The sequence below is a fragment of the Solenopsis invicta genome, chromosome 15 (assembly GCF_016802725.1).
Source record: "Solenopsis invicta isolate M01_SB chromosome 15, UNIL_Sinv_3.0, whole genome shotgun sequence".
Classification (NCBI taxonomy): domain Eukaryota; kingdom Metazoa; phylum Arthropoda; class Insecta; order Hymenoptera; family Formicidae; genus Solenopsis; species Solenopsis invicta.
The window spans coordinates 944,310-1,016,398 of NC_052678.1; the positions used below are offsets into that span (position 1 = coordinate 944,310).

The window sequence follows — 72,089 nt, forward strand, 5'->3', positions numbered from 1 at the left end:
CACAGTCTTCTTTTCGACCGCGACATGTCCGTGCCAACGTTCGTGGATCTGCAAGGTTTCCCCCTTGGACGATTAAGGGGTTTCATCGTAAAAGAATTTGCGGTGTTAAGAGGGGGAAACGTTCTCGCGCATTATATCTTTGACAGTCCCCAGCCATGGGATTGGTTGATGAAATCCGAAAGATCCTGTGCTTCCTGGCTCACTGCCTGTCATCATGGACTAAGATGGGGCACCGACGGAGTGGTTCCGTACCGGAAAGCGAGACAAGTGATTACGACTGCAGTACTGGGTGCTGAAAATCCTGACGACAAGGAGATTGTGTACGTCAAAGGGCACGAGAAACGAGAATGGCTGGGAGAATTACTTCTGGACAGTCGACGAGAATACGCATACATCGAGAGCCTGGATGTGGATTACGAAGACGTGGATAATTTAAATAATCTAGATGATGTTAATACTTTTCAATGTGGACAACACCGTACGAATAGACATTGTGCTTTACAAAATGTATTCAAACTATTCAATTGGTGGACACAATTACATGAATAAACATATGTAATATACGTTTTTTTATTCCTTTCCCCTCCATTACATCGACGTTTTTCTCTATTACATCGACGTTTCTTCAACGTTTTTTTTCATGTTTCATTTAGCGTTTCACGTACACCATGCACGTTATGTATAACATTTTTGTTCTTGTACAACGTTGTCGCGAAAACGTGATACCGACGATGATGATGTAATTATTGGAAAGAGTGGGGAAACTATCCCCTCTCCTATACAAAAGATTCAGAAGAATAAACGTGTCGAGACATGTTCAAGGCTACCGATGAAATTGTTGGAGTGGGGGAAACTATCCCCTCTCCATCTATACGTTTCCAATACAACATTAATAACTGCAAACATCACTATTTGGCGATCAGTATTGCATCAGTCGCTCGTTTGAACAGTTTTTGACATCGCTCTTGAAATACATACAATGGCAAACTATTACGTTCCAACCGAGGCGCGTGAAAAGTAAGTATTCTTTTGTTATACGATATAAAGACTTTGAATTTTATTCATTTATTTCACTCGTATCCGTTTCTTTTTTTCAGAGCGTCTTCGAATATACGATATACGCCACGTATACTGGGCAGAAGGTTTGCGCTAACATCAACTTCCTACAAATGGATTGATGTAGCGATCAACGTGGGATCTGTTTCCTGCTCCGTGGAGATATCGCTCGGCGATACACGTGGCAACCGGATTGTCCTACCATACAGAACGTGGAGAGCTCTGTTAGATAAACGTGCGGATTTCGAGCGATTCGTCCAGTCAACCGAAGCACCATCGTTACCGATTCATGACCTTACCGTACAACTCGTGAAATTGCATGATGAAAGTATTGTTAAGTTATCTTTACTCGATGCATGTATTTACCTCAAGCCTACAACCATGCTCTTCATGTTTGAACTAGAGCACTGTGTGGAGCATGTATATTATACGCTGCATCAGAGCATTGCAACTGCGACTGAGAAATTTAAATATTTTGTAACGTTCTTGCGTCAAAACTTTGCCATGAACAAACCAGACGCGACAGAATTATTGCGCAAATCTTACGATAAGAGTTCGCAAATTGAGTGCGAATTAATAGCCTACGCTATTGATACTATTATATACGACGCATTAACTACTTAATAGAATGATTGTACACATTGTATTACATACTCAAATAAAAAAATGTGAAATGTATAAAACAGAGTTTGTCTCGTCATAAACCTTTCCCATGTTATAACGTATATTAGTGTTACAAGTTGCGTTTAGTCTCTTATAGAATAACCTTGACACTGATTGCATCACGCGAACGATAACATTCCACAGGGGAAGAATCGGGCATCGGCAAATATAACTTGCATAAAGAATATTCTGTATCTCTCGAACGGAAGGCTAGAAAATTACGAGACTTGAACAGTTATACGTAGTGGAATACTGTCTTCCAAGTGGATGCAGGAAGAATAACGAAAATTAGGTAGAAAAAAATAAAACAATTAATATAATATAATTGCAAGCATAGAGTAGCGGCGTTTGCTTCACCTACAATGTAATCATATATCGTTTGTCTTCGATGTAATCGTATACCTTTGTGATTAGCCGCCGTCAAAATACGCGATGCGACGGAGGATGCTCTCGCTGAGCGAGCCCTTCGTCAGTCGCAATTATACCGTCGCGCAGTCGTGTCGCGAAAAAAAAAAAATGGATCGTCGCGCGGAGGAAGAGCGGGAATTCGTCCCGCTTATCGTTGTGGTGGACACCACAAGCGGACAACGTGTAGTTTTTTACAGAAACTACATTGTTGTGGTGGACACCACAACGGGGCATCGTTCGGTACGCATAGTACCGAACGAATATTGAACAAATACACTAACAGTGTGGCGGTGGTGGTGGTGGTGGTGGTGGTGGTGGTGGTGGTGGTGGTGGTGGCGGTGGCGGTGGCGGTGGCGGCGGCGACGGTGCAGCGGCGGCGACGGTGGCAGCGGCGGCGACGGCGGCTGCAGCGGTAAGTTTCTTTTTAAAGAAATTTTTATTTTTTCTCTGTCCGCCGAATTCGCGCGCTAGCGGCAGCGGGCGCGGGCGGCGGGCGCGGGCGACGGCGGCGGCGGCGGCGGGCCCCGCGAAAATTGCCCGCGGGTGGCGGCGGGACCCGCGGAAATTGCGCGCGGGCTGCGGCGGGCCCCGCGGAAATCGCCGCGGAAAACCGCCGCAAAATACGCCGCGGAAATCGCCGCGGATATCGCCGCGGAGAACCGCCGTGGTATTTTTTAAAAAATACACGCCGGTTCGAAGCCATGGGATTCCTCTCTCCCCAACATCATCCTCGGTGGTATATACCGCTCTGCCGCGCGACTTACCCCCACCTTTCAATCCCACCTCTAGATCAGTGGGTGACACCACCCACTGCATCTCGAGGATCACCACCCACTCCCTGTATCATTCCCTCCCACCTGGGTAGGACCTCGGGCTGACTCCCACGCGCGGGTCAGTTCAGCGGGCTGACCCCCACCTCCCAAGTTAGGTCTCGCGGGTCACCACCCACCTCCCATGTCAGACCTCGCGGATCATCACCCACTCCGCGGTACGTACCGCAGGTACCCCCGCGCCTACATTCCCCCTCGCCCCTCACCCCCCCTCATTGCCCCATGGCTTTGAATCGGCATAGTCTTACTACTCACATATAACGTCAGAACAGAATATATTTTTTACTGAATCAACAACTTCTTGAACAAAACTTCTAGGAATTAATAAGTTATTATTATAATATATTTGCAATAAATTTAATTATGCTGCTATTGTGGTTAGTGTGCTATCCAATGCATCATGAAATGTAGTTAACACCTTGAGAAGAGATGAAAATTTGGTAAATTGTTAGCATTCAATTGCGTAGATGCTTCGGAACTTGTCAGAAATTCAATTATATTTTTTTGTTTGCTGTTTTCGTTCTAATTATTTGGATTAACTAAGCTCTCACGCACAATTGCAATGTGTTTTGTAAATTAATTTAATGAACTGAATGATCTTTTACAGTTGTCTTCTTTAATTGGTTCAAACGTCTATGTTTATGCTTCAAATAGTGTATCAATGTTTTTAATAGTAAAAATATTTGATCACAAACAAAGCAAATCATCATTAATATCAAATAATTTTGCATTAAAAACACTTAAAAATGTTAAAATGTTAAATCTAAATTAAAACTTTTAAGTCAAAACACTTAAAAATATCTAAATACCTAACTCTGAATTAAAAATTTTTAGTAAAACACTTAAGAATATCAAAATGTTAACTCTTAAGTAAAACTCAATTCTCACTATTCAATTTCACAATATCTGACATCAAAGAAGTAACAGAAACATACGTTTTGGTTTTCGAAAAGTCGTACACAACTTGCTCAATAAATATCCATGCAATTTCATCCTCTGGAGGATAACTGGCATTCACAACATGAAAAATTTTGAAGCACAGGTCTGTACGATGTACTCTAGCATTTTTTGCTATGACTGTTGTAAAACAACTACCTTTGAACAATTAAATAGTAATGTATAATTAGAATATAATTTTGCCTAACTTAGTTATTTTTATTAGTATAATTTATCTTACCATTGATGACGCCAAATTTAGCATCTGCAAAAATGTAATGATTTTTTAATTGAAATGCACATTTCATGCGCGTAACTTACCAAAACTTGTCTGTAATTACTTTTTGCCATTTCCCGGGTTTTAAAACTTTACACAAGCGATAGTACGTCTTTTTCCTATAAACTCGACGTTTGTACACTCTTTTTTTCAGCAAACTGGTAAAATTTTCTCTAGAGAAATAACAATGACATTATCCTGTTTGCTATAATCCGATGATGCATTTGCTGATATTTCATTCCAGTTTGAGTCTGCTAACATACTTTCACTTGCGGAAACAGATTTGTCATTATGTGAAATTTTATTAAATATCATCTCTTATACTACATCTATTGCATGTAGTAAACATATATAAACTATTAAGTGTTACTTTGTTATTTAAATTTTGCGATATAGTTTTCCAAATTTTGTGCGTTTTCGAAATAATTTTGCTCTCATTGTTTAATAATATTTTTATATTTAATAATCGTCTCTTATTATCTTAGGATCAACTTTTCCTGGTTTACCGCGCACTGGATACGTGGTGAAAACTACACGTGATACTCTCTGACAAACTGTTGTAACTTCTCTGACAAATTGTTAGAGACTAATTTGAAAAATCCAAAATTTGAGTTTTATATACTTTTTGGCTTTCCTTTAGATGATGGTAAAAACGGCAGCATACTCTAAGATTGCGATATCGGTCAAAAAACCGCACAGGGCGTTGTGTTACACAACATTCGCGGTATATTTGATCATATTGTACGGCTTTCCCTTTATTGCCAAATACAACAAAGCCGAAAAGTTTATGTCTTTAATCGGCAACTACCAGTGTATCTGATAACATGATTTATAAGGATGTAGAAAAGTACATATCATTAGTAATAGAATAAACGGAGATCAGAGAAAATCGGCATGTGTCAAAAGACTGCCGTATTGATCTGACAAGTAAACCTACGGAAGTGTCACTCTCCGATTTTTCTGAAATTTGGATATGTTATAATACATAAAAAACTAAAAAACTAAGAAAAAAGTATTTTTTTTAGCAGCGAAAAAACATATTTAGGGGGTGAAACGACTCCCCCAAAATAGAGGGTAAAATGGAAAATTGCGATATCTTTGAGATCAGTGAAGCGATCTTAATGATTTTTGGTATAAAAGTATCTTTTGATGGAAGACGAAAATCGATCTAGGTATGTTGGAGGGGGAGTAAAAATTAGGGGGCCAATTATATTTAAAGTAACCAATTTTTTGCTACAAAAAATCAGTTTTGATCTAATTGAAGTGAAATCTATAAAAACTTTAAAAGAAAAACTAATCAAGGAACAAGTATTTTTTTTTTTATATAAATATTTGGGCGTAAATAACCTCTATATTGTCGCGCTCGTTTGACATTGCGCATGAAACACCTTGTGAAACTATATTTTTAAACTGTTCAATCTTTTTAATATATTGGTTTCTGAAGTTCCTGAATCTGAATCTGAAATTAGATTTTCAAAATTTAATATGGCGGACAAAAACTTTAAAAATTATTTGAATAGGCAGTAACTCGACATGCAATTTTTAAAATACAATAAAATCAACTTATAACATTTACTGTTAGTTATGTGAAGTAAATTAAACATGTTAAAAATATTAATTGTTTAATTTAATAACCGCCGGCGTTAGCGTTATCCGAGATGTACCGCGCGACGGTCGCATGGTCGGATTTACATTTCTTCGGGGTGCTTGATTAGAGTGAGTCCCCTTTCCTCTCACTATTTTCTGATACATCTCGGGTAACGCTAACGCCGGCGGTTATAAACAATTAATATTTTTAACATGTTTAATTTACTTCACATAACTAACAATAAATGTCATAAGTTGATTTTATTGTATTTTGAAAATTGCATGTCAAGTTACTGCCTATTCAAGTAATTTTTAGAGTTTTTGTCTGCCATATTGAATCCGCCATATTAAATTTTGAAAATCTGATTTCAGATTTGGATTCAACGACTTCAAAAACCAATATATTAAAAAAATTGAACAGTTCAAAAATATAGTTTTACAAGGTGTTTCATGCGCAATGTCAAACAAGCGCGACAATATAAAGGTTATTTACCCCCAAATATTTCTATAAAAAAAAAACAAAAAAACAAAAAATACATGTTCTTTAATTAGCTTTCCTTTTGAAGTTTTCATAAATTTCACTTCAATTAAATCAAAACTGATTTTTTGCAGCAAAAATTGGTTATTTTAGAGGTAGTTAGCCCCCTAATTTTCACTCCCCCTCCAACATACTCAGGCCAATTTTCGTCTTCTATCAAAAGATACTTTCATACCAAAAATCATTAAGATCGCTTTACTGATCTCAAAGATATCGTAATTTTTACATTTTACCCCCTATTTTGGGGGAGTCGTTTCACCCCTTAAATATGTTTTTTTGCTGTTAAAAAAATATGTGTCTCTTAGTTTTTTATGTATTATAACATATCTAAATTTCAGAAAAATCGAAAAGTGACACTTTCGTAGGTTTTCTTGTGAGTATGATTAAAATTGCCCTACGCGGTTTTTGACAGGCACCGCGATATAATATCTTATAGTACGTTGCCGTGCTTTTAACATCATATAAAGGAAAGCCGAAAAATATATAAAACTCAAATTTAGAATTTTTCAAGATTTTTAATTTTTTGTAGATTCAGAAACAATAATATTTTTTTTAGGTTTTTATAACTGTAGTAGTACATTGAAATGTACTATAGAAGATAGTGATCCATTTAATATTTGTGTGAAATTAAATTGCATACATAAGAAGAAAGAAATTGTGGAAAAAATATCTTAGAAATCCAACAAGAACAATTATCGGGTAAAAATTACAAAAAAAATCAGTTCATGTATATCGCGCAGAAAATGCACACATATTAATGAAAGAGGGAGACTCAGAGAACTTGCTCATTTATACAGTTCTACTGTTCTACGTACAGCAAAATCAGAAGCAACAATAAGAGATTACATAGATCCAGATTTTTTTAAGGCATTGGTTATTTAAAAATTTTTATCTTTACACAATGTAATACACAACATTGAATTAGATTCTTTTTTTTATTCATTACTGGAGTAATTATGAACTTAATGTTTACAAAAGATACGCTATGGAAAACAATGCATGTATATTTCCTAAGGAACGGATGGGTCAATGTCCAAACTCCAAACACATGTTTTTATATATTTTGTTATCAATTACAAAGTGGTCAATTTTCAATTTGCCAAATGATTAGTGAAAGTCATAATGCTAATTCAATACATTTTTGTCTGCAGAATGAGTACGTTCTGGTGCACCGATACCAAAAGAAGTGGTATGCGATTCTTCAAAAACACTATTAACCGCAATTACTCGCACTTTTATCAATTACTCTAATATAGAAGATTATGGAGATTCATGTAAAAATTCTAGTTTGCCTAAGTGTTATATTAGAATTGACGTCATCCATTTTATTAAATCGTGTTTTATTTTTTTTAAATTATTAAATAAAAGAATAAAAACGTTTTACCTACACGCAATTGGTCAATTGATACGTTGTAGAAATATTGAAAATGCAAAAGGTATAATTAAATTTATTTTTACTATAGTACCATCTGAAATCGATAGAAATTTGGAAAATGGCAATCCTGCGCAATATGATAAAACATGAATTAAAGTAATAAACTTAATGACAACCAATGAATTCCAATTAAAAAGTCTTGATAATAGCATCAATAGTAGCACTAAAGACGACATTAAAAACAAAGCAAAAGAAATAAATGATCTTATTAATCCATTTGAAAACTTATGGATCATGTAGGGTAAAGAAATTTTAAATGACGTTATTTTATCAATTTTTTTAAAATAAAAGCCAAACAATTTATCCATATTATTTTCCACAATTAATTGAACGGCTTATAATTGATATCTGATTGTTACCACTTTGGACAAATATTTATACATATAAATAAATTTGGTTATGGTCGCATAACCTACTTCTAGTGCATCTGTAGAAAGCGAATTCAATAAATTAAAATCTTTAGTATTAAAAAATTGTCTATTATTATGTGTTGATTCTTTGTTCAAAAACATGTAAATTATTTACATGGAATAACCAAAATTATCAATGCACAAAAAAATGACGATATTATATTTGTTCATACCAAAGACGTATCGATAACTTCTACGCCTCTTAAAGAGTTTCATATTAATACTAGATTCATATAATTCATACTCTTTATATCAAAATAATGACCAACCAACAGGTGCATATATTTATTTTTATGTAAAAAAATGTACATGCATCGCTTAAATGCTCTGATGTTAAAGAAAGTTACGGATTTCGCAATTTCGCATATGTAAGATGTATAAATATATAGAAAATATAGAAAACATTAAATAAAATCGTGAAATCAAGAATTGTCGCAAATTAGTAACAACAAAATTGAATAAAGCTAATGCATTGTATCTTGGTAAAAGTCAATATAAAATAGTTGATTCTTTGACTTGTAAAAAAGCAATAAAAGTACTTATTATAAAATATAACAACGATTTATCTTTAAGATCTTTAAAAATATATTTGATGATAATTACATTTATTGCTAATACATGTGCATTTCACAGTATATTTCCAATATTATTGGATGTAAGATACAATTCAGATATTTGAATATACATGAATAAAATAGCAGAAACAAAGTCTTTTAAATTAATTAATACTATAAATAGAGATATCGGGGCTTAATTCATACAAATTACGCGCGCAGATAAGTTTGCAAATTTTACTAATTTCCAATGTTGTTGTTTGCAAATACGTAAACTGTGAGACAAATGTCAGTTATTTAGCCGGCATATTTTTCAAAGATATACCAAGTTTCCAAGAAACATTTCGTTGCAACTCTGTTGTGAGGTATGGCATAAAAAATTGTACCTGTAATCCAAATCAAAGAATCAAAAAACATACAAGCTAATTTTTACAAATTTATAGGAGAGAGCGTTTCTCTAGAAAGTGAACATCCTTGTTGTTCAAAAGACTCTCCTGGGTTTGAAAAAACAACATTATCTGAGCAACAGGCTCTTATTATAATTAATTATAAAAGCATGTATTTACATGTATGCATTTGTGAAAAATCGTAACTTGTAGAGAAACTATTTTGTTTATGTGCGGCGCGCGTTCTTTGCGCGCACAGTAATTATTTTCAATGAGTTACAGCTAACAACTCGTAATTTGTAATAATTAACAACAAATTTGGACTTATTTATTTCAGTAGTAGAATGTCTAACAATCATTTTAATATACGATTCAGAATTTGTTGCTAACTGTAACTCGTAAAAAATAATTACTTTGTGCGTGGAGAGCACGCACCACGCATAAACAAAATAGTTTTTGTATAAGTTATGATTAACAACAAAATCAGAAATTTATTTATTTTAGTAGTAGGATGTCTAACAATCATTTTAGTATACAATTCAAAATTTGTTGCTAGCTGTAACTTGTTGAAAATAATTACTTTGTGTGTGGAGAGCGCGCGCCGCGTATAAAAAAATAGTTTCTCTACAAGTTACGATTAGCAACAAATTCAAAAACCTATTTATTTTAGTAGTAGGATGTCTAAAAATCATTTTAGTATACGATTCAGAATTTGTTGCTAACTGTAACTCGTTGAAAGTAATTACTTTGTGCGTGGAGAGCGCGCGCTGCGCATAAAAAATAGTTTCTTTACAAATTACAATTAGCAACAAAATCGGATTTTGATACATGATTTTATATCATAATCATACGAGCAACAAATTTTTGGACAATTGAGCAACGGACTTTACATCGTGACCCGCGCATTCTTTGAATAAACAAATTATTTCTAGCGATTTACGGTTAGCAACAAAATCAGATTTTGTTATATCAATGGTACGATATCTGAGGATGATATTAATACCATATTCATACGAGCAACAAATTCTTTCATGATCGAATAAAGAGCCTTGAAGCACAATACATCGTTTCATTAAAAATTAGTTAGTCTCAATGTTACTATTAAGTACAAATTAACAAATTTTGCTATTTTATTTTTATATGACAATTCTATTTATTTTTTTTAGTATGGGTTTATTTTAGTGGTAAATTAGCAACCTCCTTAATTAATTAAAATAAAATAAAATTAGCCTCCTGTTAATATTTCATAGTTTATGTGTAAAATACTTAAACTATTAGTAATTTATTTAAATTATTAATTTATTTTATATGAGACAACCCTAGTAGCACAGTACATTGGCTTTACATTGGTTAACATTGGCGAAACATTGGTTACGTTGAAAGAACATTGGCCAATATTTCCCAATAAAGAGCCAATATTGATAATAGAATTAATTGCACATGTGATAGTGCTCGCCAATTAATATACAATATTGCACTTACATTGGAAATGCATTGACCAAGATTTCCCAATCTAAAGCGAATATTGATTATGAAAAAAACGTTGATGTGCTGCCAATGTTACGAATCAATAATTGTATTGTAAATATTATCGATAGACGAAATAGGTCCATAAATGAAGAAACCTCGATCTATTAGGAGTACAAATTGAAAACCGCCGTTTTCTAGTAGATGGCACCAGCGGTAAATGCTGGCGCCAAACGTTAGATCAAAAATTTTAAATGTAAGGTTGGGCATCTGGCAACAATTCCTTATCATTGCAGTTGTGAATTTTTATCGGCGTTATATATTTTTTTGTGATCGAAAATGTCGAAATTTGTGCCCAATAAGCGTCATTTGCGGGAAGTTTTGCTTTTTGCCTTCAATTCGAAAAAATCTGCGGCTGAGGCGCGTCGAATGATTGTAAAAACTTATGTTGAGACTTCCATTAGTGAAAGAACGTGTCGAGAATGGTTCCAACGCTTCAAAAGTGGTGATTTCGGCGTAGAAGACAAGGAGCGTCCCGGATAGGTGAAAAAGTTTGAAGACGCACAATTGGAAACATTACTGAATGAAGATTCATTTCAAACGCAACAGGAGCTTGCAGATTCATTGGGCGTGACTCAACAAGCTATTTCACATCGTTTGAAAACCATGGAAATGATCCAAAAGCATGGACACTAGGTGCCATACGAATTAAAGCCGAGAGACGTCGAACGGCGTTTTTTCGCGTGCGAACAGCTGCTCCAACGGCAAAAACGGAAGGGTTTTCTGCATTGTATTGTAACCGGCGATGAAAAGTGGATCCATTATGATAATCCAAAGCGAAAAAAATCGTGGGGCTACCGCGGCCATGCATCAACATCGACGGCCAAGCCAAACATCCATGGCTCGAAGCTCATGCTGTATATTTGGTGGGACCAGCTCGGTGTGATTTATTATGAGCTGTTGCAACCGGGTGAAAGGAGCTCGCTACTGAACACAACTAATGCATTTGAGCCGAGCATTGCAGGAAAAACGACCACAATACGAGCAAAAACACGAAAAAGTGATGTTGCTGCACGACAACGCTCGGCCACATGTTGCTCAGGTCGTTAAAACCTATCTGGAAACATTGAAATGGGACGTCTTACCTCATCCGCCGTATTCTCCTGACATCGCCCTTTCAGATTACCACTTGTTCCGATCAATGGCGCATGGCCTGGCTGAGCAGCACTTCCATTATTACGAAGAGGCCAAAAACTGGGTCGATTCGTGGATCGCCGTAAAAGACGAGCAGTTTTTTCGACGCGGGATTCGTATGCTGCCCGAAAGGTGGGAGAAAGTAGTGGCCAGCGATGGACAATACTCTCAAGAATAAGTATGTAATCATTTTTCAACAATCAATCCTCAAATTTTGACAAAAAACGGCGGTTTTCAATTTGTACTCCTAATACATCCCAATGAGCAAATAATATTTTTCAATTGTTTAGAACAAATTTTTTTTTAATAAAAATTTTTTATATTTAATTTAATTATTGTATTATATTGACATATTAGGAGTACAAATTGAAAACCGCCGTTTTTTGTCAAAATTTGAGGATTGATTGTTGAAAAATGGTTACATACTTATTCTTGAAAGTATTGTCCATCGCTGGCCACTACTTTCTCCCACCTTTCGGGCAGCATACGAATCCCGCGTCGAAAAAACTGCTCGTCTTTTGCGGCGATCCACGAATCGACCCAGTTTTTGGCCTCTTCGTAATAATGGAAGTGCTGCTCAGCCAGGCCATGCGCCATTGATCGGAACAAGTGGTAATCTGAAGGGGCGATGTCAGGAGAATACGGCGGATGAGGTAAGACGTCCCATTTCAATGTTTCCAGATAGGTTTTAACGACCTGATCAACATGTGGCCGAGCGTTGTCGTGCAGCAACATCACTTTTTCGTGTCTTTGCTCGTATTGTGGCCGTTTTTCCTGCAATGCTCGGCTCAAACGCATTAGTTGTGTTCGGTAGCGAGCTCCTGTGATGGTTTCACCCGGTTGCAACAGCTCATAATAAATCACGCCGAGCTGGTCCCACCAAATACACAGCATGAGCTTCGAGCCATGGATGTTTGGCTTGGCCGTCGATATTGATGCATGGCCGCGGTAGCCCCACGATTTTTTTCGCTTTGGATTATTATAATGGATCCACTTTTCATCGCCGGTTACAATACGATGCAGAAAACCCTTCCGTTTTTGCCGTTGGAGCAGCTGTTCGCACGCGAAAAAACGCCGTTTGACGTTTCTCGACTTTAATTCGTATGGCACCCAGTGTCCATGCTTTTGGATCATTCCCATGGTTTTCAAACGATGTGAAATAGCTTGTTGAGTCACGTCCAATGAATCTGCAAGCTCCTGTTGCGTTTCAGATGAATCTTCATTCAGTAATGTTTCCAATTGTGCGTCTTCAAACTTTTTCACCTGTCCGGGACGCTCCTTGTCTTCTACGCCGAAATCACCACTTATGAAGCGTTGGAACCATTCTCGACACGTTCTTTCACTAATGGAAGCCTCACCATAAGTTTTTACAATCATTCGACGCGCCTCAGCCGCAGATTTTTTCGAATTGAAGGCAAAAAGCAAAACTTCCCGCAAATGACGCTTATTGGGCACAAATTTCGACATTTTCGATCACAAAAAAATATATAACGCCGATAAAAATTCACAACTGCAATGATAAGGAATTGTTGCCAGATACCCAACCTTACATTAAAAATTTTTGATCTAACGTTTGGCGCCAGCATTTACCGCTGGCGCCATCTTCTGGAAAACGGCAGTTTTCAATTTGTACTCTTAATATATTTTCTAATTGCATTCTTACTCAAACAAATAACAAAAAAGTTATTCTAGATACTATTCCGCATTTGTGAAATTAGTAAAAAAACTATAATTTTATATCTGTTTATATAAATAATGTGTTTTAATTATACATATTCCATTTTTTCGATAACGTATATTGACCTGATCTATTATATACACGTATCAGCACAAAGTGTTCACAGGTCATCACGAGGGATCAGTTCGCAGCAATCACACAGGACAAGCAACGTTCACCGGAGTCGCGACTTGGATGGGTGACCGCTTGGGTTTGAAAAAAAATTCGACTAATATTGAAACTCCAATATTGGATAAATAAGACAAAGTGTCAACCTTTTAATATTGGACCAATGTTAGAAACCCAACCCCCCAATATATTGCACAACCAATATATATAATATATAGTATTTATATATTTTTTTTTAATATTGGACCTCCAATATTGGTTAAATAAGAGTCGATATCATACTTTACAATATTGGACCAATATTGAAAATCAATTTACACTCAATATAGAATATTAGGTTTACATTATTTCCCAATATTGGATCAATATTTTGTGCTACTAGGGAAGTTACCACATAGTCGATAATAATTGTATATAAGAATAGTTTCTTATATGTAATAATAAATTTTTTATAACTAATAAATTTTTTTAATAACAAATAATACAATATTACTTTCTGTAGCACAAATTAGCACAACATCAGCCCTAATACCTGTTTTTATTTTTATTTTTTAATTTTTTTTTTCTTATAGTCCTGCCTTTTGATGTTAAGCTAACAGCGCCATGGTTTTTTTTTTAAACGGCACGAGATACAAAATTGTTTCTTGAGGCACAAATTAGCACTAAGTGAGCACTAAATCTTTCAATAGGTCCTGTTCGTTTTGCTCCTGCTAGTTTGATAGAGGTACAAGCATATAATATCTTGAGACAGTTTCGGACCTTTTGAATGGCTGCACAGAAATACAACCTCGTAGCGCGTCGCGTATTTGGTACTCATGGCGCTTGTTTTTTTTACAAACAATCAACAACAAATCTTTTTTTAAAGTGCATCGAAGACAAAGGTTTCTTCTATCGGCTCACAAAAAATTGAAAGCGATACTTTTACCAGTTGTGAACAAGGCCGACCACGCTCTTATTTAACAGACTGTATAAGAAAAACTCGTGTAATATATATAAACGTAAATTTATTCACAATTAATATTTTGTGAATTAAGAGAGATCATTTAAAATTCAACTTTCTCATTTTATAGATTTTGCTTCGGATGAACAAAAAAATAAAAAATATTTTGGGACATATAGATGTGCAATCGCAATTCTGAATGTTAAATAAGTATGCTAAATTTTTTGTCAACATTTTAGAACCCAAAAACCTTTTGAAAAATACAATCGTTTAGCAGTTACTCAGATATAATAGCCCACGTACCATTAAATAAATATAATTTCTATTAATTAAACATAATAGTAAACAATGGTATGAAGAAAATACACTTTTAAATACTAACAAAAAATTCTTTATTTTATTATTAAAGTAAAATCACAGCTACATTTCTCTCGAAGATGAATTATTATGGCACGTATCATTTAAATAATACATTCGATAAGGAATGTATACAGGACTATAATACAATATATTAATCATAAATAGATTATAGTTGTAGCCAACAATAAGAAATGTAGTCTTGCGGGAGTAAATGTAAAATGTAAATAAACATGCGGGTACACATTAAATAGAAAACAAAGATTCTGTAACTCAGTTAATAATTTCTAAAGGACCGATCTTGTCTTGTGCATGCGTTGTCGTTAGTTATCTCCAGATAACAACGTTGACCTCTGTTTGCTTTTAGGCAGCTACTGCTAATGCACCAGCTCTTCCTGCGGCAGTCCTGAATGCACCAGCCATTCCCGCGCCAGCTTTTCCAAAGGCAGCCTGTGCAGCGGCAGCTTTTGCAGCAGCAGCATGTCCGGCACCAGCGAGTCCCGCACCAGCGAATCCAGCACCAGCCTGTCCATAGGCAGCCTGTGCAGCGGCAGCTTGTCTGGCGGCAGCTTGTGCAGCAGCAGTATGTCCGGCACCAGCGAGTCCCGCACCAGCGAATCCAGCATCAGCCTGTCCATAGGCAGCCTGTGCAGCGGCAGCTTGTGCAGCAGCAGCATGTCCGGCAACAGCTAGTCCCGCACCAGCGAGTCCTGCACCAGCAAATCCAGCGCCAGCCTGTCCATAGGCAGCCTGTGCAGCGGCAGCTTGTCTAGCGGCAGCTTGTGCAGCAGCACCATGTCCGGCACCAGCGAATCCAACGCCAGCCTGTCCATAGGCAGCCTGTGCAGCAGCAGCTTGTCTAGCAGCAGCTTGTGCAGCAGCAGCATGTCCGGCACTAGCAAGTCCTACACCAGCAAATCCTGCGGCAGCCTGTCCATAGGCAGCCTGTCCAGCAAATCCCGCGCCAGCAACTCCTGCAACGTGTCTAGCTTTTCTCGCACCAGCATATGCAGCAGCAGCTTGTCCAGCGGCAGTTTGTCCAGCGGCAGTTTGTCCAGCGGCAGTTTGTCCAGCGGCAACATGTCCAGCGGCAGCCTGTCCAGCGGCAGCCTGTCCAGCGGCAGCCTGTCCAGCGGCAGCTTGTCCAGCGGCAGCTTTTCCAGCATTTCCAGCGTGTCTAACATGTCTGGCATGTCCAGCTACTCCCGCAAATGCTCCTGCTGCTGACTGTCCACTGGCTACCTGTCCAGCAGCAATTTGTGCAGCAGCAATCTGTGCAGCAGCTTGTTCAGCGGCAGTCATTCCTACCAAAGCTTGTCCAGCGGCAATTTTTGCAGCGGCAACCTGTGCAGCAGCTTGTTTAACGGCAGTTAGTCCAGCGGCCGCCTGTCCAGCGGCAACCTGTCCAGCGGCTTTCTGTGCAGCAGCTTGTTCAGCGGCAGATAGTCCTGCGAAAGCTTGTGCAGCGGCCATCTGTCCAGCAGCAACTTGTCCAGCGACAACTTGTGCAGCAGCAGCTTGTCCAGCAAAAGCCTGTCCAGCGGTAATTTGTTGAGTGGCAATTTGTGCAGCGGCCATCTCTGCAGCACATTGTTCAGCGACAGTTAATCCAGCCATGGCTTGTCCAGCAGCAACCTGTCCAGCGGCAATCTGTGCAGCAGCTTGTTCAACAGCAGAGAGTCCAGCGGCAGTCTGTGCAGCGGCAGTCTGTGCAGCGGCAATTTGTGCAGCAGCTTGTCCAGCGGACATCTGTCCAGCAGCAATCTGTCCAGCAGCAGCCTGTCCCGCGGCAACCTGTTCAGCGGCAATCTGTGCAGCAACTTGTTCAGCAGCAGCTACTCCTGCGAAAGACTGTCCAGCAGCAACTTGTCCAGCGGCATTCTGTGCAGCAGCTTGTTCAGCAGCAGATAGTCCTGCAAAAGCCTGTTCAGCAGCAATCTGTCCAGCGATAACCTGTCTAGCAGCAGCGTGTCCTGCGGCAGCTTGTCCAAAGGCTACCTGTCCAGCGAATCCTACATTAGCGACTCCCGCGCCAGCAAGTCCAGCAACGTGTCTAGCTTTTCTTGCAGCAGCAGCCTGCCCAGCGGCAATATGTCCAGCGGTAGCTTGTCCGGCAGCAGCTTTTCCAGCAGCAGCATGTCCAGCGGCAACTTGTCCAGCGGCAGCTTGTCCAGCGGCAGCTTGGCTAGCGGCAACTTGTCCAGCAACAGCTTGTCCAGCGGCAGCTTTTCCAGCTTGTCCAGCGTGTCTAACTTGTCTGGCATGTCCAGCACCAGCTACTCCCGCAAATGCTTGTCCTGCAACCTGTGCAGCGGCAATCTGTCCAGCAGCAATTTGTGCAGCAGCTTGTTCGGTGGCCGATAATCCAGCCATGGCCTGTCCAGCGGCAATCTTTGCAGCGGCAATCTGTGCAGCAGCTTGTTTAACGGCAGTTAATCCCGCGGCAGTCTGACCTGCAACAACTTGTCCAGCAGCAGCCTGGACAGCAGCTTGTTCAGCGGCAGTTAATCCTGCAAAGGCCTGTCCAGCAGCAACTTGTCCAGCGGCAATCTGTGCAGCTACAGTTTGTGCAGCAGCAGCTTGTCCAGCAGCAGTTTGTCCAGCAACGGATGCTCCCGCAAAGGCTTGTCCAGCGGCAACCTGTCCAGCGGCAATCTGTCCAGCGGCAATTTGTGCAGCAACTTGTTCAGCAGCAGTTAGTCCGACAAAAGCGTGTGCAGCGGCAACCTGTGCAGCGGCAACTTGTGCAGCAGCTTGTTCAACGGCGGATAGTCCTGCACCAGCCTGTCCAGCGGCAGTCTGTGCAGCGGCAATCTGTGCGGCAGCATTCTGTGCAGCGGCAATCTGTGCAGCAGCTTGTCCAGCGGCTACCTGTCCTGCGGCAATCTGTCCAGCGACAACTTGTCCAGCGGCGATCTGTTCAGCGGCAATTTGTGCAGCCACTTGTCCAGCAGCAGTTTGTCCAGCAGCTGCTTGACCAGCAGCAGTTTGTCCTGCGAAAGCTTGACCAGTGGCAATTTGTCCAGCAACAACCTGTGCAGCATGTTGCTCTGCTGCAGTTAATCCCGCAAAGGCTTGTGCAGCGGCAATTTGTCCAGCAGCGGTTGCTCCTGCAAAGGCCTGTCCTGCGCCAGCGAGTCCTGTGCCAGCGAGTCCCGCGCCAGCAAATCCTGCGCCAGCGACTCCTGCGCCAGCAAGTCCCGCTCCAGCGAATCCAGCAGCAGCTTGTTTAGCTGCAGCCTGTCCCGCGAAAGCCTGTCCTGCGCCAGCTAGTCCGGCACCAGCTAATCCCGCACCGGCTAGTCCCGCCGAATAGAAGTGGGCATTTAGACCCAAGAAGAGGTTCAAGAGTATTAATGGTAAGATATACATGATGATTTCTCTTCTTGCTTACGAATCGGTGGAAGAATATCTGGCTGATCCGCTTATGTATGCCTCGTGTACTTGCACGATTTTGTAACGAAGACTGTCGTCGCGACCACTATTTATACCAATTTTTTGAACAGCTGTGGGGAAAAAGAGTTATTTATTGAAAACATTTTGATGAATGAAATTTATTCATGTCAATAGTTGCAGAAGAGAGATATAATGCAATTCATTCACATTTGTCGGTAAGCTAATCAGTAAGTTAAATGAATTGAAATAATATTGAATGTTAATGTGATAAGTGAATAAACAGAGTAATTATGAAAATTATACAAAATCATTCATTTAGGAATATCACGTAATTATCATGTTTTTGTCTTATCATCATATGTATAAAGATGGAAAAAGCCATGTTTGGTCAGAAAATTCCATTATCGATTAAACGTCAATGGTTTTAAATTACGTGTATCTTAAACAATATTTTTTATAATATATTTTTTAACTATTTTTTATAATATTTTTTATTTTGATATAATATTATTAATTTTTTTACTTTTACGTATTAAGAAAATTAGTGTGCCTATATAATGCGCTTGAATGTTAGAAGAACGTATAGTAAAATGACGTGCGTTAATGCTTTGATTGCCATGTCATTCATACTAGTAATGTTTTGCAAATACCCGATTATCTATTTGTGGATGACAATTTTATTCATCCCCTATTCAGAATATTTTGTTGAAATCTTTTATTAAATATTTAATATTAATGTATTAATATCTAATATTAAATATTTAAACTATTAAGAAAACAATATCAATTTTATTCAAAGAAATAATAAATAATATAATTAGGTATTCAAAGTTTATTGAAAGCAGATAGAAGATTTTTGTTAAAGAGCATAGGTACATATTTAGATAGATGAAGATGAGGTGTAACATTATTTTTAGTGAAAGAAGATAAAAATATATTGTGTATTATTCCATTGTAAAAAAATTATACTTTTTTTTATTTGACATTTAAATTTTATTAAAAAAAAAAAAAAGTTGTTTTTTTAAATCATATTTTTAAAAAACGTCGTTTTGATGGTGACTACTGCTCTCATGGGAGATACAAGAAACAAAATAAGCTTTATAAAACTGCAAATATAGATCTAATGCTTAGCGTAATCGTTTTTCAAAATATTGCATTTGCACGAAATGATAACTGGTCAAAGTCAACACAGCAGATTTTTTCTTATAAACTTTACTCGTTTTTATTAAGAAAAGTTAAACTACTTCAAAAATGATATATAAATTTATTATTTCATAGGATTATGATGAGTAATATCTCAAAAAATTTCAATCATTTCAATAACATTTTGGTAATATTTTCGAAAATTTTAAAATTGTAGACGTTTGTAATAATAGTGTTTTCGACTGTAGTGGGTTTTAACCCAGGTTTAACCCATTTGCTGGACGATCGTCCGTTCTAATTGGACGATTCCGGCAAATGGCGATAAACCTGAGTTAAAACCCACTGCAGTCGAAAATGCTATAAGTTTTCAGTAATTAATTTTTCTGAGATTTCAAGAATTGCGGACATTTTGTTATTTTAGAACTGTCTCAGAAAGGTACAGAAATATTTAAATCCAGTTGAATCTATGAAAAGAACTCACGTCTTATTTCTGTATGTGGATAGAAAATGATTCAATTTTATCTTCAATTCTTTTCTATATGTATAGTTAAAAAATTGCCTTTTACAAATCGCTGGAAAAAACTAGAAAAATTTTGGTTTTTTTCTGAAAACTTGCTTCTTTTGTTCAAAAAATTATTGTTTTTGTTATATAAATTACATACTACCAAATTTTACAGTTTAATAAGACAATATGACTCGTATAATTGCTGGAATTAATATTAAGCTAATTTTTATGTTTATATTTGGAATATTACATCACTTGAGATTTAATTATATTGTTAGGAATGTAAACCTGACTACCAGTTTGAAGACTAATTTAAGTTAATATTTATGTTAATTATTTCGTGAAGAATTTTGAATATTCAATTTTGAATAATTGAATTATCAAGAGGCATAACGTTATATCCTAGTCAAAAATAGTTTCTCAAAACAATATCGTTTCGACATCGTTAAGATCGATTCAAAACTTACGTCGAAATTACAACATTTTCGAGTAACCAAAAGTTGAGTATGTAAAGAGTATAATGAAAGTTTTATACATTTTTTTATATTTTTGGAATATATATGTAATAAATAATCTTATATTCTAAAAAATTTCATTCGAATCGATATCGATTCAACGATGCGATGATATGAAAAAAAAATTAACTAATTGCATTTCTACTTTTGCATTGTTTATTTTTATTATTTATTACATGAAAACAAGTAGAATGATTTCTGCGTGTAATGATTTGTAGAATCAGACATAGACATTATTCGACATTGATTTACACAATAATTATTGCTTATCTGAAATTTTTTTTCAGGATTTTTATACACATTGAAACACTTCAGAAATATTGAGAAATTTATATTTTTTCTTAGAATTTTTCATATATATATATATATATATATATATATGTGTGTGTGTATGTGTGTATGTGTGTGTATTTCAAAATATTCTAAGGTTTACATTACAAAGAATCTGAGAACTGTTCAAAAAAATATGATGTTATACCGAAAATCAAAAAAATTCCAAAAAAAGTTTTCATATTCATTTTTTATTTGTTAAAAAAATATTTTTCAATAATTATTTTAAGAAGAAAAAATTGTTTTCATTTTTAAATATAAAAATAAAGCAATTTAAAAAAAAATAAATTTAATTGAAAATGTTTTAATTGAACAGAAGTAAAAAAATACCTTCAATAATAATTCAAATACGAACCAATATCGAAACGATTTTGATTTTTAAATTATTTTACCTAGTCAGAAATAATTCTTTAAAAAGAGAAAAAATAAATTATTTTTTCGTTCTTGACGGGATGTTTTCGGAAAACATCAAAATAGCTCTTCGAAACGATGTCGTTTTGATGTTAAATGAAAGTCGAAAATTACTCGAAATTGGAGTCAAAACTCATCAAAATTAATAAAAATTTCGAAAATTTTCAACATTGAAACGACATCGTTTCGAGGATCTATTTCTGACTAAAATTTCATTTAAAAAATACATTAATTCTATTTTTATTTATTTTTGTAGTTTGTTTTTTGTTTCCGTCGTACTTACATTAATTATCATAAATAGAACGAAAAAACTTTACGGCCAGAAACGTAAAGACAGAAACTAACATTAATCTAATGTACATAAACTATTTTCTAGTTATTTCTCATTAAAATTGATTTTTAATTTTAGTTCACCATATCTTGATCCGGTGAACTAAAGTGTAATTTTGTTTCATAGTTTACTTTTTCTTGTATAGTTATAAAAATTATTTTAATTCATCCTCTTGACTTGTTATTATTTCGGCAAACGAAAATGGATCAAAACATTTAAGATAAATAGAAATGGATTCAAAAAATCGAGAGTTTGGATTCGGCAATGATCACACGAATCCATTTCTATACAAAGTTTTCCATTTCTATTAAAGTTTAAATATTTCTTAAATTCATTTTAATCCATGAAATAAAATTGGAATTATAGAATTTTTATGTTTTTTAATCAAAAAAGTTATGCGGGATATATAATCTATCTTAATCCATGAAACGGGATTGAAATAATAATTTTTATTTTTTCAATCTAAAAGAAGTTTTCCCAGGTTGTCTAATCCATTTAAATCCATGACATAGGATTGAAATGACTTAATTGCTGTCTTTTAATCCAAAATGTATTTAAATGAATTAAAATGTATTACAAATTTTCAATTCATTTTTGTTTACTGGATTTTTATGAACGTAGTATTTAGATTATATATTTTTTAATTTTTACAATACAAGCTTTAAAATATTAATTAGAATAAAAGTAAGACAAAAATTGAGCTGACTTATGGATCACAGTATGGCGAACTTATTTGGATTCGATAATAAGTGTGGTGAGTTAGAGTTAAGAAATCATATAGTAAAACAGATAATTTTGATACTGATGACTATCATAGTGCAACACTTTTTGAATTTTTTCAATATATTTTTCTACCCCTTGAGAAAAAAACCAAAAAAATCCGCGGATAATAGAAAAAAATTTTTTTCCGAGCCTTTAAAACTATAACTTTTCTATCTAGTATGTATGGATCAAGAATTTGGATTCGAATTAATTAAAATGGATTACAAACTTTCAATACATTTTAATTCATTTCCGTTTGCTAGGAATATTTATGATACATAAGTCCATTTACGATTATCCTTTCCGTATATATTCCTTTAAACAAAATATTATTTATAAAAAAGATTAATTTCCCTGAGATTTTTATTTTCATATGTTTTAATTTTTACATATATAAATCTGATATACATATATGGCATAATATTTTTATTAAAGAAAAAAAGAAATATATAATATTCATGTATAAAAAATGCACGTTTTTTATATCTATAATTACATATATATTTTTATTCTAATTAAATATAATAAAGATGAAAAAATATATTAAATCCTTATATTTAACTTTAATAACACATGGTTCGACAAACATCCTTTCGTAGAACGCTGAAAAGGAAGTGAGGATAACGGAATATTGAAATAATAATTAATTCGTTGTATGGTTCTAATTTGTAACAAATGCTTGATAAACTTTATTCCATCGTGCATCACATTGCTCTTCGGGACAAGTGTCTCGATTCAACATACAGATATATATTTAGAGTCGTTGGGTATCTGTACAAAGCGACCCATCCATCTTAAATCTACAAGTATATATTTCTTTTTTCGGAAGAGGTATGTTGAATTGTGAAAAATTCGAATATGTGTAAGTGTGGATGCATATGCGTGTGTTCGTCGGATATTAGAAAAGGCATTATTAGCTTTGTCCTCCGTGAAACCCAAATGCAAGACAAAACTCTGTCAAATCGACACAGTAGGTCTTTTCGCATTAACCTCCATCAATTGTAGGCTTCATGTTATTAAGGCACTTTCCATGCCGGAATACGAGGTGTGTTCAAAAAGTATCGCGAATTTTGTGTTTTTTCAAAAATTATTTATTTATTCATGAATATCTATTTTGTCCCCTTCAAAGTAATCCCCATGAGATATTATACACTTGTGCCAACGGTTTTTCCAATCTTCGAAGCACTTCAAAAAATCATTTTTTTTTATCTTGTTCAGCTCCTCCTTCGATGCCGTCTTTATCTCGTCAAGCGTAGCGTAACGTCGTCCTTTCATGGGCCTCTTCAGTTTAGGGAACAAGAAAAAGTCACAGGGGGCCAGATCTGGGGAATACGGTGGCTGCGGCATCATTAGTGTGTTGTTTTTGGCCAAAAAATCGCGCACAAGCAACGATGTGTGAGCAGGGGCGTTTGGTACGAATTTCGCGGCGACCCGTCTCATGCCCAAATCATTGATAAAAATCGAATGGCACGAGCCAATCGATATGTTTAGGTCCTCAGCAACTTCTCTAACGGTGATTCGACGATTGGCCAATACCATTTTCTCCACTTCATTAATTTTTTCGTCTGTTGTTGAAGTGCTCGGGCGTCCGGCACGCTCTTCGTCGTTCACATCTTCTCGGCCTTCTGAGAACATTTTGTACCACCGATAAACGTTGCTTCGGTCCAAGGTAGTTTCTCCGTATGCCACAGTCAACATTCGGAATGCATCCGCGCACTTAATTTCGTTTTTCACACAAAATTTGATACAGGTTCTTTGATCCATTTTTTTGAATAGGTAAAAATCGAAGACGATCCAAAACACGTGCAAGCAAAGCAGCTGTCAACAATTAAGTGAACATTCAAAATGGCCGAGCTTGTCGGCATAAGTGAGAGACATGAGTACCAACATAACGCCACAAAAAGATCGAAATTCGAATATACGTAACCCGCGAAAATTCAAAATTCGCGATACTTTTTGAACACACCTCGTATTACTTAGCGTGCACGAACAGCAAAATGAGACACGAAACAAAATTCACGGGGAAAAGTGTGTAGTGGAATCGAATAAGTAAAATAGTCGTACGTGCGTACGGTTATCATTAACTAAAATTAATTAAAATACGCTAAAATTAACTGGACGGCGGTCTAACACATCAATCGACCCGTTGCTACTTTACAGTCGTTGTCGAAATTGGCAGTAAATCATGTGTACACTCATAAAAGAATTATTTTATTTTAAAATATTAAATCAAGATATTTCTTATTGCTTTTGTTGCTTAAAAATGTTTTAAATCTTTATAATTTAAAATATTTTTTTCAAAACAAACGTTAAGTATTTAAAAAACAGAGACAAAAATAAATTTGAATACCTTAAAATTAAATATTTCTTTTATAATGCGATATAACTTTCTTTGTTGTAAAAGAAAGCATTTTTTCAAGCTCCGTTTCTTTCTTAATATAATTTGTTCCTTCTATTGTTATAGCGAAGGATGAATAACTGAGAAAATTCGTTGATTTTCTGTACATACATTACGATTTAATGTTGGATCATTGCATCAGTTTCGCTAAACAATTGTAAATAAATGACTGATTAAAAAAATATATTAAAATAAGATTTCAAAATGCATAAATGATAAATTGCAAATTAATTGCTTTTTTTTATCTAATTTTAATGTACATTCGATTAAAATATTACTTGACAATTTAATTATATTATTTTTATTTGTTCTTATTGACTGGGTCAATTTCTTATTTGTTCTCTAATTAGTGCAATGACCTTATATTCTTAGGAAAAATTTGACCGAAAACTTAACTAAAACAACTCTAAAAATTTTCTGAAATTGTACTACGTTTCGAGCAATTTTCCATAAAATTTGAGTAAATTACAGTAAGATTTTAGTATAATTATAATACCATTTCAGCATAATGTTAATATATTATATAATGTAAAAATTCAAATTTATTTGTAAATTTTAATAAAGCTATTAAAATAATCTTTTTTTTTCAATCAAAAATCCAATTTTGGGACCCAATTTCAAGAAATTTTTTGATCATATAAAATCTTTATATGAAGTTATATATATAAAAAGTTATATATATAAAATCTTGTTTCAAAAAGTATTTTTGTCAAGACAAAAATCATACAGATACTGATGCGCTTTTCATTCTACATCCTGTGATCTTTTTACTTACAAAAAATACAGAACTCCTGTGTTCACTTGCTGACAATGTTGCGTATTGTTCACAGTTGAACACAGATAAACTTCCGCGACTTTCAATTTTCATGTATTTCAACAATATTTTGCAACGCTTTTAGCGAAACGTTAGAAAAATTTTAATACATTTTTAGAAAAATATCATTACACTTTTAAAACTTTTTGAAATTAATTTTTTGAGACACTTTAATTTAATTTCATCGAATTTTAGCGACTATTCAACAATTTAATTAAAAATTATTTTTAGTAAAGATATCAGAAAAATTTTCAAAAAAATTTACATTTTTAGAACAGTTTTTGGAAAAATTTTAATTTATTTTCATAGAAGTTTCATAGAATTTTCAGCAAACATTCAAGAGTTTCAGTAAAAATCATTTTTAGTAAGGATGTTAACGACGATTCAGTAAATTTTTAGAGAAATTTCGGATAAATTTGTGGAGAAACGTCAATTTAATTTTTCACTATTTTTACTGTAAAAATTAATTTCAGTGAAATTGCAGCAAAATTTCATCCAATTTTTCAGCTAAAATATTACTTTCAGCAAAATTTCAGCGAATTTTTAGTAAATTTTTTCTACTAAAACAGTAATTTGCAAAATTAAAATCAATGAAATTTTTATGCAGAACGGGTCGTTTGTAAATTTATGAACTAATGCAAACGCTGTATATTTAATTATTAAACGATGATAATGAGATTCTCGATTGCGTCCTTTACGCGACAACGCATCGATATCGCTTCGCACGGCGTGAGATATTCATAACATTCTTTGTACTCTTAATTACAATACGTGTGTTTTGTGTTTTCGTAGCCGCGCGACGAACGGAGTTTGCTTAGGTAGTAAACTATCGTCATCTTTTTATGTCATTAGTTAGTCATTTCAGATTATTGATGTCATGTCATGTTATCTATTTAAGATGTAATGACGTTATTTTCTTGACAAATTAATGACGTCTTTTATTTATTCATCCCACGATATATTTACAATGTCGTACTAATTATGACATTTGACCAGTTTATTAATCGACGACGTACTAGTAACATCATTGATCATTTAGTTTGGTACAAAACATGAAAATAATAGCGTATTTTCTACATATACATGACGTTACGTGGCTGTGATAAATTTACGTCATTTTTATGATGTCTTTGACATCAAGATTCGTCAGATTTGTCATAGATTTATCTAATTAATGACATTAAATCGACGCAACTTTGCTACCTGAGTAATTCCGAATATTTTTTTCGGAAGTATGATTTCGCCGTTTTCATACGTAACGTAGGCAGTAATAAAAAATCGTTTTCTCATCCGTATGATAAAACTCTTTGCAGCTATCTTGACTTCTTGATTCTTGAATCTACCGATGCCGTACGCTGCGTTCAGGAATCGATTAGTAGATCCAATTGACTGGCACCCATTGATGCTCCGTAGCTAAAGAATCCAAAGCCGCGATCACCTGCCTGAACGTATTGTCAAAGTCCTCGTTCACGATCACCTGATCGATGTATTTCTCATAGGCTCTCTGTAGAGCTGCGGATTCTTCTAACGTGGATTTTAAATCGTCCTCCTGTTAAACAGATCGTCAATAAATTTTTCGCTTTTAATAACTTATTGTGCAAAATATTTATTTTTATTTTTGAAGATGTTATGCTATATACAGAAAAGACAGTACCAAGTATTAATGTAAATTAAAAGTAATGCATCTAGGAAAAAAACTTTTTATATATAATTATATTATTTATCAAACAAAATAAAACAAAGGTTAAGGCTCTTATAAATAAATTAATAAATTAATAAATTAGGGAACAATGAGCTCAAGAGCCACAAAATCTTATGGCTCTTGAGCTCATTGTTCCCTAATTTTATTACATTATTTATATTTATATCTTTATATGTATATAAATATAAATACATGTATTATATATAATTATTAAATATATAATATTACATATATAATATATTATATATGTATATTTAATAAATATATATTATTTATATTTATATATGGACAGATTTGATATATAATTATATATGAAAAACTTTTTCTCAGATGTATTATTTTTAATTTGATATTAATGTTTGATACTGTTTTTGTTATGTATATATAATGTATATTATATCACATAATATATTATAATTATTAAACATATATAATATATAATTATACACTTATATAACATATATTTATGTATGGACATATATAATATATGATTAAATATAAAAAATTTTTTAGGAGGCAGTGTTTATATTATCTATATAGAGTTATTTAAATGAAAAAATAACTTGATCTTAGCTTTATCTTGATTATTAGAATGTATTATCTCTATTTTTAGCTTAGATAAAAAAAGTGTTATCTGTTTTAAATTATTTAAATTTATGTAAACAACGAATATGAAGTATTATCTTATACATATTCAAGTTACTATTTATTCTAACAGGAAAATTTTTTTGAAGTGATAACAGATTGCACACATCAAAAAATAGTAACAGAAGGTAAATATTGCCTCAAAATCTATATAAATAATTTGAAAACTTATAAAGAATTTTGTTAGTCAATATAATGCAAATTATATATACGTTTTCTATATTTTTCAACTTTGATTTTTATTTGTGTATTGATCACATCAAAAAAGGAATATTTTGTGTCAGATCAAATTATTTGAAGAACTCTTATTTTTATTTTTAAGAAATAAAGATTTTATAAATAAAAATATGAATATATTGTTTTTATATTCTAAATTATTTTATTTAGCGTGTTTTAACAGCGATATTATTATAAAATTACTTGGATAAAATTATCTAGATATAAACTTTATTTTTCATCTAAATAAATTTAAAATTAGATTATGATTATTTTATCTAAGATACAATTACATGTAATTTATTTTATCTTTATTTAAACAAATTATATAAGCGTAACCCTGTTGATACAAGAAGGAATATAATTTCAATGGATACTGATAATTTCTCTCTTTCTTTTTCTTGTTATTTATACAATAATTGCCGTTATTTATAAAAAAAACTATTTAGATAACCATCTAAAGAAATAACTTTATCTTATCTTAGTCTAAATTATATTATAATGTGTATTATAATATAATTATATTACCTTTTAAATAAAAAAGTGTTATCTTTTTCAAATTATCTAAGTTATATATGAACAGTAACGAGAATGAAGGATATTGTCTTTAGTCTTAACCTTCAAATTATTATTTATCTTAACAGGAGTGTTTTTTAAAGTACTAAATAAAAGAATTGAGTTTCGAAATTCACTGCTAGTACTGAAAAATTATAATATACGTAACATAAACTATAGATTTTTAGTACTAACAGAGAATATTAGAGCGCAGCCCAGATTGCACAAATCAGAAGTAGTGGAATTTAAAAGTTGCTCCTAAATTATAAATTCGAAAACTTACAAGAAATTTTATTAGCCATTATAATATGAGTTATATATACCTTTTTTCTATAACTTTGATTTTTATTTACATATTGATTTAAATCTAAAGAAGAATATTTTTTATCACATTAAATTATATGAGGAACATTTGTTTTTAAGAAATAAAGATTTAGAAATAAAAGTATGAATATATTTCCAAATCCTGTTTTGCTAACTATAGCGATATTAAATAAAAATTATGTAGATAAAATCATATACGATTTTATCTTTTATGTAGATAAATTGAAATTAAATTACTTTTACTTTATTTAAGAAATATTTACAAGTAATTTATCTTATCTTTATCTGCGTAATTTTACGTTATATAAACGCAACACTGTATTTACTATTAAATTTTCTTTAAAGGCTTTGATAAAGACTTAAATTTTAGTAACATACAATATATTTTTATTTTAATATCATAATAGTCATCTAAAGAGCATAATATGATTGTATAATAATAGTATTAAAACAAATTCTAATTCTTGGTTCAAATATTGTTATTTTCTATTCGATATTTTTTCTTTCGTGAAAATTATTATTGAATAATGAGAATATATTTTTTTTATGACACTATGTAAAATTTTTTCATGTAAGCAAATTATCTCTCTTTAACGCTATATACATATATAAATCTCATTTTAAAATTTGACATTAAAAAGAAAGAATACTAAAAAAGAGAATAAAAATGAAAACAAGAAGTTCTTCAACATAAAAATTCAGGCAGCATGAAACATTACAGCAATATTGCTGTAACATTGCAACGTTGTTGTAATATTGCTGCAATATATGCTATCTGGGTTAAACAATTAGGTTAACAAATGAGCAAAATAAGGTAATAGAGTATAATATTATCATTTGTTCATTATAAATACCCTAAAAATCGCTAAATATTCAAAGATCGAAAAATGTTTTTGTTTTCTGTATACATTGGTTGGTTTTATGATAAAAGTAAAGTGCATTTTAGACGAAATTACGAACTTTATTTGATTCCGTTAATTGCATATAAAAGTGCTTAAAGAGATTTATTTGCTTACGTTAATGCAAGGACACGAACTTGCTAAGAGAAAGTTAACGTTTTTGTGGCTTCCATGAACTAAGCATTGAAGGTTTTTATTCTAAGAACCAAAACTTAGAAATATATATATCGTATAAGATACTAAAATAATTAAATCTATAGCTATTATAAATAATTCTTGTAACATTCCAAATTACTGTAAATATTGCAGTGCTGCACAATAACGTAATAAAACAATACTAATCATGCGATACAAACCTCGTATAAAGATGCGAGGGACTCTAGCGTCCTGGCTCTCCTCGAGCTGTACCTGATGGAACTCTGGCGGTCGAACTAGCAAAGCCAACATCAAATTTATACAACAAATTAACACTAAAGTGTTAGAATAAAAATAAAATAAAATAACGATGAAACAAACACGTTGTCACATAAAAATTACTAGCATCACATGAAGTTAATAGGAAAAGCTCCAAATGGTATAGAAATTAATAATAGATAATGTAAAGAAAATGATTTTTATAAAAAATATGTACGAGTATATATTGCAATAGATGTAAACTTTGAATAAGAATACCGTTAGATTTCGGCTGCTAGCACCAGTCGATCTTCCGAGATCGTACAAGGACTTCAGCTGTTCCATTCCGGGCGCGGCGATGAATATGACGTAGGGCATAAACTCCGTGCTATTGTGAAGGATTTTGAGCGCGGCCGGGCTACAGTCCAACACGCACATCTTGCCGGCCCTTATCAGCTCCCGCACCGAATCCAGTTTTGTGCCGTACAGGTGTCCGCCGTGTTCGCCATGCTCCAGAAACCTGTGCTCCCTGATGTCTGACTCCATTGACTCGCGATCGGTGAACCAATAACTTTTGCCATCTTCCTCGAGCACTCTAGGCGGTCTCGATGTATCTGAAGAGAGAGATCACGTTCGCTCAGTATGATAATCAAGTCTATACGCTGCATGCAAAACACGCGGATTGATTGAGTGTTTCTTACAGGGTACAATAGTGCCAAACTTCTCGGGGTCACTGTTGATCAGCCTGTTCTTCAGGGTTCGTCGACCCACGCCACGTGGGCCAACTAGAGCCAAGGTTTTGCGTCGAAATGGTGGCATCCGAGCGACTTCCTCGTAGAGGAGTAATTCGGCGGCGTCGAACTCACCGTTTGACTTGGATTGATACATTTTTCTCTTCTTCTTCTTGGATATCCTGGTGCCGCAGATGCTGATCTTATGAACGAAGTCGGCCTCAGGCGGCACGAACGCCTTTCTGCGTTCCTCTAGCTCAAGCGAAGGTATCAACCCGGGCGATCCGAGACTCTCACCCTCCACTCTTCGCGCTTGCCACCAATTCGGATCAGCCTGATCAACGATTTGGAGAATGTCACCTTTCTGAAAAGGCAGACCAATCTCTCGACAAGGCAGAAGAGTGTCCTCTGAAGGATCGTAATCGAAGAGGGCCCTCATGTAACACTGCAACGACAAATCAAATTAGAAGGCGGCGATGAGATTGTTATGAATTTTCATTGCTTTGCGATTATGCCGACGCCGCGATGTCGTGTTCACTACGCTCGACTGAGCCGTAAAGGAAGGCAAATGAGAACGTAGTTGTTACCAGAGGCATTGAGATGGAAAAACTGCTTGCGCCCCTGATAATTTTTCTGACATTACTACAAAGTCTACAGTATTTTTGGAAAATTTTTTTATAAAAATTAAAATATTTTTCAGAAATAATTTGAAAATATCTGAATATTTTCAGATTTTTTCAGATCAACACAATATTTTAAATATTGAAATAAAAATTAATAAACCAACGTAAACTACCAAATACAGATATTAATGTCAGTATAGTATTTAATATAATGTATTGCGTCAAAATATTATATTTATTTTGATTTCAGAGTTCAATTTTGGGAGCCTCATCTTCAAAACGTCACTTTATTATCATTTTGTTAAAAATAATTAAGAAACGTCATAATGTTGCGTCTTTTATTCTACATATTGCGGTTTTTTAATTACAAGAAATAGAACTCCACTGTGCAAACAAACAATACGTGACACTGTCAGCAGTATCACATATTACTTGTTTAATCTCATTACAACTTACAAAAAAAAAATAATTTTATAGCAATTATGAAAAATTATGAAAAAATCTATATTTTTTCTAAGAATTTAAATCTTACAAAATCTGGAAAGTATGAAAATGTACAAAAAATTTTAAACTTATCAAATAATATCTCTATAGGTTGGGAAAATTAAAAAAATGATATAATATTATACAAAGGCTGACAGGCCAAGCTGGATCATCGCGCTTTCATTTATAGTTAAACAATACATATATTCTACACACTTTATACTTTTACTAGTGAATTTTTATATACAGAAAGTGGTAATATGAACACCCATTTATATTTTTTTCAATAACTTTGCTAATAATCAATATTTTATATTAAAATTTAACAATTACATTCATCAAAATGTTGTTTAATATATTCGAGACTTAAAGTTATAAAATATTTATTACTTAAGACGTATAATGAATTGTATAATGAACTGTATAATGAATTGTTAGAAAATAAATTGTTAGAAAAAACAATATAGCCAAGAAATTTTAAGATAGAAAGAAAAAGCTAATTTGCTTCAATTAGAGGATAGATCAGACAAAGTGGCAAAACGACAGTTTTTACAAAATAAACTTTTAAACTTTTGTTTATAGAGAAAAAATAAAATATTGCAAAATACATATATTTACATATAATTTTCCTACTGTCAATATTACAAATTTATCCCAAGCAAAACAAAAAGTCCTCAGAAGGAAAATAAATTCCAATGAATTAAAAGTTATAACTTATTTTAATTTATTTGAGTCCGCGCTTTAGAGTCCCGGAGTGTTTTTGGATTTAAATAGATTCAAATGGATTGAAATACGAAATGAACAATTTATTATTTTTAATTTGGATGGATTCATGTTTCAATTATATTACTTTTTGATTTAAATAAATTAAAATACAAAATGAGCTATTCATTATTTTGAATTTAGATTCATGTCCCCATTATATCATTTTTGGATTCAAATGAATTGAATACAAAACAAATTATTCATCATGCTAAATTTAGTTGCATTCATATTATTTTTGGATTCAAATGAATTCGCAAAACCTGAAGCGCAAATTCGATTCATTTTCATTTGTTGGGTATAGTAGGGCTACGTACAAAAAGTGCTCGGGTGCACCCAGATGCACTCAAGTGCAATTTATTCTTGTTTAACATTCGGTAAACAATATAATTAAAATAATATCTCTAATGTTTCTGAACACAGTTTTCTAGAGTGATCAATTTATTGAAAAAATATTTAGATATGAAAATCTCGATAATGCCAACATTACCAATTACCATCAGTATACTTCTATGCTCATATTAAAAAATGCTGTTGTTTGACGTTGTATAACTTGAAATGTACATACAGTTAAATAAACATCAGTTAAATAACAAAAGAAACTTGAGTGTATAGTCGTGAGCTAAAAGGTTGCAACACATTTTCTTTGATGGTAGATGATTTGATGCTTAATTGGTTGGATCCACAGGTAAGAACCAATGACGTTCGCCGTTTGATGAGCAAGTCTACATTTCAAAAACAATCGAAGAAAATGTGTTGCAACCTTTTAGCTCACGACTATACATACATTCGTATGATAATATACTGTATGATAATATATAGTTTAAAAAGAATGAGAAAGTATAATTAAAATGTAATTAAATGTTAAAATATACCTAGAAAAAAACTTCAAAATGCACAAAAATAAAAAAATGTTGATAATTGTCAGCCATTGTATATTGAAATAAATATTAGCGGCATTACATAACGGCAGGCTACTAAACAAATGATCGTCATCTAATAACGGGTATAATACGGATGTTTTTAAACCTGTATGGTCCATAATACCACCTTTTCTTTTATATAAATTTCTTATTCTATAATTTTTGAAAATATCTTAAAAAATCTGTGAAAAATTTAAAACATTTTTCAAAAATCTTGATAGATTTAAAATATAAGAAATTTTCAGAAAATATGCAAAATTCCAAGAAAAATTTTTACTAAGGACAGCACTTACCGTAGACTTGACGGGCCGGTTTACATCCGAAGCAATACCTGGAGCCAGTTTTAGAGATAGATTTTCTTTGGCATCTTGAATTGCCTGCTGGAGCTCCTCAGGGTTTCGAACTCTTTTACCGTTGACTTCGAGTATTACCTCGCCTGTCTTCAGGAGCTCTTGACGAGCCGCTGTGCTGCCACCGAGGATCCTAGCGATGATCATATTCCCAGACTCATCTACTTGCACCGTCAAACCCTAGAAAAATAGAGACATGAAAATAAACGTTTCGTCCTTGTCCTACCTTCAACTTAACTAAAGCGCAAGTTCACTCGCGACATTGAAATTCTTCCCAATGTAATGTGATCAATAAAGCCTTAAGCAACAAACGTCGAAAATAGGCGTATTTCGATACGTTGGGGTATCTTAAAGAAGTGCGCAGTAGCAGAAAATCGTTAAAACATGTGGTGTGCCATAGAAATAAACATTCACACTTATTTATGAACTGGAAATGGCAAGTCTTCGTTTCTTCTTCGGGCGAATCTAGCTAATTCGCGAGTGTTGTTTATTTCGCAATAAACTTTTTAATCTCGCGTTAAATAATAATACATGTAAATTAAAAATAAAGAAATAAAATAAAAAATGTATCAAATATTGGATCGCAAAAAGTTACAGATAAAATGTGAAAAATCTTAGATATTAGAGGAGATATAATACTAAATATTGTATAAACAAATTAAATGAATAATTTGGAGTCGGCGCAAACAAACGAGCAAAAATAATTTTTTTAGGGAATAAAATCTTTTAACCTATTATCACATACAATGTTAGATGTTTCGGCTTAAATTTTATGAAGATTTTCTTAAAGTCTTCGTAAATATTCTGAAGTTCAATATCTCCTTTAATAAATTTTTCAAATTTTATCTGTTTTTTTTTTGTATTTAGACAATATTTGATACATTCTTAATTTTATTACTAATAATATTCAATTTTTATTTTTATTGATATTTATAATGCGATTTGTATCTTATATAATTTACATAAATTTTATGATTTACATGCATGTTTAAATTATTTTATTGAAAGAACGTCACAAATACTGGCATACTATTGTACTTTGTATTTAAATAATATTTTTCAAACAAAAGCTAACAATAATATTTTAAAAACATGAATACAAACTAGAAAGTCGTGCCTTCTATCAGATAACATAGCAGTTTTTATATTGTTTCGTATTTTATAATAACGTTTTTGCAATATAACTCAGAAAAGTGTAAAAAATTAGCACAGTAGGTAGTAATACAGCAAAATTCATATACGGCCCCGCAGAGAAAGAATAAACTATAAAATAAACTAAATAATTGATAAACTAAATAATAAAGTATATTTTTATGTTTTAAACAATGAAGTTGATAAAAGTAGAAAGTTACAATTGAATTCTCCTACTTTATATATATTTTTGGTACCTTAATGTATATGTGGATTTGTCACGTTCGACGCTATCTTAAGGTATTAGAAAATGTAAAAAAATTAATAAAATTTGACTGATTTTATACAGAAAAATGCTATAAATATGTGAAGCTTTTATTTTTACACAGATCATGTTTTTATCTGTATTAATTTAATCCAATGTTTAGTTTTGAGATTTGAAATAAGAAAAGATACAATATTGGTGACTTTCCTTTATTTGTTAGATAATAATGTATTAGTTTTGATTATGTTTTTTTTTCTTTTTTTTGTATGCTGTCTGGACTTACCAGGGGTTCATCCGGCTGTCTCCGAAGGCCGACTACCCTGATAGGTATCTCCTCCTTTTTGTTGGTCGGCATCGTCGACGCGGGAGGATCGGGCAGTTTAGAAAGCGTCTCTTCTCTGCGTTCCACAACCGCGTCGTGCGTCTCCAGGAGCGCTCTCAAATGTGCGTTACCGAGAAGATTCACCAACTCTCTGGCGTACGGATCCCTGGAGACTCGGAAGGCGTGACACACTTCGTCGACGATGTCACAGATGGATGAGCATACCGGCTCCACGGGCACCGGCGGGTCCTCGAGACGCTCTTGCACCTAGCATTCAGAACAAAAAAGAGGGAAGACTTCAAATCGGAACCTGTTAAAAACTCGTTTCTCACGTGGACTTTAGAAATGTGATTCCTACGCAACCCTATCTCTCTCATGCTGGCGCTATGATAATTTCAATTCATGATAATCTTTTCTTTTTTCCAATCACATTACGTCGATTGACACTTTCCTTACTTTATATCTCTTTTTACATTATATTCTGCTCAAGATTTGCTATTATTTAATTCTCATTCTTTAATTTGTGAAATTATAATATTTTATTAAGACATATTACATAATATAATAGTTTATTCAATTTATTTATTTAGAAGTTTTGTTACCAATTATGAAAATTGGAAGGTTTCCATATTAAAGTTCACTATGAGATAGCACGGTATCTCAATTAATTATTTTTATTACATTAGAAGAGAAATGAAGAAATGCTCTATTGAATATCAAAAAGTTTCTTCGAGTGCAATTTGCTCATTTTCGTTTAAGGACAAAATATATTTTAAAACGTATATTTGAGAATCATAAATGAGCTATATAAAAATTTTTAAATTACAGGATACATTGAATACAAAAGAATGATTGGATACATTGAATACAAAAGAAAGATTAGATACAAAAGAAATCCAACTGTTAGTAATCAATGACATATAAGGATAGGGTTTAATCGGATTAGAGTTAAAGTAATTGACACGAATGACATTTAATCCTACCCTATTCGGAGCGGTAGAGTTCAGAGTTTAAATAAATGAGTAATTGGAAAAGTGGGTCATGACGACTCGTTCGACGACGTGTTCAAGACGGCGCGTTTCCGAATATCCAGACAATCTTAACTGATCCTTTTAATAAAAGCTTCATGCGTCGGTTCTTAACAATTTAAAAAAATCTAAGAAAACATTTTCGATGTATAAGTTGGACTTCCGCTGCTTTATAATTCTTTTCCATAATGATATAAAAATTCCAACTGTAAACCAAGGAGAAAGTCAAGATTTACATAAAAGTGATAATAATAAAATGACGATGATAATGATGATATAAAAATAAACAGAAAAAATTTGACATAAGTCTACAAGTCTTTTTTCGATCAATTGCCAACAATACACGCGTTGTCGAGTAAAATATAGATTGTCTTCGTGGATCGTCGATGAGTCACTGTTGAATTATTTCCTCTGGAGAATCGCGAACTCCAACAATTATTATACACGCGCGCTTTACCGGTCAGACGAGAAATAGAAAGAGAGAGTGAGTTTCTTCATCATACGTGCTCTCGTGGCGCGTGTTGCGAAATCGGCGCATTGGCGAGCAATTCCTCCCAGGATGATTAACAGGGATTGTGAGAATCGCGACGTACGTTCTTACGAAAAATTTTCGACGTCAAGACTTCCTGTGTTTGTTCGATTTGTTTACTCGACGCGCGCTCGCCCACGTGCTTGCAAGGTTCAAACGCGAAAATCCGTAAATCGACGTCCGTCACGCGCGAGATTTATCGACGAACTTCGTCATGGATCATCAAGTCCGTCGTGGTCGTTTTTTCGTCCCGTTTATTCCGAACGGACTCTCACGCACCGAATGTTGTATCCAATTGCGTAAGGAGGGCCGCGAGATTCAGCGGAAGCTGCGTCCAAGGTGTGCCGCACGCCACACTTGTGTTTATGGTCTATAAAACCGCGTAACATTTATTTATCAGCCTCGCTTTAAAAGATCCTTTGCGAGACGCATCACTGCTTTGAACGCGTTTCTCTTCACGAGGGAACGAGGAGCTCGTGGGAGATCTGCGAACGATCTTCATAAAAGAAGCCGCACCTCGCGCGTCATGCGAATCGAGGCAAGAACGATCGGTGAGGGCAAGGCGAGTGAGTTCCCTTGTTTCTCCTCTGAATATCAGGCGAGTCGTCTCGTTCTGTCGTCGGACGCAGTCTCTACTTTCTGTTTTCAGACACATTCTATCAAGTTTATCCCGGTTTAGTCTTGGCGACTAGAAGAGCCATACAATCTTATCGACTCTCTCGGCCACCCTGTCGTTATCGTGCCATTAACGGTACTTTCATCAGTCGCACCTCCTCACAAACGGTTACGGCTTCTACGTGTACGCGTGGAAGCGGAGCAACGAGAAATTGAGGATAATGGTGATCTTCCGCCCACTCTGGCAGACATTTCTCTCACGAATAATACGCTTCTCGCATACTTCGTGAACGACGCGTCCTCACCTGGAAAAAGAGTTGCGACGCGTTGCTCCGTGCGAATTGGTAAAACTAAAGCGACTCCGACTGGTCGTGGTCGGTGCCCCCGCAACGGTGGTATCGATCGGCGAGGGAGAGGCCGGCTCTCGAACGGAGGCAAGAGCAGATCTGTCGCACGGGGTGGCAGAAGCGATCACATAGGATACTGACGAGGGTGGTGTTCGGGTGGTTGGTTCGTTACGTTACGCGCGACACTCTCGTATAAGCGGCAAGTCAGAAAACTCTGCCGCGCCTACTGACGTCGTCTGGCTTGGTCTCCCTCCGCGCAGGCAGCCCGTTCAGGCGAGTGGCCTGCCGTTTCTGAAACAGGTGGGGGCCCTTCCTTCTCCTGGCATGCAATACTTCGCTACGTTCGCTTCAGGACCGTACCTCGTTCGTTCAGGCGCCACTATTTCAAGGCCGTTGTAAAAAACGGAGCGAAATCGCGCGTCTCTTTCGGGAATGTCTCAGACTTCGCCTCTCTCGGACGTTTTTCATGTTCTTTGTGTTGACTTTGTCAGTTATCGCGTTTTGTTCCCGTTTCTATCTGAGCTCGCAAATTACAATTCTATCAAAGTTAGGTCTACTTCAAATGCAGAATACGTCAACAGCAAACGTGTGTTGCTGTCATGGGTGCGTTAACTCATTAACTTAGCACAATTTTATAAGCCTGGTCTTCTAGCTGATTCAAAGCTAAATCCACTGGCTGCAAAGGCATTTCGGAATTTAGAAATGCACCGTAAAATAAACAACATTCATTATTATAAAAAAATATAATAAATATGGAACGTCTGCATATCTTTATCGCATACCCCTTTCAATTTAGAAAACGTTATTAACTATTAGCATAAGTAAAGCATCTTATTGTCACGTTTGCAAGTCTTTACAAGTGATTCCGTTTATAGAGAATAGCTTGGCAATCGAAACGACATCAATATTCCTCTTTTAGTACAATCTGGTGTCTCTCGAAAGTGATTTAAAATCGTGGGACAAACGTGCAATGAAGAATTTCGTTGCGTCATAGCGGCATCGTATCAATAACACCCGTGTCGATTACTTGCTTTATAAACGAAAAACACTGGTATTCAAGATTGCCTTATTTAGTGCGAACTAATCACTATAGATTTTACGATAAATGAAAAAAAACATTTTTGATCGAATTGTAGACACTTCAGTTCTAAAACGTAAATCTCTCCCGTTGTCAACGGAAACTGCGTGATCATTTAATAATCGAGCGCACTTGAACGCTTCATCATTAAATGTGTCACCGTTTTGCAGACTCGGTAGTTTGTATGAGTCGAGTTACAAACTGAAAACGTTAGCCAAATGACGTAACTGCACGTCCAGCAGCAACTGAACACGCAGCAAAAATGATATTTGTTATTGTTTTTATTCGCAACAAGGAAAGAGGGTCATCTTTTGTCAAAAGTAATGCTGCATATAAGTAAATTAGAACGGTGGATTCGATTACGCGAGAAGTTTATCCGGGGTAAATATAATACAAAAAAAGAAAGAAAAAAAATATGTACGCGTCTGATAAGAACCACGGCGGAATGTCCAGCGCACAGTCCTGTCACCCATACACGCGGATCGACACGCATACCACTTGTATGTGTGTGTGTGTGTGTTTCTCCCACTTCCTCCAATGCGCGATCACAAAGCCGACAGAGCCGACTCACCGACTGAAATTACATACGTCGTCTCGTCGTACACGCTACGCGACTTACAAAACACGTTGCCGTCGCGACACGCATGCTCGCGTCTAGATTTCTGCGACGTGAACGAGCGATGACTCCACTTGCAGGCGCCTATGACCTACGCTCAATCAAGAGGTCCCGCGGGGTCATAGCCAATTATCCGTAATTATTATTACGGAGAGAAAGATGGCAATTTTGTCAATTGAACGACCGTAAATCTTAATCTCCCTCTCTCGTCCCTCGCACGCGGATTTTAATTTTTCCTATGGCATAATGCAGAATGAGGTTGCTCTCATCCAGGTGATTACCAGCTATTGAGAGTCTGGCAAGAGTTCTCTTCTTTCTCTTTCTCTTCTATTTTGCTTTTCAACAATCGATCAATTATCCGGATCTTGATTAGACGGCCTTTCTGTAAGATTTTCCTACTTGGCTTTTTCGCAAAGAATGCGGACGCCCCGTCACGCTCGTCAACACTTTCCACTGTTGGCTCAATTCAGCGTAAAAGACAAGAGTCGTGAACCGACTCTTTAACGGCTTCTTGACACCGGACGTTCTTTACCTGCTGTGGCACATGTGTTCTACCTGCATACCTGGTAGAAAATTACTGGAATGTAGGTCTCCGCGGCTCTCAAACGAAAAATGTACATATATGTGGCCAATATGAAGAATGAAAAGGCTCTTATTATATTTGATATGGAAAAGAGGAAAATCTCCGATTATAAAGTCGAACAATCAGAGAATTCACGCATCGTGTAATGATGTTTTTCTAGCCCATCACCGGTAATATTCTTGTCGAAGGCCATCTCTCTTCACGGCTCTCTTCGCGATCACGGGAAGTATGTCGCGACCGAAATAGCGTGGGTGTCGCGCCGGGTGCTTCGAGCGCGTGATACAAGCACGTGAAGGCATGTGAGGAAGAGAAATAAAACTATCGCGCTGGCATGCACGTTAGTTCCCAAAATTCCCTCTTTTTCCTCATGCTGAGTGACGAACGAGTCTCTCCGTTGCGCCGTCGCGTCGTGCCGCGACCCGTGCCGGAAGAGTACGCGGCTCGACCGGATTCCAGCGAACGTGCTATCCGCTCTCCCTTAAACCGTAAACGTACCAAATTTATCTATATCATCTATTAAAATTTGAAATACTGCCGTGTTTCTCCTTCGCCATGAAAGGTATTTATAGAACTTTACAAATCGAAAAATATGGTATTTTTCAACGTCATGTAAAACACTTGTTTAAAGAAATAGATATATAATGTATTGATATATAAGAGATAGATTATATATATTTGTTAAAAAAAGTAAGATGCAAAATTATATTAAAAAAGTATTGTTAAACTTTTAACTCTTTTTTTTTTAAACATTATTTTTCAAAGAGATAATCGCAATAATATGGTTTATTCTATTTCTATCAATTAAAAATTTTTAAACAATATTTTTAATAACATATTCAGCATCGAAGATTTTTTCTGATTTTTATTTTTTCCTTAAGTTATAATAACAAAAAAAAAGAAAGAAATATTTTTGGGAAAACACACAATTTTTAAATTAAAAAGTAGTACCGGTCTGGAGTATCATCTTTAGGTTTTTAGAACATAACTTTTGTCGAAGTAAATCAAATGCGTCCAAAACTTTACAGTAGATACGTGGTAACAGGTATAACTTATACATGAGGCGTAAAAAAAACACGTTATAATTTGATAAAGATCTATGCACTTTAAATAATCAAGTTAAAGTCTCAAAAAAAGTAAAAGTGATATACTTTTGTACTATATGTGCAGTTTTGTGAAAAATAAGATTATAAAGATTTCTTTTCGTGATCCTCTTAAAATAACAATTGTAAAGAAAAAGAAGTTGCTTATTTTTTAATTTTAGATAATTTATCGAGGCTGAATCGTGGCTATGCGTATTTATTTAGAATGCTATTATTCATTATTTATTTTTCGATTTATTCTAATTTTGTATCTTATTTCTTTAAATCAAATATTTTTAAAGCACAAACACATTATTTATCTACTTTTCTTTAAATAAAAGTTTTACATGGCGTTTAAAAATGCCTCAGTTTTCAATTTGTTAAAATCCTATAACCTCTTAACTCAGGAATATTACAAGACATTTTTAAATCTGTTAAAGATTAATTCGGAAAATATTATATTAAAAATATTCTTCGGAGGCAATAAATAAATATCGAGTTAAATTTATGTTTTAAATTTATACACATACACACACATATTTGTTGCGTTTGGTATTTTTATTTCTCTAGAAAAATAAACCAATAAACAATCAGGTGTTTTTATTTTTTTTTTCAAAAAATTTAAAAAAGACGATTATGATAAAATACTATACTGTCAAAAATTACACATATAAAATTACAAATTTAATAGGTAATTTTAGAACGTTTATTATTATTAAGTATATTTACGCAAAAGTAAAATTACAATTAAAATTAAGTTTGTCAAAATACGAAGTAATATTCGCTAACGAGTCACATATAATTTTTCTTGAGCTGTATGTATTAATGCAAATATGATATGTGTGATATAGCATTATATTATAATGCAAAATTTAGACATTTACATAAATATTGAAATGTACTATTCTTATTGAAATTTACTTAATATAAAGATATATTAATATAATTAGAGGTAAAAGTACTAATTTTTGTAAAAATTGTGTAAAAATTACATAAATAGTGAAAATGTATAAAATTGTATGTTTTTGTATTGTATGTTTGAACAATTGTAAAAATTACACTCTTTATTATTTACATATCTTTTTTACAGTATAGTGTTCTTAATTTTCCTGGAAAAATAAAATATATTGAGGAAAACAATCCGGTTTTTTCTATTTTTTTTTTAAATACGGAAAAATACATCGATAGTGACAGGAGTTTATCGATTACTTATTAGATTTAAGTACGTATTAGAATTCTTAAATGTAAAATAAATTTTAAAATTGACAGAGAATAATAAAGATGACATTGTATAGCTTAAAAAAATTGAAAAAATATGACAAGAACGATCGGAAAAGACACTATTTTTTTTTTTCAAAATTTCCGAGAATTTTTCCGGGCTGAGGATACTACACGGAAAAAAATGACTTAGAAGTGGTTAACTAAATGGTTATCAGTAGCTAGTTTGACATTTTCTATCAGTGCTAAAAATTGACTATTAAAGATAAAATATATTTGCTGCGAAATACAGTTTTATTAGCTAAAATAAAATGTGTGTTTTAACACATGTAGCTAAAAAAGTGGCAGCTATTACTCAATATCTTAGTCCCGGACTACAATTAATGTTGCAAGCCTTAAATCGTAAAAATTGACCATGGTCGATTATTCTCCTCATATTCAACTATGATTGGTCAATTTCTTACGGCTTAAAGCTTACTACACCTGTTGTAGACCGGGACATAGGAGCGTGAAACTATATACGCATTTGCTAAACATTATTTGATTCTGGCAGCGAATATTTCTTGCTGTAACTGCTAATTTTAATAACTAATAAATTTAGCTCCGGCAGCAACGATATTAGCTGTCCCTATTTTAAAGACACATCTTAGTTGCTACAACTAAATTTTAGCTTTGTTGGCTAATCTTTTCTCTGCGTGTAGTTGCGTTAAAGTACAGGCGATAAGTATAAACGGATCGGAATGTTACTGTTCTACGATTAGTTATTGCCCCGCTCCTCTCTCTCACGCAGGGGCTACACAAACCTAGATTTCGAACTATATTTAGAAATTAGAGAACTGCACATTTTCTCTTCGTAGAGAATCATGTACTATACACCGCGTGGCCGCGCACTAAAATATTCCCTGATTTAATCCAAACTGGTTTATTTCGGTTGTGGTCGCGCGTCCGCCATTCTGAATGATCGATTCCATTAACGTGGCGAACACGTTCACGGGGAACGGTTCAACGACACACGGATTGTTCGGGCAGTCGGCCAGCACGTTCGCGCGAACATTCCGATTTTTTTTTCCTCATTCAACGACAATAACGAATCGGAGGGATACCGCAGGCAAGAACCGCAGACAGATCAGCGTGTTCCTCATAAATTTCCACGATCATAGCAAACATCGTTTGATGATCACACGGACACGGACGTTCGATGTCGTGCGCACAATGTGTAGACCGAAATGATATCCACTCGTGCTTTAACGATCCGTTAACAGCGTGAAAAAAATTGCAAATCGGTATCGTTCCTCATTAAAAGTTTTCATACGCCGAGAGATAAAATAGGAAATTAAAAGCAAAAAAACAGAGGGGTTTTTCATGTATAGAAAGAAAACAATTCAATTAAATATGATGAATATATCCAAATCAATAATAATAAATTATCAAAATGATATCAATATGATTTTAAATGATGATTAAAAGTCACTTTTCGATCAATTCATTTTAACATAATGTCAGTGTAACCTGTTGCTGTTTTTTTTTTTTTAGTATAATATTTTACCAATTCTATGTTAAAAAATCCCTTTTGAATTTTTCAATATATTATATATGGTACCAACAAAATATACTTCTAGGTGTTTTTTTTTCGTATCTAATTTACTGACAAATAAAAAGTCAGAAAAATCAAGGGAAATCTAAACTGCTCAGATAATTTCATGACAGAATCTCCCAGGTCGTAATTTAATTTCGAGATAAGAATCACTCACCTTCACAAGGGATGTGACGACCGGACTGTCAAGAAGGCCCTTCAGAAACAGCAAATCCGTATCGTCAGCAACTTTGCCCAGTTCCTCGATGTTGTCGCGCACGTGCATGAACGCAGCTGAAACAGATGAAGAATTTGTTCATAATCAGCTGCGGAATTCATTGGAGGTAACAGTGCATCGTCGAATGCGGCATGTGGTCGCCGATGGCGGCAACAGTCCTTCTTTCCTTCCTTTAGGGGCCAATGGACTTCCGCTATCAACGACAAAGTACCATATCTTTCACAACAGTCGCCCAAAACCTTGGCCCAGGTTTTGGTACGCGGCAACAGTCGAGAGAGAGAGAGAGAGAGAGAGAGAGAGAGAGAGAGAGAGAGAGAGAGATTGACCTTTTATTTAGCTTTCACAGCTATTTCTTGTACACAATTATTATATATACATTAACTTTTTATTAATATTAACTGATATATATTCTTTTAACAGTTTCTTAAACGCTACTAATTCTCCACATTGCTTAATTACAGTGGGTAACGAATTATACATTTTTATACCTTCATAAAAAGGCTTTTTTAAACACTTCTAGTTTTACGGAAAGTTACTACTAAGTTTCCTGTTTGCCTCGTTTGCCTATCGCATTCTCCTTCCACTATCTCTATTTTATTGTTTAACGCCTCCGAAGCCATGCTATTTAATATTTTAAAGATAAATACATTAACGTTATAACATAGTCATTGCCTTACAGACATGAACTGTCAGGCATGTAGCATGTGTTCAATTTTGGTATATCTATTGCACTGTAAAATTACTCTCATGGCACGGTTTTGAGTTATCTGAAGTTTATTCCAATTGCGTTTCACCCATCCCAACTAATAGAGTGGCACAGTACTCGAAATGAGGTGCTATGATGGACTTGTACACAATACATCTAGTATATGCTGATACGAAGTTACCCATTCTATTTAAAAAGCTAGTCTTTTTTCCTATTTTTTTAAGTATATAATCGCAGTGGTCCTGAAATCTAAGTCTATCGTCTAACATTATACCTAAACATTTCATGGTTGATACCCGTTCTATTTCAATTCCATCCAGACACTTTACGACAGTAGTACCTCTTAATTCTTTTCTAATACTTCTATCATATATTTTGTTTTATCTGTGTTCATTTTTAACTTATTTATATTCATCCAATGTTCGATTACATTAAAAGCCATATTCATTTTTACCTCTACATCCGCACTACTTTCTCCACTTACATATATAAGCATGTTATCTGCAAACATTTTTATATTGCTTCTGGACAAATTTCAATTATATCATTTATATATAATATAAATAGCAAAGGTCTTAGCATTGAACCTTGTGGCACTCCATATTCTGTAGGCAATAATTTAGACCATATTTGATTGAATCGCACCTGTTGTTTCCTATTATTTAAGTATGATTTGAACCACTCTAAAGTCATTTCTCTAATTCCGTATTGATACATTTTTTCTAACAATCTTTCTCTATCTATTATTTCAAACGCTCTCTTAAGATTCATGAAGACAACTCCTACCATTTTTCCCTCGTTCACTATTAATTTCCATTCGTCTATGACGGATTGAATCGCTGTTTCACACGAATAATATTTTCTAAATCCCGCCTGATGCTCTGTTATAATACCGTTTGTTTCCAAATATATTTCAAGTTGTTCTTTTACTACTAATTCTAGCACTTTTTCATATATTGGTAACATATTAATAGGCTTATATTAGCTCGCTTTTTTGGCTTTATCTATCTTTGAGATCGGTATTATAGTAGAGGTTTTCCAACCTTCCGGACAGTGACTTTCTCTTAAAGAATTATTTATTAAAATTGCAAATTCTTCTTTTATTACAGGAAAGAGAGAGAGAGAGAGAGAGAGAGAGAGAGAGAGAGAGAGAGAGAGAGAGAGAGAGAGAGAGAGAGAGAGAGAGAATGTGTTAGTACGGAGTCGTAGCGACACAAGAGTGAACCCCGGGCGTGGCCATCTTTCAGCCTAATCAATATCGTTAGCTACAGGTGGCCGAGGCTGTCACGAGAGATTTCCGTCGACTCTTGGATTTGAGCTTCAAATATTTTTTTACCACTGTTTATTGTTTTCCCTTTTTTACGAACTGAGAGATCGAGTAAAATAAATAAATTTATAAATCGAACAAATGCGCGCGAATAACATAAGAATTCAAAAGATTTCTGAAAAACATCCAGAGAACCGACTAAGAAATTTATTTACTGCAATCAGTTTCTTTACAATATGAACAAATTTTCACCTAAATCATATGAGAAATTTTTCTTAAAATTTCAAAATATCTTACACATAGTGATTACGTAACTTTTTTTTTGAGGATTAAGGATACTATTTTATTTATCATACAATAAGTTTTACAAAAATAAAAAAGTTTTACCAATATTGACATATCACTTCAGTTTTAAGTAATATTTTTTAAACAAAAGCTAAAAATAAAACTTTAAAAACATGAAAACAAACTAAAAAGTGTTTTCTATCAGATAATATAGCAGTTTTTACAATACTAAATTTATTATTATTTTTTAATACTGTTTTATATTTTTTTAATAATTAATATTTTTATAACATAACTCGAAAAGATTGTTTGAGTAATTTAACTCCAAAACTGGCACGGTAAATAATAATGGTAGGATTCAAACAGGGCCGCATAAGGTAAGAGTTAATTATAAAATAAATTAAATCAATGTACTAAATAATAAAAAATATTTTATGCATTAAACACAAAGTTTATAAAAACAAAAAATTTATTAAACGATTAGAATAGGACCCTCCTACTTCATATTTTTTTAGTATTTTATTAGAGCGTACGTAAATTTGTCAATCGATGCTATTTTTGCTGTCTTTTAAGGTATTGAAGAAAATGTGAAGAAATATGAAACATTAGTTAACATATAGTAACTAACATATAGTTAAAGATTTTGTTATTGTTTGTTCTCATGAAGAGATGTATCAGTTGACACTGCACAACAATTTTGTGTTCTAAATCGCATTACGAGGCAAATGTAAAAGAGAAAAATACAAACAAAATAGTTTTAGGAAGCTACAAACATGTAAAATGATGTAATATTATCAATGATATATTTACTATTGTTTAAATTATGCAATTTGCAAGGAAAATTCGTGCAAATTTTATTCTTGCTTTTCAAAAAATTGTTTTTAGCCGATTTTATATAGAAAGAAGCTATGAATGTATGAACTACATATTTGTATTTCTTTAATTATCTCTCTAAAAAAATTGTTTTTATCACTATTAATAGTACAATATTTTCAAGAAATAAAGAAGTGTTGCTTTAAAAAAGTTATGCCATCAGTACTTTTTTCTGTTGATTGGTTACAAGATGAAAGATTTCTAGTGATTTGAGATCTTTTCTGTCAAAGGTTATAGGTCAATTAACACCATTAAAATTTATCGTAAAACCAATGAAATACCACTCTAACAAATTTTGATGGTGAACAACTATTGTCTTAATGAGCGAAATTAGAAATACGCGGAATATATAATGGGATTGAGAGTTATTTATAACAAGCTTAAGAGTTTTGCAAGGAAGCGCAAAGTTGTTAAATAACATATCCAAGAGCATTCAATTAACGTCACTTCTATTCGAGACTACAAGTGGTGTTACGCCTTTTCAAGGCCTCTTAGGCATTATTATCACGTTCCACTTAAGTAGAGAAGTTACACCTGTTGGCGGTTCGATATTATCGATCGTGATATGTCTGATGCTACTTCTTTAAATCCAGTCAAATATTCTTTATTCCCTATCCATAATTTACGCATGACTACCGTTTCTACGATTGGACGAGCACAACGAAAGTATATTTAGAAAATGTATGTCTCATTCTTTCGCAGTTTTAAAAATGCAGCTTTTGCATTATTTAGAAAATGCATGGCTTGTGCCCAATGATTATGCGCCGGCGACACGTTTGGAATTCTCGAATGCCTGATGAAAAGCCACTTGACTGTGTAATAATAACCTGCACCAACTATGCAGTGTATGAATGATAAGTGCATGCATGCCATTATAAAGTAAAGCATTGAAGCATGGTTGGGAATGCGAGAGATATAACGCGTACAAAACATGTTACCGGTTTTCACGTTCATGAATCGAATGAACATATTTTTCACATCTGTTGGTTTAGTATCGACATTGAAATATTATATAAGGAGAGTGGGATAAGTCAAACCTATTTACAATTTTTGCTATTTATAAGGCGTAAATAAAGTCCGATCGTAAAACCGAATATGCCGTTGGAAAGATAATTAATTTAATTCCTTTCATTTTTACTTCAGATTATTTTGACGTATTTCTCACCTGTATTGAACTACATATAATGAAAAATATAAAAAGGCTTTTTCCAGTCCGATTTGGAACCACTTCCGTTTCCCAAACGTCGGACACTTCTAATTTTACCTACTGTTAGGTAGAATTTAAAAAAAATTTAATATATTTTTTTTAGTATTAAGTAAAAATGAGTAATTTGACATTCAAAAATAAAAATTTTAAAATTAACAAAATAAAAAATAGTGACAGTTAATATAACTAGACGTTTCCCGGTTGTGATATCGTTATTATAGAATAAAAGTTAAATTTAATTATTCCGAGTCTAATGACTAATAATATTTTACTAATTCAACATTTCTACGATCAGATTGCAATTTCGATATAAAAGTCCGATTTGGACACGAGTCCTTTTGAACTTTGAAACAATTTTACATAAACCGCAAAAGTGATCACAAAATGCTTGATATTTTTTGAATTCTATACTCTTTAATTATCTTAAATCAATTACCTTTCAAATTTTTAACGTCTTTTAAATAATAATTTACAAGGATTTTTTTTTTTTTTTAATTTTTGCATGCTGTCTGAAAATACATATTTGTGTCTATTCTATGAATGTTATAACAGAGAACTGTCAAACTGCTGTCATATGTTTGGTGTCTTATAAAGACTTTACGTTATAAATGGCATGAAAATCTGCTCAATCGTATTTATATAAATTAAAAAGGTCTTATGTGAAACACAATCCGATTTCGCTCACTTTGCCCTATACAGGGTGATTCAGAACGACCCATGTGTCCCGGTAAAGACATATTCTTGAATAAATTCTGAGACGATTTTTCCTGTACGAAAATTTTGTCCGACGCTTACTTTTTGAATAATAAAAGGATAAAGTTAGCGAATCACGGGCCGTGTACACATGGTAGACAAAGGCGCCGCAACTCACCGTCCGACACGAGTAAGCGCCCGCGTCGGACGGTGAATTGCGGCGCCTTTGTCTACCATGTGTACACGGCCCGTGATTCGCTAACTTTATCCTTTTATTATTCAAAAAGTAAGCGTCGGACAAAATTTTCGTACAGGAAAAATCGTCTCAGAATTTATTCAAGAATATGTCTTTATCGGGACACATGGGTCGTTCTGAATCGCCCTATATATATCAAACAAGTTTTAATAATTTATAATATTTTAATTTTATAATGTTTTAATTTTCATTTTATAATGTTTATTATAAATCATATTATTATAAATTGATTATTATTGCGCTGGATGTTTTTCTATTTTTCTCTCAATTTTCTCAATACATTACTAAATTAATTAGTTCATTAAATGCAACTTCATCAGGGGCATCAAGTAAATTGTTTATTGCTACGCCCTGAATTTTACAAGCAATTATAAATGAAAAATATGACAATTGAACTCAGCAAACGTGATGACGTCGATTTGTGGTGAGTTTTCGATTATTAAATGTCGTGACCAAAATATAACGTTATTGAAACGTAAAACATCAAAATGTAAATATACTTGTCGTCGTTTAAATTTGTCTGAAATATGACATTTGGAGGGGCATACCATAAATGAAGACAATTGCCGCTTAAGATGCTCGCGTCTATTCTTTTCCATTTTATTTGCAATATTCATTATTTTCATAACGACATTATTACCATAATCATCCAAATAATCTTATTTACTTATAAATATGGGTTACAGTAATTATTAAATTACAACTGATGACAGCAAAAAATAATTAAATAACATTTATTTCAAATTCATCTTGTTTATTAGATTTTTGTTTAATAATATTAGGAATTTTCGCATACTAAATTTCACACGAAAGAACTCACTTATATTGAAAATCATACGTCACGGAGTAGGCAAATAATTAGGCCTTTAACCTGAAAAATGACAATGTTCCCTACATTTTTAATGAAAACTAATAGCACTATCGTGTTTAATAGGTCGAAATCTGTAAGATTCACTATATTTACGTTTTCATTAATGGGCAAAAAACGGCCTTTTTTAACATTGTTCTTTCAATAATTAACATTACATTTCAAAATTATGAACAAAACAGTACTAGAAAAAAAGAATTCACGGTGTTTTCAAGCGGTCATCTTTCGGATGCTATACTTGTATCCAGCGATCACGTAGCCAAGTCAGGACGGCCACCAGTATCGCTCGACTTCTGTTATCGTAGGAAAACTAACAATTCGTGATGATTTGTGAATACTTAATTTTATTGGATATGTATCCGTGAGAAATTAATTTAATAGAGTTATCAAAAAACTGAAAATATTATTTTTTTATAAATGTAAAAATAAAGTTACAGTTTTTACTCATTTTCACGTATGCGGAATATCTTTTCTATTTACTTGTTTAAATATAACATATCAATCTTTAAGTAGGTAGTTAGGTAGAGTGGTCACAGCACACCAGACAACGAAGAAATGCAGAATTAGAAACTTTGTTCTGAAAAAAATACAGAAAAATAGAAAATATTGTCCACTAGTTTTAACATTTTTTTTTACATTCCTGTATCTCTTAAAGGTTTAATTAATGGAAATTTAAATATTACATAATATACTAATGAAAAATATAATAATAATAATAACATTTCTTTGGGGTGTTATCAGCACCCTATCTACCTGCTTATGTAACTTTTGACCTCCTGCCTACTTATAAAGGTTAAATATATATATTGATAAAATGTATCTAGAGTCTTCTATCTTTTGTATATAACAAGTTATGTAGTGATATAATTTATGTTATGTAAATTACGTTACTACATATAACATATTTAAGTCGATGTATAAACGGAATAATGGAGCATGATTAAAACGACATTAAAATCACATTATAAAAGACGTACACTATGGGTCATTTGACGTCAGTTAGTCATAAAAATATGTATTTTTGACATCATTAATGCATCACGTTTGCTAAGAAAGTCGTTAATTGACGAGGCGTAATCGTTACGGTTACGGTCGACGTTAAAATAAAGGGTAGAGCAAACGCGGAGGAAGAGGGTGGGAAGGGAAGGAATTAAAAATATGCAGCCAGCGATAATATTTGCACTCGCTCCCACCGGATGTTCGAGGAAATATGCCTCGCTTTTGAGACCGCGTACTCGTATATACGTGTAAAGTGTGAGAAAATATTTCTCTTTAATTTTGAGAAAACCGTAACGACAATTTCGCCGGAAATTGCACTTTCGTTTATTAATTGTACGAGAAACCATTCTCACCGCCATGCGAAACGAGAATGGTACCGTTGCGTATCGATGTTCCGCCGTGCGACAAACTTTACCATTGTCGATTTGATGGTTAATCGCGCCGTTCATAGCGTCCATGCTCGCCAACAATCGCCGATCCTCCAGCTTCTCCTTTCTTCCGAAGAAAACCATGATAGCGACATTCAGCTTTGTGCCCTCTTCCGGAATACGAGACTCTTGCCGGACAGTCTTTGCGATTTCGACGAAATTTTGTCGCAAGTTTATTCACGCTTTCACATTCTCATTATTACTCCTTTACGTTATCTACATCACATTTTTGCCACGTAAATTGTTATCTTGAGGTTGAAGCACCACTTAACTTTTCCTCTCTGTTAAATGCGGAAAGCAAATTCGAGATTTGAAATTTAAGATTCACGAAGTTGACATTGTTATCATGAATTGTAAATCACTATTTAAATTATCTGCGCTTTAATTATATCATTAATAATTAATTATATCATTAATAATCATTTACAGTTCTCGCCAAGGAGAAACGTCTCCGTCGTTGCTTTCCTCGCTGCCACTTCGCAGTGAATGGAAACACTGTCTTACACCTGTCGGGGCCCCGAGGGTCCCTGGTCCAGACGAGGGGACCGCAAGTGGCACCCCGCCGAGGTAGTGGGGCAGCTAAGGAGGCAAGCCCGACGATGCTTGTTGACACGACGTTGAAGTCACGTAACTTGCGCTGTCCACCACGCTCGTTATCCTTGGATGATATATCACGCCGATATGTCGCACGTGAAGAAATCGCGCGGGGGAAAATGAGAAGCGGCGAAAGAGAGGAAAGACGATCGGAAGAGATCGGAGGGATACCACGATTGAGGAAACGTAAGCGGCCACTGGCTGCCGACTGGCTTCGCAGATTCAAAACTGGCCTCTACGAAGGGTCGGGAATGTTCGTGCGGCCAGAAACAAACCAGCTGGTGGCTGCCGGTGGACCAATGGAAGGGGCAGAGCACGCATAGAACGGGAAAGAAGAAAAGAAAAGATAGCGAAGAAGTGGGAATATTGCCACGTGCTAATTGTTCGACGTGTTAATCGTGATTTCAGGACATTTCCTTCTTTCACTGATTGTGAAGTTTCTTTCGTCGTGCCCTAAATGGATGTATCTCGGGAAAATCGCGAGTTTTTTTATCTTTCTGTGTTCGTAAAAATATTTATAGGAGAATTAAAAAGTAATGTCTCTTTATAATATGACATTATGTTTTGTTAATATAATTTATTACTTATTATACAATAATATAACCGTTATTATTTTCTAATTTGTCTAATTGAATTGGTTGTAACTTCTTTGATATTTCTATTAAAGAGACTGAAAAGCAAGGTAAAAATTTATATACTTGTATAATGTACTTGTAAGTAACATGTGGTTTTATTATAATTTATTATTATTGTTATTTATTATTTATTATTTTATTATAATTTAATATTTATTCAACAATATAATCGCTGTTATTTTCTATAATAGTCGTCTATTTATTTAATTTTTAATTCCTTTTGAGAACAAGCGCTACAGTATTTCTAGAATGTTATATGAATATTATTAAAATTAAAATAATATTAAAATAATAATATGATAATATTATTCCAAAAATATAACATATTTTAATATTATAGGAATATTGTATTATTGTTGTATAATATGTCCGTTTAAAGTAATATTCGTGGTATGTTGTTTCAAATATCCATGGAATTATGAAAATGTTCTATGAATATTATTTGTGGTCAAAAATTAATGTAAATTATTATACATAAAATATTAATAAATAATTATTATATAATTGTTACATTTAAAAGTTATAATATTTCTGATAATTAAAAAAATTAAAGTAAACAATATTATATTAGACGTGGACATATAACTATTTTTTATTAATATTAGATAATATTTTAGGAATATTATTTAATATTACTTGATAAATTATAGCTTTTATAGGGAAGAAGCTAATTAGCTTTAATTCGAAAAATGTAGCAAGAGCGATTCGAGCTTTACTTTCTTTTATAAAGCATTTTGCTCATAAGAAATGCTTCAATGATCAGAAAATAACAGTAAAATGAAACAAATACAGTGAATGAAAGAGTATTTCTCGTCTTAATTTTCTAATCTTTTTGTCGTTTTATTTGTTTACGTTTGTTTTATTAGTATATGTCTAGTACATGTTATAATTATTGCCGTTATCTATATAATTATCTAGATAAAAAAATGTATTTTATCTTTATCTTATTTAGAGATTATTAGAAATTATATTGTCTTCTTAGATAAAAGAAGTGTTATCTTTTCTTAAATTATCTAAGTTAATATAAATAATAATAAATATAATAAATTATTATTTTTAGCTTCGATCTCCAAGTTACCATTTACCCTGCTAAGAGAATTTTGTGAAGTGATAACAAATTGCACAGAAAATAGTAGCGCAACATAAAAATTGCCCTAAAGTTATAAGATTTATAAGTAATATGTTTTGAGGTAATATTTTTTGTAATAAATTCTTTATTTATAGATCATAGAAATGCGTATAAGCATCAAAAAATTATTAAATTGATTAGTAATTTAATTTCGTGATATTATATTCGAGGTTTTTCTTAAAAAGCTGTGTTTTAAGTCTAACAAAACATGCGGTGCGCAATTTCGGGGAATCTTATAAATGTTTATAAATTCATCTAGAAAATTATTGAGTACTAAAAACTGCTTTCGATCGGTATTGCCAATTTTGTTATTTTAATTATAAGATTTGTTTCCATTAATGCAGATTAATTTTGATTAATTTTATTATTTTCTAATTCAACAAAAAATTAAAAAAGGATCAAAAGTAAGTTAAACCGAGATCAAAGTTAATTTATATAAGTAGAAATGGACATAAATAATTTGAAAATTCTTACAAAGAATTTTGTCAATCATTATAATGTAAAATTGTATATTTCCTTTATATTTTGCAATTTTAATTGCGTATCGATTGAAATCAAAAGAGAACACTTTTTGTCAGATTAAATTATTTAAAGAATTTTTATTTTTAAAAAATAAAGTTTTATAAGAATAAAAATACGAATATATATTTTTATATCTTATATAAACTGTTCTGCTTAACAGTGACATTATTTTAAAATTATGCAGATAAAACTGTTGAGTTGTTACATAAGTTCAATCCAATAATATAATATATAACAACTCAATATATATAATTTTATTTAGATAAATAATATAGTTGTCTTTTATTTAGATAAATTTGAAAATTAAAATCTTTACTTTATTTCATATACGTTTACATGTAATTTGTCTTATTTTTATCTAAATAATTTGAAGTAATCTAAGCGTAACAGAATTGAAACGTGTTTGCTTCTTCAAGAAATAAAATAAAGAATTAATACATAGAAAATTTGATGATCGTCATAGAAAATTATGATTACTGAATAAATAATAAATTATAGTAAATATATTAAACAATACATTATATTTATAAAAACGACATCATATTTTAGTAGAAAAAGATCGAAGAAACTAGGACTGAGACGATTATGAAAGCGCGGAATAGAACATCTAACATTTATTTTCGAGTGACGGCGCAATTTTTGTGACGTCTTTTTGATAGCAACTACTTATTAATTTTATTGTAGGAAAACGTTGTTTCTTTTTATCTCGCTTTGAAGTTCGTCTCGAATAGCAATCTTCGCAAAATTGGCAACACGTATTTTCTCGAACGAAGAGAGAAAATGATGACGGCAAAACAATGCGGTAATCGCTAAAAGCAATGAGAAAAAAGCATTAGTTGGTTCAAGGTGATATACAGAAAACGTGATGATGAGATATAAATGGCGTAACTCGGAAGGAGAGAAACAGAGAGTACAAGGCAGAGAAACATGAAGACAAATTCGATAAAAACAGGATCTCTTTAGCATTTCGGATGCTAGACGCCAGAAGTGCTTCCGTATTGCCCCGAAGAGTTCTTCACTGGGAAAAGGAGGAAGCGATCAGTGGTCGCTTTTCTCGTTCAAGGTTGCGCGCTGAGTACGTCATCGATCGCGCGAGGTTTTCCGTCGTCCGGAGAACACGTGCGTGACGATCGATCGAATCGCAAATCGCCGACGAAGTTTGGACGATTTGTTCGGGTACCGACGTATTCAGAATCTGTCTCGTTGAATTGATCATAATGTAGTATAGTAGAGCAGTCGAGCCATTTTCAGTATTTTACACTATAGTCAAGAATTTTAACAACAGTGCAATCTTTAATCCAATAATTACTTTGATAATCGGGTAAACAGCATGTAATATCTGTAGAAGAGGCGTCAAAAGAATATATCTTAGAAATTTCACGAAAATGTGTTTTATCTAGTGACAATGCATCTAATGACATATTGTACGAAAAGCGCGAAAGCGATTTTATTTTTCCGGTCCAATTAGTTTGTAAATTTTATCTTACCTGAGGTGGAGTTAAGGTCTTTCTTCTGGATCATCGACGACAGAGCGGAGCATCCGCATATGTCCTCGATGACACCTCTTCGCGATATGCTCCTCCTCATTTCGGTTAACTTCTCTCGTTGACCCTGAGCGACATCGCCGTCTATCCTGGTCGATCAATCAGTTCCTTTGCTATCACGAATCCGACCATTATGACGGTTCCTCGTGGATCATTTTCCGATTCCACAGAATTGCCATCATCATTCGCCACGCGTTTCTTGCTGCAGAAGGTTCCACGTGTTGTTGCGCGCTGTCGGCGAATCGGACAGCAAGATCGGACGACGAACGGACGATCGCGGCAGTTGCGTGATTGGAAATGGATCAGGATCTATTCATAGATCGAAAACGACTTCGGCGCCCTGGTCCAAGTGGTTTTACCGCGTACGCGAAAGTGATACCACGCCGGCGGGACCACGGGGCGCACATGAGCCACGCGAACCGACCGCAACCGGTACTTATAGACGTTGGTCCGAAAGGGGTGGTCTTTGTGGCACCCTATCTATCTCCCTCTCCCTCCCTCTTTTCTCCGTTCTCCCTCCCCTCTCTCTCTCTCTCTTTCTTGCTCATGGCAATTCCTCGACTCGTGGCAACGACTGGTACGCGTTATATCCTGCGCGATCGATAGTAAACGCGCCCATGAAAGGGTCGCAAATATTCTTTGCGGGGCTGCGCGCCAAGAAGGGCTGACGTAAGAAATTGTTGTTCCAAAAGTTTTCGGGATATTACACGTCTCTCTTCGCTCTTCCATCCCGCCGCTGACGTACCAAATTTGCGAAATGCTATTTTTATAAACGAGTATTGGGAGGACTCGCGTTGAGAAAACAAATAGAGGTAGTTTTGCTTCAGAGATTTATTTTTTCCGTGTTACAACTCTCTTTTCACGAGGTACTTTAATATTTTGGAGAACTAAAATTCTTTTTCTTTTTTAAAATAAACTGTACTGATACTATTCATGCTATTCTATAAACATAAAAATGTCCAATTGACATCCTCTTTTTGCTTAAGAGTGTTATGTATAAATGATTATTAAATTTTATTTAAGTTAAGATTTGATATAATATCATTTCACATAATTTTATGTGCGGCATGTAGAAAATAAATCATGTACGTCATAGTACTCTGAACACATCAAAACCTCTCTTATAAACGTGTCGCTGTGTTTTAACAACTGCTGGCAAGTAATACCAGGCAAAATTTCGAGGTGTGGTAAACATAATTGAATCCAGACGAGACTTACTTGTTAGCAGTAGGTAATACTGGTCGCGACGTCTCTATACTTCGTGTCATTAGGACAAGATGGCGACTACTTCCAACATACTGCAGTGAACTACTTATATAATGCTTTTAAAAAGATTTTGGCTATATAATATGAGTTAAAAATTATCAAAATTTAAAAACTAGTTTTTTAAATTTATTCTTTTTTTTTCTAATTAACAACAAAAAATTTGGGTTGCGAATGCTCGAATTTTGGTCCTGAAACTATTATAGCTTCAAAAAAGAAAACAATGAAGAATTTGATTTATAATGGTTTATGCACCAAAAATTGTTATATTTTGCTGCAGTTTTAAATAAATAACCTTTAAACGAGTAAGTGGATTTAAATGATTTTTTGTACGAATATTTCTTTACAAAAAATACACCGAAATTTTGGGTGTTCATCGTCAATTTAAGTGTCAGATGAGAATTTACCGTCAATTTTGATGTCATTTCCAGTTTTATCTTCAAATAATTGGGTGTGACTTTTTTCTTGAACGTCATTTTTAATGTTGCTCTTAAATAATTAGGCTTGATCTTCTTCTTGAGTGTCATTTTTAGTGTTACCCTCAAATAATTAGGTATGATTTTTTTCTTAAGCGTCACTTTTAATGTTACCCTCAAATAATTGGGTATGACTTTTTTGGGCATCAAATTTAGCATTACCCTCAAATAATTGAGTGTGACCTTTCTTGGGTATCATTTTTAGTATTAGATTTAAATATTTGAGTGTGACTTTTATTTTGAGTATTATTTAAGTTGTTACTGTCAAATAATTGAGTGCGATAATATAAATATACGTTATTTATTCGCCTCGCTTATATTATAGTAAATATAGTATTTTATTATTATTTAAAAAATTTTATAAGTTACGCATACAGCACTAAAGATGTTCAAATTTAATTACATTAAATTAGAACTATTATTTATCCTGCGTTTTAATGAACTTTATTTAAACAATGTATATATTGAAATATAATATAACCAGAACGTTAAATAATAATTTTTTCCAAAATTTTGATGTATTTTTCATAAGGGTTTATTAAAGTTTTATTAGTATATATATATGTAAAGATTTTGATTTAACTGGTAATGCTACTTCCACATTTAAATTCCCCATTTAAATTTTAAATTTATAAATCAGTGTAATATATGAGTATGATATTAGTATAAATATATAAATTATTATATTAGTATGTAAATGTGTGTGTATATATATATATATATATAATATTTGTGTGTGTGTGTGTGTGTGTGTGTGTGTGTGTGTGTGTGTGTGTGTGTGTGTGGGTGGGTGGATGTGTGGGTGTGTGGGTGTGTGGGTGGATGGGTGTGTGTGTGTGTGTGTGTGTGTGTGTGTGTGTGTGTGCGTGTATGTGTGTGTACAGGGTGTTTCAGAAAGCTTGAATCCCCTTTTAAGAGCGGATTCCTTGAACATTTTAAGAAAAAAATCCTAATACAAAAGTGGATTAGGATTTTGATGCATTGAAAACGACTACGTTTTCCGTTTTTTCCATCACTTTCCATTTTTTAAATAATTGCAAAAACAGTTTTTTTGAATTCGATTTCTTTATGAATTTTTTCTGGCAAAAGAAAACATGATAGCAAGGTCAGTTGTATGACATTTCACACAAAAATGTTTTCACAATACTAAAAATATTTTTTTCAAAACTTATAAAAATGTTTTATGCAAATCATAAAACTTGATAAAAAAATGATTAAAAAAATTATACATTTTGAAATATAAAACCAAGTAATTAGAAAAAAAAACTTTTTTTAATAATTGATTATTTAGGCTTAGAGCTGTACGTTTTTAGTTTAAATGTTTTTTAAAAATTAAGTTTCGACCATTTGTTAAAAAGTTATTGAATTTAAAGCATAAATGTATCCCGCGCGCGTTACTTATGGTGCAACATCTTTTCGTGTCTGACAGACTGCCATCGATTAAAATTCAAGAAGTTATAAAATTATACAAGAGCATATTTTGTATAGTTTTTTGGTTACAGATTTCAAAAATAAAGAAATCAAAATGACGGATCCAATATGGAAAACAAGAATTTAAAAAATGTGTATAAATAACATGAAAATCGATATTTGATGGTTTTGTAAGTCTCTGATTATTATACTGTTGTGTAATTACAATTGTTTAATTGAACATAGCGGATCTAATATGGCCAGTAATAAGTTTCAAAAATTAATCGTAATTTTATAACAAAGAATATTTTCTTGATAATTATCTTAAAATATACTCATCACAATTTTAGAAAAATTTATTATACGTATACATTATTTTTAAAAATCAAATTTATTTTTTGAAAAATGTATTATAAAATTATATAAAAAAAGAGTCAAAATAATAAGCAAACTAAATTTTTGTTTAAAATTAATATTCTTGATTGAAGTAATAAATTACTATAAAATATAAATTTTGAATAAATGTGATGAAATATAATAAAGTTATAATTTTAAGAATATATATATTATATATTCTCAAATCTAATATACTCGTATTATACTATTTATTTCATATATTTTATAAGTTCTTATACGAAATAAGTTCTTATTTGAGATAAATAATATTTACTTAAGGCGATGCTGATATAAAAGTATGATATAGAAGTACACTATTAAAATAATAACATAAAGAAAATTTAGCCTAAACTTTTGTTGGGGTCGTATACCATAGACCTTTACTGACTGCTAAATGTTAATATTTTTTAAAAATTCACAATTAGTTTATTGAATATATAATTACTTTTCTTTGAAACTATTGTATAATATTTATTGCTTACATTAACTTCTAAAAATAATTGTTAAATTTAAATAACGAAAATTATTTTAACCTTAGATGGTTCATAATTGGGATACCTTAGTAAGTAAAAATTGATTGATGAAAGTATCAAACAGAGAATTATGAGAAAGAAAAGTGATTTTTCAGTAAAGACAATTCGCTTGATGCCTAATAATAACTTTGTGTGAATTTTAGAATTTTTAATTCTAAATTGCATGCTGCATAATTATCAATCTCGAAGTAGAGGAGATCGGGGTTAAAAGCCCCAAATTTTAAAATTTCGAAGCTACAACTTCTTAGATAATTAATTGTTGTAATTGCGTATACAAACGTGATAGAGTCAACCTTTCTCTATGTTAATGCCTAATATGATCTTATTGATCATACGTTTTATTTTATAATAATTAAAATATAAAAGTGCAACAATGTGGCATTTTGCCCCGAAATCGGAGTCAGTTGGTTAGTAAGGTCTAGGCTCGGTTTTTCATTATCTAATTATCTGATGGTTAAATTTTACTTGATGTTTTATCCTATGGAGTTTATCCATGATGATGCTATAGGTGAAGCCTATTGGCTAAAACTTAAATTTAAGTTTTACCATAAGTTAACTAGATAATGAAAAACCGGGTCCTATAGTAGCATGAGACAAGAAGTCTCTGTATAAAATGCACATAATCTGCACGTATAATAGTCAATGCCAAGGCGTGACGCGGAGTTGTACTAACCGCCACGGCGCACGGTGCCTATCATTAAATATGAACCAACTGACCCCAGCCGGACATCTGCTTTATTTCCAACATTTTATGACTGAGAATTGCGTTTATTTCTGAAAATAATATAACATACGTTTGCAAAAAACTTCTTTCTAATTAGTAACATGTTACTTAACTTTATACATTGACGTTAAAAAATATTAATATAAAATTTCGGGAATCTTAAAAAGTTACTTTGTTACTGTTAAATTAATTTTTTATTTTTTTTTTAATGTAATATTATTCCTATTTTAGTGGAGAAAAGTATCTCTATTCTAAAAGGATGTTTCGCAATTTCTAATTTCTCTCTCTCTTTCTTGCTGTTTGTTTCAAGATAAATACTAAAAAAGAACACATAGCCAACAAACCCCTGGTGTCATTTAGCCCCTACAGTCCTGAATTGAAGTTAAAATACGTAATATCACTAATTAAATTAACAAGCATTGTAATAATAATAATGTTAATAAGCATTTGAGAATAGTAAAGAATTTAAATTTTTTAGAGAAATTAAATTGGTATTTTATTTACTCGAAGATGCATTTCGTATCAAATGGCCTACGCGAGTCCGGATATCCGCTAATTTCTATTTTTTCGCCATTCTGTTTGTTTATGGCACACAGTAAGATCAAATAAAATTTAAAAAAGATGTGTTTCAAAAAAAGACTATAGTCTCGAAACTATACAGTGTCTTTTAATTTAAACCGATTTTAATGTGATTTTTTAAAAATACAAAAATTAATAAGATATTTGTTTACTTTAGACAACTAGCACTAAATGACTTTGATGTTGACCTTGGCCTTCAAGGAGATCAAGATCATTGATCTTTTTGGGTGTTTATTATTTATTAAAAAGTTATTAACAAGATAATTTTTACAAGTGAAATGTAATTTTCGAATCTGTACAAACAAGATCGGCAAATGTACTGTTTCACGTGATGGGTTTTCGATTTTCCACTTATGAAAATTATTTTGATAATAACTTTTTAGTAAATAATAAGCGATCTCTTTGGGAGTCAAAGTTAACACCAAGATTAGTCGGTTATATGAGTTAACTGTTTAAAGGCAAGTATTTACCGTTAATGTTTAGAACAACTTTGTCAAGCCAAATGTGTATATGTGAGTATATGTGTAGTTATTACTTTTAATTTTCACAAATTTTTTATGATTATAACCTTTTAATAAAGAGCGAGCGACGGCTAAAACTTGTTGGAAATTATTGAGGGCCATGACTTTGACAACATGTGTCAAGGTCAAGGTCATCGGAGCTGCCTCTCCTCATCAGTATATTTACCCAACGTAAATATACCCATCGGTATATTTAACAATTTTAGCACGAATTTTATAGCACGAATTTTTGTTCATTTTTTTTTAAATTGGTATCTCAAGATAACGAAATTAATATGGCGGATAAAGTACTACTTTCTTAGTAGGTGGGTGACTACTTTGACTCTTTATATTTCTGAAACCAATTGTATGCTCAATGTAAAATTTTTCTGTTATTAATGTCTCAGCTATAATTTAGCATAAAATTAAATTAAAAAATCGCGAATTAAACAACAGGTATTTTTGGCGGCAGCTCTTTTTTCTGCTTCTTAGATTTGAAACATATTCGACTTTAATTAGGTTTAAAAAAAGCCAGACACAGTCTCACTTACTTTAACTTAATAAACAAGATTAATTGAAATAGTATCTAATTTTAGTAAATAGAAACTATTGAATTAAAAGCATGACTAAATATTATTTTTATGTTACCAATTTTTTATTAATTATTTGTAATAAAATAACCAATTTTGAGCTTCTACATCTATTGGAGTTGAAAAATGCTTCCATTCAGTAGAAAAATTATTTATATAAATGTCATAAAATTCGTGAATTAAATTTTATAACAAGAAAATATATGAAAAATTAAATAAAATTAAATAAATTATTTGCAAATTTTTAATGAATTTTTGTTAATATAGTAATTTTTGAGATATAAAGGTTTATAAAAAAAATCTAGTTAATCAGAAACTACATTTAAACAGTCGCATGTGTGTGAGGTTGCGCGTACGGTAATATTAGTGATCGCATGACTGGTGACCCTCCAATCATTAGCTAGGTTTAAGCTTATATTTTAAAAACTACTGCTTAAAATAAAGATTTACAAATAACTATTTTATTTAATTTTTTCGAGAACTTTTTTGTTATAGTATTATGATTTGCGAAAAACCCTGTATAAGAATTAAAAATCTGATAAAATCAAAATTTTATTTACAATATCTTAATTTATTATAAATTTGTTATATTTTCAAGTATTAAATTATTTAAAATGTTTAAAATCTTTTTTGTGTGCTTTTTAGGCTTCCTCAGATAAGTCTCCTGTTGGAATTATAAATTATAAACAATCTTATAATAAAAAAATTAGAAACAAATACGAAAGTTAAGACTCCTGTGAATAACGATTCAAAATAGAATAAACGAGTTTAAGAGCCATGTGGGGTGTTGTGCGCTAAAATAAAGACAAATAACCAAAATAAATAAAAGGAAACGTTTTGACTTTTAATAACCAGTTTTTATCGGTACAAATCGAGTAAGAATCTGTGCCATCAGCTTAAAAAAACGTGCAGATCAAATCATATTGGAAACGCGTTAGTCTAAATGTAGTCTCGACGACCGGAGAAAGAGACATCGTTTTCGGAACATAATCTGTGAGTTCCGAAAACTTTATCTTAGACAAAAGTACGAATGTCACACATAGAGTTAATAATATTTTTTTCATGAATCAGAATCATATGAAAATATCTACTGATTTTCAAATTTAATCAGTGTTTGAATATTTAAGTTCCGTATCAATATCTGTTTAATGTTAAATGGAATGTGTTATTAAGTTATCTGTTATCTGATTTAAAACTTTCTAAACCTACATTCTTTAGCTTTCGTAAAGAAAGAAAGCAAGAAATACAGAAATTGTATTGGACAAAATTGTTCTAAATTTCATTAGTTTTTGTTTTAAAGAAAATCGTATTGAAATTGATTTACGTTTCGAGACTGTAGCCTTTTCCGAAATATGAAATTTTATTTGACCCCACTGTGACGTTGCGATTTTCCGATCGAATCAAAGCGACGCGAGAACGCGGGCGACCTTACGAGCGAATCAGATTAGCTGATTGTTGCGATCCAGGGATTCGATGATGACCCACGTGCGAAATGACGTGTGACGAAGAGGGACGCGGTCGCATGCGATGATAGTGGTAATGGCAAATTCTTCCTCTCGCAAAGTGTGTCACTCGTTAAGCGACGTGATGAAGCTACGGGAGGAAGGACAGATTATTATTATTATTATTATTATTATTATTATATCTTTTTATAATCATTGAAATTTTCTTACGCGAGTTGCGATCATGCCGATTTTCACAAACCGTCGCGCAAAGAAAAAGATTTGATAGTGTTGATTAAGAAGTGTAGAAAACATTCGTGAAAAAAGGAAGAATTTGGCGACTGAGATGTCGGAGTGCAAGCCTTCTGAAGGATAAAGATACGACGTGAAATTTCTTAAACAACCACGCGACGACAAATTTCTTGAAATAAAAATGATAGAATCAAGAATGGGAGAAATATTGAGAAATTGATTGTCTCATATTTTTATTTCGGATGATGTTATTGCCTACGATCGAGGAGTCATGAGTTTCTTTTTTGATATTAATACGGTTTTTTTTGTGTAACAAACAAAAAATGTGCGATAGCTCGACATCTTTATTGTAGAAGGTTTCATGTAAAAAGATTAAAAGGAATCGAGCGCACGCGCTCAAACATCGATGCATTTTGCTACGTTTCGATTGTCACAATATTGAAAACGGCGCACGCCTGGTGCGCGCGATGTAATATTTCGAAGCGACATATTTCGTGACAAGAGAAAATCGTTAGAAACTTTTTGCCTTTATTGCTGACAGCAGTTTGAGACGGTAAGCGCACATGGAAGATGTGCTTGCTGTCGCAACAAATGTTCCGATCATTCTTCATCTTCATTTATTAAATTACGAAGAGAAAGTAAATTCTCCTTTCCATTTTTTCCTTCCCCCAACCAAGAAAAATATTTGTTAAAAAATATATTTCTTTGGATGCGTTTTTCTTAAGTAAAAGAAATATTTGTTAGATATAAGAAAACACTTATACATACATTTAAAGTAATATTTTAAATATATTTTAATATTTTTAAATATACGAAGTGATTTTTTTTAACTTAAGTTTTATAATTTAAAGAGGGATCTTTTTATTTTTAAGTGTGGTAATGTACAAAATAAATAATTTTTGGAAAAAAAGGAAAAAAATTAATTTCCTTAAATATAAAAACTGTAGTAAAATAAAATTTTTTTTCTTTCATATAAACAAGTAAGATTTTTATAAGTTGTTTTATAAATATATAAATAAATTACTTTTTGCAAAAAAAAATTATATTTTTGTATTAAATAATAATGAGTTCTTTTATTTAAACAACTAAATATTTGTAATACAATAAGATCGAGCGAGCAGTATGTACATATTCGCATTGTGGACGTGGTAAAGTTTTAAATATTTTTGTAATTAGAATATCATACATAATAGAATTGAAGGCACAGCATTACTTTCCCAACCGTATTTTTATAAAATACTGGTAAGGTAATATTTTGAATATAAATTTCAAAATTGGGCTCTGAAATAAAAATAAAAGGTTTTAAGAGTATATTAAATACTATACTAGTACAAACATCTATGTCCAACAGTTTACAATTGATGTAAATATTTTTATTAAAGATTAATCTTATTTATTATAGAAATTGTGTTAATTTGAAAAAGTCTCAAAAGTATTCAGGTTTTAAAAATAACATTTGGTTAAATTTAAATAACAAATTTACTTAATTTTAGACATTATTCTTTTTAGTTTAATAGAAAAAAAACTTTTCAACAAGGTAAATATTTCTTTGTGTTTAACATTTGTCTTTTTGTTGTAATTATTAAGTTTGTGCATCTTTCTTTCGTCAAGCAAATATGTTTTCCAATTTAAAAATACGTTTCTTTCTCTCAACAAAATGTATTATTTTGTTTGGAATAAATATTTAGTTAAGAGTATATAAATAAATCATTCTTTTTAATCAAGTAAAACTTTCTTGATTTTAATAAATAATTGTCTCGGTAAGTATTTTACTTAATGATCAACAATTATTTGAATAAGAATCGATCGGATAAACTTATCTGGATCAGATATTAATTTCCTTGATAAAAAATCTCACTGGTGAAATAATTTTTAATCTACCTATGTAATTAATAAACATTCGATACTGTGCTAACCGAGCGTATATGCATTAATTTCTTATCTTACGAGAGCGTGTGGAAATAATCGTTTTATTGCGCGTATAGTTAAATAACAGATGGCCTTCATAATAACAGTCAGCTGAGCTATTATAATGCTGCACGTCGCATTGTTGCCCATGTGGCTTTTGAATTTTTTGTCACGACCTTTACAATTTTATGCGAACGTCAATATGATTACAGAATTTATCTTTTTAACTGCGCGTTTGACAATTGTTCGTGACGTTTCAGGAAGAAAGGCACGTAATCGCGAGCATAAAAAAATATTTCTTACATATAAATATGTACAAACATATCAGAAGTCAGCTGATATTAAATTATATCTTTTTTTTTATATACAGCAATTTGAAACTTTATACAAGCACAGATGCGAACAAAATTATCGAGTTGTTTAAATCTAAAAAAATCAAAATGTTAACGCGATAATAATTATCGATGATAATTATTATCACAATATACGCAATAAAAATAAATAATTAAATATTATAAATAGCCTTTATTTGCAAATAAATATTTAATCATTTTATAATAGTTATTTGCAAATTTGATGAGAAAATAGCATTACTGAAATCAACTTTTTTGCATACATCAATAAAACTCTAATAAATCATCGCACAAAAGTATAAAAATGGAAAAAAAAATAAACCCAAGAAACCTGAAGTTTTTAAATTTTTATAACTTTTAGCTGATATTAGAGTCAAAATATTTTTAAAAGTTATATGAACAAAACGTTAACTCAGAGTTATATTAAAATAAATTTATGTTAAATTAAAAATAAATTAACGTTGATTTAATTTTAAAAAACATTATTTATATTAAGTTAAAAAGTCGTAAATTTTTAAAAATTACACAGAATAATGATAATATGGATTATTAAATTAACTTAACATTTTATTTCTACATTAAGTTTATGAAATAATAAAGAAATATTATTTTTTATACGAGCATGTGTTTTTTTCTTTTACAATTTTTTTTCTGTTACACAGATAAATTTTTAAGTTAAGAAAAAGTGAATAAGTTAAAGTTCATGTGTTTTAAAAATAACTAGTTGAAATTAGAAATAAAATCATTTAAATTTAACTCTGAATTAAATTAAATGTTACCTTATTAATGTTATTATTTAGTTTCTAACTTTCTAACTAGTTACTATCCTATCTTGTATATTTGAAACGTACTCACATTTTTTTGCTCCATTTTCACACTTTTTTTCTTTTCTTTACAATTTTCTTCTTCAATATGAAATTACAATTGTGAGAGATGATATATAGTACATTCAATGACATTTCTATATATTTTCCCAAATCTACAGACGGAAAAATGTCATTCTCTTGTTAAAGAAGCGGATACTCAATTTTTAGGTTTTTTTTTAAGTAATGGTTAAGCAAAGCTTTGCAAAGAATATTTTTTTAACAATAATCTTAAAATACACGTACGATTAATTTAAAACAAGTAATATTTACTTAAAATAAACTTCTGTATTCAGAAAAAAAATATATTTGAATTAAGTAAATAATTATTTCAATTGTTTTATAAATTAATCCATAAATCTATCATAAGTTTATCATAAGCATCAAATTTATTCAAAATATATTTTCAATTTTAATAATTTATTACTTTAATCAAGAATAATTAAAAATTCAATTTGCTAATTATTCTAACATTTCTTCGATACAATTTTACAATTTCTTCGAAAAAGTAAATTTTTTTTTCAATGTACGATAACAAATTTTTCACAAAATTTGTGATAAATGTATATTTTAAGATAATTATCAAGAAAATATTCTTTGTTAAAGATAATCGTTACTTACGAAAAAAAAAAAAAAAAAATTGGCTAAACACTTTTCTTAGCAATAAAATTGATATTTTTCTGTGGGAGAAAGAAAAAGAATTTTATTGCTTCACACGAATCTGAATCTTTGTACGAGAAGCAGATCACCTTATCACTACCGATAAATATTAGAGCACAATTAAGTCCAAGGCAGAAACATAAACACGGATGGCAGATATGTGTTCACGCGTGGGTATGTCCCTGATTTGTATGTCGAAAGAGGTGGGAGCGCACGTGCCGTCGCTGCCGTGAACACGCCGGGAAAGCACGCGATATATTAGTCTTTGTCGAGCGTACTCGCGAGATCGACTACCGCGTGTCAACAGCGGTTTCCTCGATCATCATCATCATCATCATCATCCGGAACTTGCGACTAATAGATTAGCCGATGATTATCATGAAGGGACATACGGTACGTTATCCGGTGACATGGTAAATCCGTTGTTTCTCTTCTCCCTTCCTACTAGTTTTGCCAGAAAAATTTCTTTTTCCAAATCCATCGTTAACTCCCGATAATTTTACAGAAAAAATTGTTTTAATGTACAATATTTTTGAGTCTTTATACTCGTTGCACAAAGCGGGCATTTCTAAGAAGTGAAGAGAGAGAGAGAGAGAGAGAGAGAGAGAGAGAGGGGGGGGGAGATATGTTTCCAATGTCCCACTCTTTGCGCCACTTGTCCTTCGACCCATTTTCCCTCCTCGCGATGCATTTGAGAGGAGCCGCCGCGAAAATAAGTATCGACCTATCGGAACTCACGATCTACCATTATTGCGGAAGGGCTTTTATCCGACTTACTTCTGTTTCGATTTCGCTCATGGGACAGAACACAATGTCCCGACATATCAAATCGATAAGCCCGTGAGAGAGCACTTTTCGTCAGATGCGCGCCGTCGATGGAAAAGTTTCGAGGGTCCGAACTGTCTCGATTTATCGCCCTTCACCAAAGCTCTCCTCTCGCGTCCCTTTTCTTCGTAGAATATACACGGCGATGCCCTCGAGGTATTAAACTCGTAGCTGTGAGTTATTTTTAGATTCGATTCTTCCGATATCGGAAGTTGTCACCAATTTCGATTCACCGCTGATCTGTTGCGTCAACATTGACTGGCTCTAATCTCTATTAATCTTAACTTCCTTCGCATTAATGATAAGATTGTAATTGATAATCGATGAACAAAGAGGAAAATGCTAATCTTCAATCAAGTAGAAATATCGGACGGGTTTTGCTAGAAAGAGATTGAGCTTCCGACGTTGACTCCGTGTAATTGTTCACAAGATCGGTCGACAGATTTTTTTTATTTGCGATCAAAGTTTCAATTTTGGAGAGCGGAGAAAAATGATATTTTTCCTCTTAGAAATAATGTTCATCGGCTGAAAAAAATGCTAATGATCCGTAGAGCGAAGCGAAGCTTTTTTCGCAGTTACCGTAGACCAAAGTAGAAAAAATTTGCGAAGGTACGAGCGCAGTTGAAAGTTTTGGTGATTACAGTAACTTTACTTTCTAAATTTTTTGCGCGATACGTTCTGTCCATTCGTTGAATTTACGTATATATAATCGTAATAGAGGGACGAAAAATCTGAGAAGAATTTTTGTGGCATATCTTGGTAAAATCTGAAATTCTTTCAGCTTCTTCAACTTGTAATACTATACGCTTTCGTGATCATCGGCCAATCAAGGACAAGTAGGTCAATTAATTTAATATCTTGCTGTTAGCATATAAACTAATACTCGCTAAACATGCACTTTTATCGTTACGGAAATATCTCATACAGCATCAATTCTTGCAAAAAGTTTTTAAAAAGATTTGAAAACTATTTCCACCTTGTTTTCGGATAATGTTTTTTAAACAAAAGCTAAGAATAAAACTTTTTAAAAACATGAAAACAACTAAAAAATATCCCTCATCTGATGATCATAGAAGTTTTCATAATACAATTTTATATTTTGTAATAATTAATATTTATGCAACGTAACCCAAAAGGAGTTGTATTTAAAAAATTGGGCTCAAAAACTGGTACAATAGGCAGTAATAACAGAATTCAAACATAAATTACTAATTAACTATAAAATATATTGATAAACTATATAATAAAATATACTTTTTGTAAACAACAAAGTTTGCAAAAATTAAAAAGTTAAAATTGAATTCTCTCTTTATTACATAGTTGTTTGGTATTACCTTGTTGGAATCTGCCGCATCTGATGCTATTTTTTCTATCCTAAGATATTAAAGAAAATGTAAGACATCTGTTAACATTGTATTGGGTTGTTACATAAGTTTATTCGGTTTTTTACTGTTTTTTAAATGAAACAATTCTTGAGGAGTCAACAACTAATGTCATAAAAGGCACTTTTAATTGTAAAAAAATCATAAATTAATGATACTTCGTAGATCTTACACACATTTATACATACATTATGGTACATATTAAATTGAATTACATTATTTGAAAACCACATTCAAGGTCTTTAAGCTAGACTAAAGTTAAAAAATCAACATCTAACACGTTTACAATGACAATAGGAGTAATGGATGAAGCTGTAACGTTGCAGTAAGCATAATGGTTGAAATCCATTTTCTACGATCTACTGTTATTCTCAGCCAATGAGAGTTCAGTAGTAAGACAAAAACGCGCGCGATTGATTCATTATAACTTGCCACTCGGGTATAAAAAGACCTTAATTCTATAGCTTGTCTACTCCTTAATCCATCAAGACTACTGCCATTATAGACGACGTGTAACATGTTTCTCAAAATTACGTAGAGAGTATACACCTGTAAAAATTGCTATTTTCTGTCTGCAAAACTGAAATTCAGCTTTTATAAAAATGCAGTAAACACTAATGACTAGTAATCATCCCTCAATGTCTAAATAAACTGTAACGAACTAATTTCAGTTGCTCTTAGAATTCAACGCGAATTATACGAGATATCATGATATGTCACCACCGCACATATATTTCACGCCCCTCGTCTTTTCTCTACAGTGCTTGTTTAGTTTCCGAGAAGTAAAGAGATGTCGCTTTAGAACTATGCTAATATTATATTGGCGACTTTTTTCTAATATAAAATGTTGCAAAGGTTTATAAAGAAAAAAAATCGAAGAATATAAAATCAATTATATCCAGCAAATTTAAAAATATTGAGTGTTATAAAAATATCTTTTGCATAAAATAATTTTGGAAACCCGCAAACTTACAATATGCAGCATCATCATTGGATAGATACAACGGACTTTCTACTTCTCGTAAACATACAAAATAGAATAAAAGGCGTATTATTACTGGGTGTTTCTTCTTTGTTTTAATAAAAGGCTTTTTCAAAGGTGAACATCCAAAATTGAACTTCAAAGTAAAAGTAAATAAATTTTATTTTAACAGTATGACTTTGTTTAGTTCTGTTTAAAAGTTTAATTCATGGATCTGGTTAATTTTTA

The 72,089-nt window shown here is 32.8% G+C and overlaps 5 protein-coding genes across 11 annotated transcripts in view; 3 read left to right on the plus strand and 2 right to left on the minus strand.

Annotated features, from left to right (window-relative positions):
• The first annotated feature begins 966 nt into the window (after positions 1-966).
• LOC120359686 lies at positions 967-1,732 on the plus strand. Its single transcript, XM_039458150.1, has 2 exons — positions 967-1,017; positions 1,098-1,732. Exons 1-2 carry the CDS (start codon positions 980-982, stop codon positions 1,678-1,680), a joined length of 621 nt encoding a protein of 206 aa, XP_039314084.1. The 5' UTR covers positions 967-979; the 3' UTR covers positions 1,681-1,732.
• A 13,163-nt stretch (positions 1,733-14,895) lies between these two features.
• LOC105203450 (spidroin-1-like) lies at positions 14,896-18,353 on the minus strand. The gene has a single exon (XM_039458151.1). The coding sequence runs from the start codon at positions 18,254-18,256 to the stop codon at positions 15,248-15,250; it is 3,009 nt and encodes a 1,002-aa protein (XP_039314085.1). The 5' UTR covers positions 18,257-18,353; the 3' UTR covers positions 14,896-15,247.
• Positions 18,354-25,753: 7,400 nt separating this feature from the next.
• LOC105203447 (MAGUK p55 subfamily member 2) lies at positions 25,754-57,151 on the minus strand. Of its 6 annotated transcripts, XM_039457760.1 has the most exons (9): positions 52,727-52,813; positions 52,287-52,580; positions 44,658-44,773; positions 35,775-36,080; positions 34,039-34,275; positions 30,925-31,399; positions 30,503-30,837; positions 30,187-30,261; positions 25,754-27,038 (listed from the first exon to the last, which is right to left on the minus strand). In XM_039457760.1, exons 2-9 carry the CDS (start codon positions 52,381-52,383, stop codon positions 26,862-26,864), a joined length of 1,818 nt encoding a protein of 605 aa, XP_039313694.1. In that variant the 5' UTR covers positions 52,384-52,580; positions 52,727-52,813; the 3' UTR covers positions 25,754-26,861. The 6 variants fall into 6 exon arrangements, with proteins under 6 accessions (XP_039313694.1, XP_025992383.1, XP_025992384.1 ...); XM_026136598.2 differs by lacking the exons at positions 52,287-52,580; positions 52,727-52,813 and adding an exon at positions 56,667-57,148; XM_026136599.2 differs by having other exon boundaries at positions 52,287-52,731.
• On the plus strand, positions 38,402-53,574 carry LOC105203448. 2 transcript variants are annotated; one of them, XR_003268882.2, is made up of 2 exons: positions 38,402-38,632; positions 52,729-53,574. XR_003268882.2 is itself a non-coding variant. In XM_039457762.1 (2 exons), exons 1-2 carry the CDS (start codon positions 41,162-41,164, stop codon positions 53,214-53,216), a joined length of 495 nt encoding a protein of 164 aa, XP_039313696.1. In that variant the 5' UTR covers positions 40,826-41,161; the 3' UTR covers positions 53,217-53,574. The 2 variants fall into 2 exon arrangements, 1 of the variants encoding a protein (XP_039313696.1); XM_039457762.1 differs by lacking the exon at positions 38,402-38,632 and adding an exon at positions 40,826-41,168.
• An 11,736-nt stretch (positions 57,152-68,887) lies between the features above and the next one.
• LOC105203451 (venom dipeptidyl peptidase 4) overlaps positions 68,888-72,089 on the plus strand; it is a 50,355-nt gene continuing 47,153 nt past the window's right edge. Inside the window, exons 1-2 of the mRNA XM_026136601.2 lie at positions 68,888-69,065; positions 70,279-70,333. Coding sequence (XP_025992386.1) covers positions 69,042-69,065; positions 70,279-70,333 — 79 coding nt within the window. The 5' untranslated portion in view covers positions 68,888-69,041. The remainder of the gene's footprint in view (positions 69,066-70,278; positions 70,334-72,089) is intronic.

Excerpts from the sequence above, each read along its gene's own strand:
- LOC120359686 (XM_039458150.1), top strand. The coding sequence starts at position 980 with ATGGCAAACTATTACGTTCCAACCGAGGCGCGTGAAAA. Across the intron at positions 1,018-1,097 it reads CCAACCGAGGCGCGTGAAAA|AGCGTCTTCGAATATACGAT; the intron begins GTAAGTATTCTT and ends TCTTTTTTTCAG.
- LOC105203450 (XM_039458151.1), bottom strand. The coding sequence starts at position 18,256 with ATGTATATCTTACCATTAATACTCTTGAACCTCTTCTTGGGTCTAAAT.
- LOC105203447 (XM_026136598.2), bottom strand. The coding sequence starts at position 56,766 with ATGAGGAGGAGCATATCGCGAAGAGGTGTCATCGAGGACATATGCGGA. Across the intron at positions 30,838-30,924 it reads GTTTGGCACTATTGTACCCT|ATACATCGAGACCGCCTAGA; the intron begins GTAAGAAACACT and ends CTCTCTCTTCAG. Across the intron at positions 27,039-30,186 it reads CCCTCGCATCTTTATACGAG|GAGGACGATTTAAAATCCAC; the intron begins GTTTGTATCGCA and ends TCTGTTTAACAG.